We start from the raw sequence: 72089 nt of genomic DNA on the forward strand, positions 1-72089 counted from the left end.
AGCTCAAGTAAGTCAAGCATAAAGAAGTTGGGCGAAGAAAATACCATAGACCAAATACAGTTCAAAAAGGCCAAAGACCGAAGAAGATTGAACATACCAATACCAGAGACTAATAGAATGATTCCTTTCATGGAACCTAAAGAACACAAAATAGTTATAGGTATCAACTATAAACCATGATTGGATGGACTAAATGAGTCTAATCCATTCTTAGAGGAATAAACCACCATGATCAATTCCATAGTAAGTACCTTACCAAGTACCATTATTGCAGTTTTGGTAGTAAGGGAAAACAAAGACCTATTTTATCAAATAGGAGAATGTTATCCAATTAGTCTTCAATTAAGACTGTCGGGACAAGAAGAAGTCTCAATCATTGAAATCTTCAATGAGAAAGGAAACAAGCTTATAGAGTTGGAAGAAATCAAAGAATAAAAGTAAGAACCATGGTTCAGAGACAAACCCTAAAGGATTCCAGGAAGAATCTGGACAAGGGATATATTCAATTATATCTAGTAAGATTACCACGGAGTTCGAGAAAAGTCGTAGTCTGCATAAGTCAGATCCACACTTCGGAAACGTGAGAGAGATCAAACTTCGAGGACGAAGTTTAGTTCAAGGGGTAGAGACTGTAATATCCCAGGTAATGGGGTTACAAAAATAGAGGAAACAGATGTGTGCATTGCATTCATGCATAGAAAATCTGGGGAATTTTCGCGCTTTAAAATAAAACAGTCACAGTAACTGAAGTTTCACTTGACCTTGGTGGAATTGAAGTAGCTCATCAAGTCAAGCGCTATAAACCTCAATGTGACTTTGTTAAAACCTTGTTTTGGGTATAGATAATTTGATCTAAGGGGTTAGATCACATGGAACTAATAATCAACATAACAACACTTTACTCAATGAGTAATTGCTTGATCTTATAAAAGATCATAATATGGAATTCCCTGCCATAACATATGAACCTACAATTAATTGGAAATCAAGAAACAATAATTGGGAAACCATTCTTCAATTATCTTTTCCATATCTTAAACTAATCCATGCCCTTAACATAAACCCTATGATATCCATTCTACTTTAATCTTGGAAACAAGACAAAGAGATCCAACTAAGAAATATATATCCTTCTCTATTCCATATTAAGATACATCAAACCTAGAGAGGTGAGAGTTCTATTATAATTATTAGAGAAGCAACAAACCTTGAGCTAAACCTTGGATATACATCCAAGTATTTAAATCATTATCTTTAAGAGGAACCCTAGGAACTTATTCAAGATATTTCCTAGAGAGAGAAACCATTTATGTTAAACATAGATATTGATGATCACACCAATCTCTATGGAACGTAAACTCAGGTTAGTATTAAAGTCCTTCCCAAATAAGAGAGACCACTCATACCAATCTTAGCTTTACCTATTTAAGAATAAAGGACAACCTTTGAACTAAAGTATTAAGAGATTAACCATTTCATCTAGAAGTGGTGAGATAACCAAATACCAAATTGAATGAGACTATATCCATGAATTAGTGAAATAAGGATAGGACTAATCCAACTAAGTTAGACAATTGAATCCTTAGCCTAGATACCTAAGGAAATGTTAGGAGTACACCATAAACCCTAGAATAAACCATTCTTATATGAGAGAATTCAAGCTATGGTGTGACACTCAAGTTAGTTTAGCTAACACTTGAAATTGTGAGACAGATCCAATCATAGAACCTGATGATTATATCATCATTCCCTGGAAAGAACCCTAAGAATTATCTCAGGAAATCTCCTGGGATATAAATTATTGAGACAACCATAATTATGTCTATTCAAGAAACTATAAAAGAAAGTCTATATTTAGTTGATCAAGACAACACTTAATCTTGGGAGTGACAAACCAAATTCATCAGAGATACTTTAGGAAGTCCAACCTTGATCATTATAAATTGAGTAATGATCATAAACCTAAGAACTTGAGATAGAAGACATTAAGAACAAGTGGATCATGCCTAATCCATGACCATGCTTTGGAGAAATAGGAGAATAATCCAAATACTAACACTTATATGATTAGTAGATGTTATTCCCCACAGGAAATCATAGGGAGGTAACTAGTAAGCAAACCTAGACTTATATCCTAACCTTTACTTGTGAACCACTTGGTGCTCACAATTAGAATCCTACCATATCTATATTTCCTAAATTAAGGAACCCAAGAGAACCTTAGAGTTAAACACTATACTTTATGTAGTGAGACACCATACATCCATGTGACCAAAGTTAACTATAAAAAGAACTTAAATCAATGTAGTTACTCTAATGATAAGTTGGGAGTAATAAAAGAAATTAATTGGTAGAAGATAAAACCAATTCTCAAATCCTTAGTAATTAGAGAAGCACATGAAATATTAAGCAAGTAACCATCTTATCATGGTTAGGGGAGATATTAACCCTAGCACATGCAACATGTTGTCATCTCATCTTTACAACCTAGAATTATATCTCAACCTTAGTTTATCCATCACTATGATGATCATAATATAAAGCTAGGCCCTAATTGAGAATTCAAACCAATTGCCATTAGGAGAATGTGATGTGCACCCTAGAATTGCTCATTAGCTAAATCCTATGCTTCAGTAATTAAACCCAAGAAATATCTAGTGCTTAAACTCCCAATTAAATCCATGTGTGGTGATCAACCACTCGTACCTGTAAACAAAGCCTAACCTTGAATAGAGTAATATCTACTCTAGTATCTTTTGGGTGTCATTAAAAATACAATAATAGTGCTAACCTTGAAATAGGGCTATAATTAAACCTAACTATCAATAGGTACTAAAAAGGGCCTATTTGAAAATAGTTTGGACCACCCTAAATCGATATTGAAAATTATACCTATATAGATGCTCATTTCCAAACCCTAATACCATTTATTAAACAAAGGTGTCATACACATATAAAATATTTTTAAGATCTTATAGGAAGTTATGTTATTATCTTTATATACTCCCAAAAGGATCCATACATTTAAAATCCTGCAAAACAGATTCGAATTAAAAAACAGAATTCAAATATAGCAAATACAAAACAGAAAAACAGAAAACAGTAAAGAAAATAAGAAAAAGAGAGACCTACCTATTGGGCTACCACAGCCCAGCAGCAGCCTGCAGAGGAGCCCAGCACCACGGCCCAACCGCCCCAGCCCAGCACAGCCCAAAGTGGCCCAGGTACCTCTTCGTTGGATAAGAGCGAGGACGAGGTCTCCACCTTCGTCTTCGTCTCTGCACGCGCGGGAGAGCGCCAAGTGGCGACGGCGAGCTCCACGTCCCGGTCGTCATCTTGGACCGCGCGACCATCAACGACCACCCTGGACCCTATAAGTACTCGTCCGAAGCCTTCCGCGGCCCTGTTCTTCCTTTTTCCCCAAAATTGAAACCCTAGCCGCCCGGCCGATTCCCGTCGCCGACGATTGGAGCCATCCCGAGCACCGCCGGGAAGCCCTGGAGCTCCGCCTCGTCTCCAGCAACCACCTCGTCGACGCGCGCATGCCGGGAAGTCACGAGGACATCGAATTGCGACATCAAGTCCGCGCCGGTGACCACCAGTCGTCGACGTTCACCATCGACTGAGGCCTCCCCAAGCCTCGCCAACACGCTCTACGCATTCCTGGTGAGCTACCGATCATCTAGAGCATCGTAGCCCTCTCCTTCGTGCTCTGCATCGCCGTCGCGCCATGTATCTGGGAGCACCGCCGCTCGGCCCGACTGGCGAGCGAGCTCCGGTGACTCAAAACCGGCGGCGCCACCACCATAATGCTCCCCTAATCACCGTGAATCTATCTAGTCTAGCCTCCCATCCGCGCACGCCCTGCATCATCGGCGATTGCCGATTAACGCCGGCCACTGTGAGCCCTGGACGTGATTTCTATTTTGACTTGGTCCACGCCTGCATGGCAGCCAACGTGGATCCTTGGCCCACTCGTCAGTGTCCCTGGGTGTAGACAGCCCGGGTAGAGTTAGCATTTTCGTTTGTTACATTTCAAAATTCAATAATACCTGCAACTTCAAATAAATGTGGAAAATTCATAAAAGCTCAGAAAAATACAAATGAGATATCAAAATTCTTATAAAAGAATAATCTATTTAATAAAAATATAAAATGAAATTTATATTTTTAATTAAAATTCAATTATTTAATACTTGTTAATTAAGCCTTATTTATTAATTCTAAATTGAATTAAAATTCAATAATTAAGAAAACTTTATAAAATAAATAAAAACCAGTAAGAAAATAAAGAAAACATTAAGGCTAATTTTCTTTATTTATTATTTGTTAAATCTTTATTAGAGAGATTTAAACCCTAATTAATAATTACCTTAATTATTAAATTCAATAAAAATAATAAAATGTCAAATCCAGTATTATTTTTATTCCAAACTCATTAATAACTTCAACTTGATAATGAAGTTATTAATCCAAGAATTATAAGGTAATCAGAAAACCCTAGTTCCATGTGGTAGAAAAACAGGAATTCATCATTTCATGTGTAATCCTAAACCCTAGGTTCATTTGGAACCCTAGCTTTATTATTACATGAGAACCTTAATTTGCCTCCACCCTAAACCCTAGGTTGGAACTTATGATCATAATACTTACTTTGTATTCAGGGATACATAGTAGCAACTAAATACTTGCCTTACCACATAAAATGTAGAAGACCTAACACTAATACATGGATATCCCATGTGTTCATCAGACCTAAATAATCAAGTAGGGTTAATCAAGTGAAAACCCTAGATCCTATTACCAAAGCAATCATCATTACTTATCCCTATTTAGCATCACACCATTGTGATGAACCCTAATAGCAACCATACCTACTATTTTGTATTACAGAACCCTGTTCCACTAAACCCTACTAGTGTTGGATACTTATCCACCATCCTACTTAGGAGCCAATTATTCCTTACTTAATAGAACCAATAGTACAACCCAAACCACCTCAACCCTAATTTCTATACTTCTTATTACTTAAGAAGTATGTTCTTCAAAAGTTATTCTTTTGAAGAAAATAAGGAATCATCAACCCTGCTTATAAGGACCGATAAACCCTATCCAATTATCACCAACAAGATGAACCAATATTGATAGCAACCTTGTATGAATAATTGCTTAGGATACCTAGGCTTAACTCAACCTTACAAGCCATAGGTATTGATGAATCCAACCAGGTTGTGATCCATCTAATACTTACTCCAGAAACTAGATAAAACCATAGTCAACCATAAAACCCCACCAATCTAATTATCATACTTGTTCTTTAATCAAGAACATGTTCTTCAAAAGTTACTCTTTTGAAGTATATGATAATTAATCATTAACCATACCATATAATGCTAAAACCAACAACTGTTCTTTACATGTTAACATTATACCAAATGTTATAGTTGTGTACTATTGATATTATTGTTATGACATGTTGCAGCACCTGTTTATGATACCATGTAACCACACCTGAATAAGAACCTTGTATGAGAATCATTCTAAAAGTGCAACACACCCTGAACTAATCATTACCACTCACTAATCCTAAATCATCGGGGTTAGGTCACGCTTAGAACGATTGCATCTCATACTTATGCATTATTGCATCCTTGCCAATCTTTTAAACATCGTCCTTACCGGACGAAGATGCTATTTCAGAATTTGGAGTTATTGCGCATCGAAGACCTTGTCTGCATAATCTTGCAGTCAAGAAAGGCAAGTTCATCACTTGCTCATGTCATTTGAGTATTTCTATCAAATTACTTGCAAAGTATTATGGTTATCACTATTGCATAAAAATCAAAACCACTACTTTCATAACTATGAATATGACTATGTGGTGGGCAATGGAACCATGGATTGTGTTGATATGGTGGAGGTTCCATTGCACGGGTTTATATCCATCTAGGATTAAACAACAAATGTCGCCAGTGATTCTTGTGCCGTAATACCCATGTTAACCATAAGATTCGGAGTGGGACGGAGTAGTCAAAAGTGTTTCCACCTCTCGTTCATCAACGGATGCTCATTACCGGGTGCTCATGATCTTGCGAGACTTGATGCAGGGGTGGGAACCCGTAGAAGTCCCAACGGTAATGAGGTCTATGATGGGTTGCATCTGCCGGCGTAGGAATGTATGGTAGAGCCCTGCATTGACGTCGTGGTCGGAGTCCACCCTGAAATCTATGGGAATAATGGGGCCGGCGTGGACCCAGGGTCGGAGTATGCAACAAAGGGTGGGTGTTCGAGGTAGCGGAGGAACATGATTGGCTAGACCTTATACCGGGCCTCACACCATAGGAAGTGTGGACGGGGAAATTGCCCGGTTGGCACCAAGGTTAAGATCTCTTATGGGTAAAGCAACACACCTCTGCAGAGTGTAAAGAACCGTGACCTGTCACTCCCTGTTCCGGGATATGGAACTGCGAACGCTGCCGGAAAGGAGCTCCATGAAGTTCTAGTAAACCGGTGAAGGCTGGCGGACATAGTTCTTCTGAATAAAAGCAACCTTTTGAAGAAATGGTTATGAAAACTTGCATTGGTATTAGACTTTCTAGTCTAATGCCGTAGCTAGTGCATTAAACACCTCTTTCCTACAATGAACTTGTTGAGTATGCTCGTACTCATCCCACTCTTAAATCCCCTGCTTAGATATGAAAGCATCGAAGGAGGATCTACAGCGCAACTCGAAGACCGAGGAGTCAACAACTACTTCAAGATACAGGACCCTGTCAGAGGAGTCAGATACCACATCCATCAAGGAGAAAACCTAGTTTAGCCATAGAAGGGAACTAGCTTCCTAAACCTAGCTCCTAATTAGCTAGAATCTATTCTTAGCCTCTGTAGTTAGTGAAATACTCTACAAATAGAGTTCGTGATAAGACTAGACTACGAGTCGTTCTTCTGGAGTTTATTTGCAGTTTTACCTCATTGTAAAGTAGGAGGCTGTGATGATCTTATGTAACAGAGTCATTGTTGTAATTCTATAGACATGCCTTGGACTCGCATATGTTTCTGTTGTACCACTCTGAGCGATATATTACTAGTGGAACGATGTTTCATTGGTGTTATATCAGACTTGCATACTACACCATGCAGTGGTATGCTGGGTCACCACAGGTACCGCCATAAATCTAGCATATGCTGGTCGTCCCAACAGAGCATGATACTGCGACGGAAAATCCACGACTTCAAACTCCAACTTCTCAATTCTATAATTCTCTCGGGTTCCAAACTGAACGTCGAGATTAATCTTCCCCAGTGGATAGCTTGGTTTCTCTGGTGTGATACCATGGAACCTTGTGTCTGTTGGCTTCAGGTTTGCTAAGGATATGTTCATCTTCCTCAATGTATCTGCATACATAAGGTTTAAGCTGCTGCCACCATCTATGAACACTCGAGAAACATCAAATCCCGCAATAACTGCTGGTAGGATAAGTGCTGACTGCCCTGGTCGAGGAACTTGCTACGGGTGATCTGCTATGGTAAAGCCAATGTCTTGCCCTGACCAATTAAGGTACTCGACTGTTGGTGGAGGCATTTTTTCTGCCATGAACACCTGTCGCGAGATTACTTTCTGAGCTCTGTTGGATGGCCTTCCCTTCTGAATCATCGACACTGCCCCGTTGGAGTTGGGATCAACGTAAGGTGGTGGTGGAGGTGCTGCCGCTATTCTGAGCTGATGTCGATTGTCTTCCGTAATCGCGGGAGGAGGTGGCAAGTGAATCTCACTCCTAGGTTCTCGAGGATTTCTCTGTGCTGCTCGAGCGTTAGCATGCTCTGCCCACCTTAACATTGCCTGGAAATTGCGACAATCTTTCTGCAAATGTCCTGACTGTCTTTTCCCGTTACTATCGAGGAAAAAATGCATCTGACACGGCCCATTCATCATCTCTTCAGGAGACACGAAAGGCCTCGGGAACCTAGGCCCGCTATTTTGCCTGTTGTATCGAGAGTCATCTCTATTGTCGCCTCGCTGCTCATTGCTTTTCTGATAATCATCTCTGTTGTTTCCTCCGGTGTTTGCTCGAAAGCCTGCCGAAATTTGTCCTGGAGCATCATAGCTCGGGTATTGCCGAGGAAATCGTCGCCTCGGTTGATAATTTCGATCGCGGTCCTCCTCTGGCGACCTGTGCCGTTTGTTGTGAACACCATCTTCTCCATCTGCCCATCTGTTTGCTATTTCCATTAACGCGGATACTGTCTTTGGGTTGGTTCTCCCCAAGTCCTCGACAAAATCTCCACGCCTGATTCCTGCGACAAACGCATCTATCGCTCTCTCGTCAGATATATTTTCTGCCGAGTTTTTGATGATGTTCCACCTTTGGATATACTTTCTCATTGGCTCGTCTGGCTTCTGTCGGCACGCTCTCAACTCCTCTAATGACGCAGGTTTTTTGCACGTGGACCGGAAATTCTTGACGAAAACGTCCTCGAAGCTTTCCCAGCTGTCGATGGATCCTGGGGGAAGTTTCTTTATCCAAGATCATGCGGCTCCACTCAGATGCACCTGGATGCTTTGCATAGCTGTTGCTCTGGTTCCTCCTGTAGGCTTCACTGTCTCGAGATAATCCACTAGCCAATCCTCTGGATCTTGAAGGCCGTCGAATTTTTTGAAATTATCAGGTAACTTGAATCCCGAAGGTACTCGAGTTTTCCGCACTCTCCTCGTGAAGCACGGCAAGCCACACATATCCTCATCGTTTAACTCTGGGGACTGCCGATATTCCCTTCTGCTTTGTCGCGCTCTGTCGACTCTTGCTTGTGCTGCCGTGTCCCTTGCTCTACTTGGTCCTTCAGGAGCTGCTGCTGCTGCTGCCGCAGGTCGTGGACTATTTTGCCTTGCTGTTCCTTCGGGAGGTGTTGATACAAACGCCGTCCCCATGGCTCCAACTCCTGCTATCGTCATGTTGTATAGTGTTTCCCTTGGATCTCCTGGAGGTGGTTTAGATGCGAGGATAAAAGCTTGTGTCGCCATATACCCAGCCTCTGGTGTCTTAGGGATGATGTTTCCTCTTGTGTCTATCGACATAAAAGACATGTCGAGGTTTTGGACCAGGTGCTCTCTTTCCCCTTCGGGTATGTGTTGTAACCTTGATCTTGCTCTGTTCCGAGCCTCCCTGTGGCTATCACCCGAAGTTCTAGATTGTCGACTCAGCTCTGCCCTCCTCCTGCTGGATGCAGAAGCTGCCTCCTTTCTCCTGTTTAACTCAGCTGTCTGTTTTTCCAATTCCCTTGCAGCTCGTGCGAGCCTATATTGATATGCTTGTAATTCCTCTCGCGTGGCTGTGGTGGCCATTGGTTCTGAGCCATCCATAGCTCTCGCGGCTCTATCCCATGCTGCTTGCGGGAGTCGAACTCTGTGTCGCGGTTGTGGCCCGACGTATTTATTGCCCAGGCCTCGCCGCAGATCGGAGGGATCGACGTATGGATTTCCCAGATCGTCGAAAGCCTCAGATGTTTCCTCTTGGTCATGGCTTGGCTCTCCAATGACATAAATCTGATGATATTTTGTATTCAGATCTATGTTGGGTTTGGTGACACCATCGTTGAGATTGGTGAAGACCTTGCCCACTGTAGTAGATTTGTCGATGAAGTCGTAACTATCGACACTGCTTGAGCCATCGCTTATATATGAGTCCGCAGATGACTCAAACGACATGTCGCTGAGGATCTTGGCGAGTTTCTCTCTTGCTCTGGTGCTAATGTAGCGTGACGACGAAGTTTCTTCTTCTCCTGATTCGGTTGACGATGTATAGCTTGAAAAATCAGAATCGACCGCCGACGATCCCGACGAAATCGGAATTTCGACACGATACGATCCTTCTTTCTCGACGCGAAAGTGAAACCTTCCGAACGTCATCTCCATAGGCTCCTCCAGATACGCATATGCATCCAAACGGGAGGGTGGGTGAGGAAAAAAATCGACAGGACCAGCAGCGATCTGTTTACCTCGATCCATTGCGTTGCTTGCGGTTGACGATGTCGAAGATCTTGAACGTGCCATCGAGATCAGATCCTTACGCCTCTAGTTCCCACAGACGGCGCCAATTGACAAGGTATTAACTTGTCAATGCCTACAGATTGTAGACTAGGGTTTAGTTGGAAGTAGAGGGCAAGTAGATCTCGAAGGTTTCAGCCGAAAAGTACTCGACGATTATGAAACTAGGGTTTGTAAACAATGATTCGATGATTTCTGCGTCCCTCGACTCCCCCTTATATAGGAGGCGGAGCCGAGGGATTCGTGCCGTACAAGTTACAGAGTCCGGGAAGGTTTCTAACTCATCCCGCAAGATTACAAATAAGACTTTCTATTACAACTCTAGCTTTCCTTAATAATATCTTGGGCTTCCGAATCTTCTTATTCTTCGGGTAGTAGGCCTTCAGTAAACCCCGGGTACTATATTCGGCAGGCCCATTTGGGATGCCTATGTCAATAATAAAACTAAAGTACATGTGTAAACAAAAGAGAAGAGGGATGATCTACCTTGCTGGTAGAGATAACGTCCTTCATGGGAGCCGCTCTTGAAAGTCTGGTTGGCGAGGTAGTTGGAGTACCCATTACCATTCGTTGACAACAACAAACACCTCTCAAAATTTTACTTTTATGCTCTCTATATGATTTCAAAACTTAAAAAGCTCTAGCACATGATTTAATCCCTGCTTCCCTCTGCGAAGGGCCATTCTTTTACTTTTATGTTGAGTCAGTTCACCTATTTCTCTCCATCTCAAGAAGCAAACACTTGTGTTAACTGTGCATTGATTCCTACATACTTGCATATTGCACTTATTATATTACTTTGCATTGACAATGTCAATGAGATATACATGTTATAAGTTGAAAGCAACCGCTGAAACTTAATCTTCCTTTGTGTTGCTTCAATGCCTCTACTATGAATTTATTGCTTTATGAGTTAACTCTTATGCAAGACTTATTGATGCTTGTCTTGAAAGTACTATTCATGAAAAGTCTTTGCTATATGATTCAGTTGTTTAATCATTGTATTTACCATTGCTTTGAATCGCTGCATGCATCTCATATGCTTTACAATAGTATGATCAAGATTATGTTGGTAGCATGTCACTTCAGAAATTATCTTTGTTATCGTTTACCTACTCGAGGACGAGTAGGAACTAAGCTTGGGGATGCTGATACGTCTCCGACGTATCGATAATTTCTTATGTTCCATGCTTGTTTTATGACAATACCTACATGTTTTGTTCACACTTTATATCGTTTTTATGCGTTTTCTGGAACTAACCTATTGACGAGATGCCGAAGTGCCAGTGCCTGTTTTCTGCTGTTTTTGGTTTCAGAAATCCTAGTAAGGAAATATTCTCGGAATTGGACGAAATCAACGCCCAAGATCTTAAAATCCCACGAAGCTTCCAGAACACCCGAGAGCCACCAAAGGGGAGCCCTGGGGGCCCCACACACCAGGCTGGCGCGACCAGGGGGTGGGCCGCGCCCCCCTATGGTGTCACCGCCTCGTCGACCTTCCGGCTCCGCCTCTTCGCCTATTTAAAGGTCCCTGACCTAAATCTTCGAGACATAAAAGCCAGGGTACGAGAAAACTTCCAGAGTCGCCGCCATCGCGAAGCCAAGATCTGGGGGACAGGAGTCTCTGTTCCGGCACGCCGCCGGGACGGGGAAGTGCCCCCGGAAGGCATCTCCATCGACACCACCGCCATCTCCATCACCGCTGCTGTCTCCCATGAGGAGGGAGTAGTTCTCCATCGAGGCTAGGGGGCTGTACCGGTAGCTATGTGGTTAATTTCTCTCCTATGTACTTCAATACAATAATCTCATGAGCTGCCTTACATGATTGAGATTCATATGAGTTTTGTATCACTATTCATCTATGTTACTCTAGTGATGTTATTAAAGTACTCTATTCCTCCTCCACGGTGTAATGGTGATAGTGTGTGCATCGTGTAGTACTTGGCGTAGGTTATGATTGTAATCTCTTGTAGATTATGAAGTTAATTATTGCTATGATAGTATTGATGTGATCTATGCCTCCTTCATAGTGTGATGGTGACAGTGTGCATGCTATGTTAGTACTTGGTGTAATTGCAATGATCTATCATGCACTCTAAGGTTAATTAAATATGAATATCGAATGTTGTGGAGCTTTTTAACTCCGGCATTGAGGGTTCGTGTAATCCTACACAATTAGTGTTGTTCATCATCCAACAAGAGAGTATAGAGTATAGCATTTATCTATTTATTCTGTTATGTGATCAATGTTGAGAGTGTCCACTAGTGAAAGTATTATCCCTAGGCCTTGTTCCCAAATACTGCAATCATCGCTTATTTACTGTTTTACTGCATCTGTACTGCCTGCAATATTACCACCATCAACCACACGCCAGTTGTAGCATCAAGCTATTTTCTGGTGCCATTACTACTGCTCATATACATTCATACCACCTGTATTTCACTATCTCTTCGCCGAACTAGTGCACTTATACATCTGACAAGTGTATTAGGTGTGTTGGGGACACAAGAGACTTCTTGCTTTGTGGTTACAGGGTTGCATGAGAGGGATATCTTTGACCTCTTCCTCCCTGAGTTCGATAAACCTTGGGTGATCCACTTAAGGGAAAACTTGCTGCTGTTCTACAAACCTCTGCTCTTGGAGGACCAACACTGTCTACAGGAAAAGAAGCGTGAGTAGACATCATCCTCGTGTTGTCCTTTCGCCCAGGCGCATTATTAAGTGCAAAAATGATTTCTATCACGTCAAAATGCCTGAAAATGACAGTTTTCATTGATATTTCATTGTTGACTTATTATTTTAAGATCATGTGTAGACAAGCATAAAAGGGTGCGGCAGCACGGTGAAATACAAAAATCCTACCAATACTTGATGATAAATCGATAAAATAATAATACAAAAACATGCTAAAAATGCACTCATCAGACATCGCAAAGCCACATTGAGGAGGTGGAGGTTAGGGATACCCAAGCCTCCACAATGTTTTCGGAGACGCGACCTTGTCCGAGGACACCAAGCAGTGACCTCCACTGATGTCGGTCCTGGCTTTTCACATGAAACCACGTCAAATCTTCCATAGAACTTGCAGGGTCTTGGGGGGAACATCCAGCGACATCATTTCGTGAATGGGAATGGCGCTGAGAGTGCTCTGCACAAGGATCATCCTACCACCACGGTTCAGCAGTCACATGCACCACGGAGACAACTGCTTGGCTGCACTCTCCACCACCGGTTGGAGTTTGGTTGCTAGTGCTAGGTGAGGTCACTATAGCACCGTTCTTGTCACTGGCAATTTTAATTAAGCTAAACTCCCTTGTTCCATTGAAGATTTCCTCAATTTCAGCTACTCGTAAATCATAAGGTAACGTGTCCCACCAAAAGTGTCTCAACTTTGTCAAATTTTGGATGTATCTACCTACTAGATAATTTCTAGGTATATTCAAATTTTGACAAAGTTAAGACACTTTTGATAGGACAGATGGAGTATATTGCTCGATCGAGACTGCCTCACCACAGTCAAATTTGCAGATAATAGGTTCCAAACATACTTTTGGTGAAAGAACCTATAGTTCATGTAACCCTCTTTTAGCTAAGAAACACTGAGACCATCTGGTGCACACTCAACCTCGTCTCATTGTAGCCATGGGGCGGCTGAGCAGGGCGCCGCTCACTCTAGCGTTGGCCTCGTGCCTCTAGTTGGGGCTGAACGTCGGCGTCCTTGACCAGCCACTAGGCTTCACAGTGGCAAGGCTGCAGCCCCGGTGACTCCAGATCCCAATATGGTTTTCGTTGGCTCCTGCCAACCTGCTTTCGGCTCATGGCCGAAGCGGCAGATGATGACGCGCCAGTGTTGTTTCCTTGATGAGGCCATCATCGAGGTGACTCTTCGTACCTTCTATCTCTACCTGGCGAGGGGGTAGATTTGTGGATCAGATGATAACGGCACTTAATCATCGTTCCTCCCTTGGGAGCATCGTTCTTGGAGTTGTACATCGGCCAAGTGGATGGCTTTGTTGGTGGAGAGTACCGTGGATGGCTTTGTTGGTGGAGAGTGCCGTGAGAACTACCGCGTCGATGACGGTGGGTCTCGGTTGCATGGCATAGCGGGGTCTCTATGATAGATGTGTCATGATGGACTTGTGCATGGTGGAGGCATTGTCCAGCGTCGTGGTGGCATTGACGACGGGATTGTCAGACTATATATGCAGATCTTTGCCATAAGATTGTTCAGCGTTGACGTGGGCATTACCCTTCGGGTAACCGACATTGCCCTATCCCGTATTGTCTAGTTGGAGGCCCATGAAGACACTTGGAGGCAAGATGGGCCACCTGAACGGCGCACCAGAAGAATCCTTGACGGGCAAGACAAGGAAGCAACCGAACAAGGAAAGATTAGATTCAAAACTGATGTAAACCTAGTCGTACTCGGTTAGATCTCTTGAGACCTAGCCTCCTATAGAAAGGCCAGGAGAGGGGCTACCGAGGGACACACAATCAATCTTAGCACCATTAGCCACCAGAAAGTCTAGAGCTAGGTCGCCGCAGCACTTAGCCTCTCGACGAGATCTCAGCCGAACTATTCGGCACCCCATTGTAACCCATTATCTTCATAATCAAGAACAGACAGGCAGGACGTAAGGGTTTTACCTCATCGAGGGCCCCGAACCTGGGTAAATCGCTCTCCCCGCTTGTCTGTGAACCGATGTCTCGTGTTAGCTTGCAGGATTCCACTAACCCTAAGCCCCAATCGGAGGGCATTGCCGAGGAGTACCCTCGACAATTGGCACCATCTGTGGGAACCCTGTCGGCACAAGATCGGACATCGGCGGAGCCCGTCATATCATCAGCAACTTCATCAACACCATCATCGCCTCGTCTGGGAAGCCCGATTCGTTTCGGCTCCTATGAATTCACCCCGCACAGCGACTCGTCTCGCTCGACCTTCTCCGATCTGCAAGGCAACATGGAGATGACCTTCGGGAGCGTCCACTACAACGTCAACTCGGAAGGAATCCTTCGGCTGCTGGAATCGCCCATCTCCAGATCTACGAGTCCAAGCGCGTCATCATTACTCGGCCTTTCGGCTGGCCCAACAGGCTCGACGAGTTCACCCACGCCCTCGACTCCCCGCTCGGTGTCTTACATGTCAGTTGGATCCGACGATCCCGCATCTTCAGAGTTAACCTCGTACTACTGCTTGAACTGCGACACCAGGCATGGGCTGGGATCAAGCGACACGCCGTTTATCTGCAACGCCCATTATTCATCGGGAGAAGATAGTGTCGACAGCATCATCCAAGGTGTCACCCGAGGAGTGGCGCACCACCAAGTTCATGTCACTAACAGGGGAGACGGAGATCGCACCCCCGTTCCAGCAGGCGAGCTAGTTTTGAGAACAGCGCCAGCAACAACAACAGCGACCACACCATCGCAGAGGAGGAGTGGGCAGCGGCCAAGGTAGCCGTGCTTAACAACACGCCACTCCCGGCAAGAACCACGGTTGGCACCCTCAACGCTTACCGCTCCATATTGGAGAAAAACCTGGAACGATTATCGAAAGAACAAGCCACCCTCGAGAGACGCCTATCTGCGGCAGACCGATCCAGCGAACGACGAAGGGGCTCGCAAGGAAGCGCCTCTCGAAGTACTCATGGGGCAGGCAAACATCGATCAAGAATGTCCAGGCTCTCGGAAGACGATGCTAGAGAAATAACATCGAATCTGACCAAGTCCTTTATGACCACGGACACCACGGGCATGCCACGGCCAAAAACCGTCGCGGGAGCGACCGCCAACCTCGCTGCATACCTCATCAATCAGCGCCCTGAGGGTTCCATGGCTCAAGCCCACCGAGGTGCCCTAGAAAGTCTCGCGATATTGGGAGACAATCTGGTCCCGAGAAAGGAAAAGACTACGTTGCAAGCTAGTGGCTCAAAGCATCATACGAGAGATGCTCGGGATGAGATCACCTAGAGCAGGATCGATAAAGCAAGGCGACGACGCGCCGCCAGGGAGGAATACGACAGTGACTCTTCGGATGAGAGTCAGGAGAATGACGGCGAGCTTAGGGGAGCCGATTGTTTAAGCTACAAAATCCGGGAGGCGATGCCACCTAGAAAGTTCAAACCCACCCCTACTGACGCTGCCAAATACGATGGGCAGCAAGAACCAAGGTCCTGGATAGACAACTACCTGCAGACTGTGATTCTGCAGAAGGGGAACCAGATAGCAGCAATGCAGTGCTTGCAGCTTTACCTAAAAGATTCAGCGCGAGCCTGGTTAAGGGGTCTGCCGAAGGGTTCCATCAAATCATGGTACGACCTAGTAGAGGCCTTCGTTGCCAACTTCCAAGCAACGTACAAAAGGCCCGTTGGGATCGAAGAATTACGGCATTGCCAGCAAAAGCAGAAGGAATCGATGCGCTCATACATTGGGAGATTCACCAAACTACTAAACGCTGCAGAGGACGTATCTGTCGATAGAGCAATCAACGCCTTCAGTGATGGCATCCGACGGGAAAGCTCTATAGAAGAACTCGGACGCAAAAAGCCAAAAACCATAACCAAGTTAATGGAGATCGCCAACAGTTGGGCTGATGGCGAGGACAACGTGCGAAAGCCGCGACAGCGCAGCGACGACGAAGACGAAGACGATGACCAGCCGAAGCACGACTCGGGTGGTCGAAGGGATCACCACAAGAGAAGGAAGAACCGTAGCTATGACGACAACAACCTGGTAGCCGCAGGGTATTCTGATCGGCAGGACGATCAGTATGACGACAGACAAGATGATCGACAGGATGGTAATCGGAACAACTCTGGGAACCGTGGCAACTATAAATCACGGCCACAGAGGACTCCCGAACTGCCCTACGCTGAGCAGATAAACGCTCTCTGTTACTTGCACTCGTATACCGATTCCAAGGACGGTAAAACGAAGTCAAGCCACCTGCTCAGGGACTGTCGGCAGTTCATTGACATGCACAAACTCATCTAGCAGGCAGGCCAACAACAGCTACCACCACCACCACCACCTCCACCGCAGCATCAGGTCCAGCAGGCTCAACCTCATCAACCCAATGAGGCATTCCCACCACCACGTGGGCAGATGAGTATGATCCACAGGACAGGTGTTTCAAGAAGAGAAATGAAGAAGCTCACTCGAGAAATCAACCTGGCAGAAAGCATCATGGCGAACATCCCTGAGTACGTCGAGTGGTCATCTCAGAACATCACGTTCAGCCGAGCAGATCACCCGATGACCATACCAATCGGGGTGGGCGTTCGGTCATGACCGAAAATTCGGTCTTTGTATTTCGGTCTATTTTGAATTCGGTCTTCTAGAAATAAAGACCGAAAATTACTTGTCAATTTTACTACCCGACAAATTCGGGTACCCGATAATTCGGGTTCGGTTTCGGTCATGACCGAACTTTGTGATAGTTGTTGTCAACACAAAACTTGGAGAGTATTTGGTGAAAGTTCTGGGGCAACAGTTCTGTAGTAACTTGATTTTTTTTCAATGCATGTATTCGTATCAGTTTGCAAGAACAAATATTAATAGTGGCATAATATAGCAGTATGATCAACATTCATATTATCCGGTTCATACTTCATAGGTCACATATTTACGAATTTTTAGCCAACAACAAAAGAATACAACCATACACGTCAATAGTCACAAGCTCATAGTCACAGACTAACAAATGACAACATAAAGTATATTTTGGACAACAAAACGTTAAGGTCCAACCTGTCCAATCAAGAATTGGGCCTCTCAAACATAAAAATTCGGTCAGTTCGGTCTATTCGGTTATCACGAACAAAGTGACCGAATTGACCGGACTAAATTCGGTCTAAAAAATTTGCTACCCATTTTTTGATCGGTCTTTTCGGTTTCGGTCTTTTCGGGTTCGGTCTCGGTCTTTTCGGGTTCGGTGTTTGGTCATCGGTTTTTATGCCCACCCCTACATACCAAAACCAGGACATGCTGCCCTGGTAGTCGAGGTGCAGGTCAGAGGATTCAAGATGAGAAAAGTCTTTATGGATGGTGGAAGTGGACTAAATCTGATATTCCTTGACACAATCAAGAGTATGGGGATCACCATGAGAATGCTAGAAGAATCAGACACCCGCTTTCATGGGATCTGATACGTCTCCGACGTATCGATAATTTCTTGTGTTCCATGCCACATTATTGATGATATCTACATGTTTTATGCACACTTTATGTCATATTCGTGCATTTTCTGGAACTAACCTATTAACAAGATGCCGAAGAGCCGATTCTTTGTTTTACGCTGTTTTTGGTTTCAGAAATCCTAGTAACGAAATATTCTCGGAATTGGACGAAATCAACGCCCAGGGTCCTATTTTGCCACGAAGCTTCCAGAAGACCGAAGAGGAGACGAAGTGGGGCCACGAGGCGGCCAAACCCTAGGGCGGCGCGGCCTGGCCCTTGGCCGCGCCGACTTGTAGTGTGGGCCCCTTGTGCCGCCTCTTGACCTGCCCTTCCGCCTACTTAAAGCCTCCGTCGCGAAACCCCCAGTACCGAGAGCCACGATACGGAAAACCTTCCAGAGACGCCGCCGCCGCCAATCCCATCTCGGGGGATTCAGGAGATCGCCTCCGGCACCCTGCCGGAGAGGGGATTCATCTCCCGGAGGACTCTTCACCGCCATGGTCGCCTCCGGAGTGATGAGTGAGTAGTTCACCCCTGGACTATGGGTCCATAGCAGTAGCTAGATGGTTGTCTTCTCCCCATTGTGCTTAATTGTCGGGTCTTGTGAGCTGCCTAACATGATCAAGATCATCTATCTGTAATTCTATATGTTGCGTTTGTTGGGATCCGATGAATAGAGAATACTATGTTATGTTGATTATCAATTCATGTCTATGTGTTGTTTATGATCTTGCATGCTCTCCGTTACTAGTAGATGCTCTGGCCAAGTAGATGCTTGTAACTCCAAGAGGGAGTATTTATGCTCGATAGTGGGTTCATGTCTCCGTGAATCTGGGGGAGTGACAGAAACCTCTAAGATTATGGATGTGCTATTGCCACTAGGGATAAAACATTGGTGCTATGTTCGAGGATGTAGTTACTGATTACATTACGCGCAATACTTAATGCAATTGTCTGTTGTTAGCAACTTAATACTGGAGGGGGTTCGGATGATAACCTGAAGGTGGACTTTTTAGGCATAGATGCATGCTGGATAGCGGTCTATGTACTTTGTCGTAATGCCCAATTAAATCTCACTATACTTATCATGACATGTATGTGCATTGTTATGCCCTCTCTATTTGTCAATTGCCCAACTGTAATTTGTTCACCCAACATGTTGTTTATCTTATGGGAGAGACACCTCTAGTGAACTGTGGACCCCGGTCCAATTCTCTATACTGAAATACAATCTCTTGCCAATCTTTGTTCTACTGTTTTCTGCAAACAATCATCATCCACATTATACATCTAATCCTTTGTTACAGCAAGCCGGTGAGATTGACAACCTCACTGTTTCGTTGGGGCAAAGTACTTTGGTTGTGTTGTGCAGGTTCCACGTTGGCGCCGGAATCTCTGGTGTTGCGCCGCACTACATCCCGCCGCCATCAACCTTCAACGTGCTTCTTGACTCCTACTGGTTCGATTAAACCTTGGTTTCTTACTGAGGGAAACTTGCCGCTGTGCGCATCACACCTTCCTCTTGGGGTTCCCAACGGACGTGTCAACTACACGCATCAGGATCCTCCCTACTTCACCGGCGTACTCTCTTGGCAAAGTTTACCTGAACGTCGTCTTTGGCGAACCCGACAACTTCAGGAAGGAAAAGATCGAGTTCGAAGTCGTGAACTGGGAGTCGCAGTATCACGCTATACTCGGGAGACCAGCTTATGCCAAGTTCATGGCTGTACCGCACTACGCATACCTCAAGCTGAAAATGCCTGGGAACAACGGGACAAACATTACAGTCTATGGAAGTTTCTCACGCTCGGACAATTGTGATCGGGACTTTCAGAGGATTGCTGCTAAGTTTGGCCTGAGGCAAGAAATTACTGACCTCCCATCGAAGACATCGTCACGCAGTAATAAGGAAGAAGAACGCGCCAGAGGAGCAAAGAAGAAGTCAGCCGACCTTGCCCTTGAAGCTTCGGCAGCCCAAGCTTCGGCAGCAAAAGCTTCGGCAGTTGATGGTGCAGAAGACATAGGGGGCAGCAAGACACTGACAATCACTGCCCAGGCCTCTGACGAAATCAACGACGCTTCGAAAAACACCAACAAGGTGAACAAGCCAGAAGATGAGAAGAACCCCTTCAATGCTTAAGCAATCTACTAGTGTTTAGTTTCCCTTTCCTTTTCTAGCAGGGCTTCCCCTTTTACGCCCTTTAGTCTCGCGTTTTTATTATTAATGAGAACTTAAGTTTTGATTCCTTGAAAAACATTGCAGTTGACCGGAGCACCTAAACCGCATCTTTGTAAACCTTGCCCACGCCCCGTGGTGAACGATGGTACAGCATAGTACGCGGCAAAGGATCGTGCTCCAAAAAAAAGCCTCTACGAGTGCTATAGGATGCAAAATAAACAAGGACATCAACTCTTCCCTCTGCTATAGATGCCTCTACGAGCGCCGTAAATAGCAAGAGTTCGGAAGTACACATGAACACAACCCACGTTCGATATTTTACTTATGGAAATATCAAAGAACAACGGGCTCATCGGCAGATTCATTGCACCCAAAATATTCGGGAGTGACTGCCGAAACATACATCGGTTGAAAGCAAAGTTGCACATACAAAGGGATTAGCAAAACCCGCAACACGAGCTGATCACTCAAAAGATTTGCTGACCAACGAATATACATACGACTAAACGAGCAATTAAGATTTGCTCCTTCAAAATTTGACAACGACATCAACACGGTAAAAATACATATACATGTATCTACCAAATAAAAAGCCTCGGCTAAACAATCCTAACACTTGGATTAAGTAGCCAAAATATTTATTTACAAAACAACCTTAATTCCTGAAATCACCCTTGCAGAGTGTCCTTTTCCTCAGGTACCTTTGAATCCTTCTCAAGCTTGTCGACAATCATATTGGCGGGCAGCAATACCTTCGGATACAGCGTCTCCAAATCACCAATTGCGTTGGCGATAGAGAGAAAACTCGCCAAAGGATAACGCGCAAGGACAAGGGCAAGTGTAAACCTGGCCCCTGCAAAGACCTGAGCTCGCACCAAGTCCCGAATCTTCTTGGTATTTCCAAACTCCGACATCAGAGTCAGTAGTGTAGGAGGAATCCTGTTCAAGGGAAACATCGTCCTCCAAACTACCCGCAGGGCTTTGTAGCACTTGTCGAAGAAATGGTGAACCTGTTGGACCCAATCCTGAAATTGCGCGACAGCTGAAGCCTTCGATTGCTCCTGCCAGAAAATTACTTCGGCTGGTGATAACTGGGTCAATGCGTGTACACGCTCGTGGACCCGCTTGTTCTCTTCCGCATGATTCAAAGATATTACTGGCAGAGCAATTAACAGAAGATCAGGTAATACGTTTCTGGCGGAAGAGCAATGAATGCAAGGATCAGGGAACTTACAGTTTAAACTTTCGGTGGCTTTATGAAGTTCAGTAAGGGCATAGCGCTCTACATCAGCCGCAATCTCACCCTTCTTCTTGATGATAGCAGCCAAGGCGTAGGTGCTGCACAGATCCTTCTCCAACTACGTGATCTGATCCTTCATACGTTGGATCCGATCATCTTCAGAAAGAGCACCCGAAGAATCTTGGACAGATACAGGCACGGGGAACACCTGCAAGAAATAGCTTCAAAAGCATGACAGACCGATTCACACCAACATCGGAAGGTACTCCCATCGGGAGAATGCAAGTGACAATATTATAACAAAGAGTGTGCTAACAACATTGCTAGCACAAAGTTTATTACAACCAAAGGTTATCCAGCGGAACAGTGTTTCACATCCGATCAAAAGAAAAGTTTGCTACAAAGATCAAAGGGCTTGGGTCTGAGTCGATAAACTAGGGCCAGCCGATGTCTTCCTTGATGAAACCAACTCAAGGAGCTGGCGTGCACATTTAACGGCTGACGCCTTGAAGGTGCTTAAATCGACAAACCACCCATCCTCCTCTTTCGGCAGCTCTTTGGACATTTCTTCAATGTCAGCCTTAAAGCCGTGACCCATCATAAGTTGGAAGGCAAGGACGGCACCATAGGTACGCGAAGTACGTTTGAATACCTCGATAACCTCCTTGGTGTCAACCGCGAAGGCGTCGATCAACTGCCCCAGAGTTTTGTCTTGACTGAACTTGGGGAAGATCATCGAGTGTATCCGCGCCATGGCACCTTTTCCCTTCTCAAGAAGCTCCTGCGTGAGCTGATGGGAGGCGAGAGTCATCGACAGGCCGTTGGCCGGAGAATTGTTTGGAATTTTGTCCAAGGCATCGGCAGGGATGTTGGCGGCTTCTGCAAGAGAGTAAAATGGGAAAAGTCATCGACAAAAGGCCGAACCCACAAGTGCAATAATCGACAGAGGTGTACAAAGGAGATTGATACGTCCATTTTGCATCACTATTTTATATCATAATTTGCTGTTATTCATTGATATATTTCATATTTGGAGATGATACTTATGTTATTTCATCTATTATGCATGTTAAATGATTATTGGAGGATCGCGCACCGGAGCCAGGATTCTGCTGGAAAAAGCGCCGTCAGAATGCAATATTTCGGAAGATCAACAATTGACGGAAATTATATGAAAAATCCTATTTTTCCAGAAGACGAAGAGAGCCAAAAGGAGGAGCCGAGGAGGGCCACCATGGGCCCCCCTCATAGGCCTGCGCGGGCCCTGCCCTGGCCGCGCCGCCTTGTGGGGAGGGGGCCCACAGCCCCCTCTGGCCTCCTCTCCTTCGCGTACTTCTTCGTCCCGAAAACCTAAGCTCCAGAGGATAGTCGCGAAGAGACACAGCCGCCTCTGCGGGGCGGAAAACACCAGAGAGAAAAGAGCTCTCCGGCAGGCTGAAATCTGCCGGGGAAATTCCCTCCCGGAGGGGGGAATCGACGCCATCGTCACCGTCATCGAGCTGGACATCATCTCCATCATCATCACCATCATCTCCATCATCATCACCGCCATCTCCACCGCTGCACATCGTCACCGCTGTAACAATTTGGGTTGGATCTTGATTGTTTGATAGGGGAAACTCTCCCAGTATTGATTTCTACTTGTTATTGATGCTATTGAGTGAAACCATTGAACCAAGGTTTATGTTCAGATTGTTATTCATCATCATATCACCTCTGATCATGTTCCATATGATGTCTCGTGAGTAGTTCGTTTAGTTCTTGAGGACATGGGTGAAGTCTAAATGTTAGTAGTGGATTATGGTTGAGTAATATTCAATGTTATGATATTTAAGTTTTGGTGTTATTCTTCTAGTGGTGTCATGTGAACGTCGACTACATGATACTTCACCTTTATGGGCCTAGGGGAATAAATCTTGTACTCGTTTGCTAATTGCGGGGTTACCGGAGTGACAGAAACCTGAACCCCCGTTGGTATATCGATGCAGGAGGGATAGCAGGATCTCAGAGTTTAAGGCTGTGGTTAGATTTATCTTAATTACTTTCTTGTAGTTGTGGATGCTTGCAAGGGGTATAATCACAAGTATGTATTAGTCCTAGGAAGGGCGGTGCATTAGCATAGGTTCACCCACGCAACACTTATCAAAAAAATGAAGATTAATTAGCTATATGAAGCGAAAGCACTAGACTAAATTCCCGTGTGTCCTCAAGAACGTTTGGTCATTATAAGTAAACAAACCGGCTTGTCCTTTGTGCTAAAAAGGATTGGGCCACTCGCTGCAATTATTTCTCTCGCACTTTACTTACTCGTACTTTATTTAACTGCTACATCAAAACCCCCTGAATACTTGTCTGTGAGCATTTACAGTGAATCCTTCATCGAAACTGCTTGTCAACACCCTCTGCTCCTCGTTGGGTTCGACACTCTTACTTATTGAAAATACTACAATACACCCCCTATACTTGTGGGTCATCAGAGATTACCAAGTAAAGCCAAGGAAGACTAACGAAGGAGTTCATCCTTTTCAGCCGCCCGAGCTTCGGCAGCCAACCTGGTCGCCTCCTCTTCTTTCAGCTTCTCCCATAGCTTTCCCGGTTCCTCCTTCAAGGAGTCGACTTCTTGGCGGGCCTCGGCAGCTATCTTGACTGCACCGTCCAACTTCGAGGAGGAAGACTTAACTTCCTTTTGCAGCCGAACCTTCTCTGCCTCCAGAGAAGTGAATTGTGAAGCGAAGGCCTCCAAAGAGGAGATAACTCCTCGCAGGTCCTAAAGGAAAAAGGATATTCGATGAAGAATCATTAAGCAAGATACACATCAGAAAAGTTCATGTTGTAATCGAAAAGGACTTACAGAAGGAGGAGTCCTGGCGGCGGCAGTTGAAGGAGCATCTTTCCCTTTAGAAAGGGAGGAAGCTGTCGATACCTAAGCTGCGGGGGCTACTTTAGGAACCGACGCTTCGGAAGCAGCAACGTCCGGCGGAGCAGCTCCGGATTTGGCCTTCTTAGCTGGCGGCTCGACAAAACCTTCGTCGCTGTGAAAGGAGATGATTGACAAAAAAGTTATGAAAGGAATGCAAGAAGTAAAAGGACAAAATACGGCTTCAGGCAAGAAGGCACTTACATATCGAAGAGGTCGTCTTCATCGGCAAAGCCGCCGGTCGATCTCTTCGCGGGTGAAGCCCTGGTCTCCTCCACAGCTGCATCAATAAAGGCATCACGATCAGCGTCATCATCACGCACTGATCCCTCTGTGTCGCGAGCGTCATCGGCTGAGGAAGGAGAATCAGCATGGGCAGCTTTAGAATCTATTGGGTCATCGTGTTCACCCTCTCGGTCTATGTGATCGGCAGCATGAAAATCAATGGGGATTGAGGAGCCTCTCCCCTCAGAAGTATCATTTGGCGAATCGTGCAAGTCACCCGAAACTATGGGGATCTACCGAAAAAAAGAGCGAATGAGAATAGTGGAAATTATGTCGACTAAATGGAAGCGGCGTAATGAGAGCACAAGAGAAGAAAAGTTACCTCTGACAGTGGATGATCAGCATCGAGAGGATTATAGGAAGATATCAGTGGGATCGAGTCTTCCTGGCTAAAGAGAACGGAACCGGCGGCCCATTATTCCCACGTCGTGCGAAAATCAAGGAGACGCCTCGGTCGCCGCGCATGCACTGGTCAAGTCCTAAAAACTGCCCGCGCAGAGCTAGGGTGGGCCCGTCAGGTCAAGTCATGTCAATCAAACCACAGCAGTCGCACGTCAACAGTGACGTCATAGAGATTGTTGCAAGCAGCCGGAGGAAAAATAAAAAAGTATCGGATGGTGAACTTGAGTCTATGCACAGATTGCAAAGCATCTGCACTTAGACTCGGAGGCTACTCCCATCGGGAGCGCTGACGCGCACCCGACAGATTGAGGACTCGAAGGAAAAATGAAGAAAAAGGTGGTTGCTTAGCCTGAGTCTACGCACGGATTACAAGCATCCGTACCTAGACTCGGGGGCTACTCCCATCGGGAGCGCTGAACGCGCACCCGACAGAACTTTTTTGCACTCCAGGATCATGCCCGGGGACTTGATTCTGTGTAGGGTAACGTTGTTTTGCCATCGGCAGTTAACCAACAAAAGTTGGGCACGTTACTTATTATCCTTTGCATACGGAAAATATATCGGATGACCTATGGAGACCTGCAGAAAACTTCGGCAGAGAAGAATGTTCGAGTGGTACAACTTGAGTCTACGCACGGATTGCAAGCATCCGTACCTAGACTCGGGGGCTACTGCCATCGGGAGCGCTGACGCGCACCTGACAGAAGAAGATGATGCTGATTCAAGGAGAAGAACATCAGAAGGAGACATGCTTCAGTCTCTACCCAAACATGTTCGGCTAGACACTCGGGGGCTAATGACGTGGGCATTACCCTTCGGGTAACCGACATTGCCCTATCCCGTATTGTCTAGTTGGAGGCCCATGAAGACACTTGGAGGCAAGATGGGCCACCTGAACGGCGCACTAGAAGAATCCTTGACGGGCAAGACAAGGAAGCAACCGAACAAGGAAAGATTAGATTCAAAACTGCTGTAAACCTAGTCGTACTCGGTTAGATGTCTTGAGACCTAACCTCCTATATAAAGGCCAGGAGAAAGTCTAGAGCCAGGTCGCCGCAACACTTAGCCTCTCGACGAGATCTCTGCCGAACTATTCGGCACCCCATTGTAACCCATTATCTTCATAATTAAGAACAGACAGGCAGGACGTAAGGGTTTTACCTCATCGAGGGCCCCGAACCTGGGTAAATCGCTCTCCCCGCTTGTCTGTGAACCGATGTCTCGTATCAGCTTGCAGGATTCCGCTAACCCTAAGCCCCAATCGGAGGGCATTGCCGGGGAGTACCCTCGACAAGCGGTTTTTGGCGGTGGTGAAAACTTCCGTAGCATGTGCATGAGGTGCTTGGTAAGTTTGTTATACCTGATGAGCGCTCCCGTTTTGCCTATAAAGTGACTTAGGTATGCGATGTTCCCAGTCCTTAGTTGATGAGTGATTTTCGTGTTTTCACAATATAAGGTCTTATTGTCACGATCTTCACTCATTTTCCACTTCGTCTATTATGATATCATCTATTCTCTTTAATTTAAAAAATAAACTAATTATTTCAATGTCATCGTCATTTTTATAGAAATATCACATTTTACTCCGTCGTGGCCACAACTACAAGGGTGTGTGATGAGGGTGAGGTTGAACATTAGCACTGAAGAAGAAACTAGCGCTTGCACCAGGATTTTCTACCATGCACTCTATTTACCGTGCATGTTTCATGCTCAAAAGTTTCATAAAGTATTTCCTCTGTTGCATGAAAATGTTTCAGCTTTGTCTAAATTTAAATATATCTAGACATTAAATAGCATGTACATACATACTGATTTAGACAAAATTAAGACAAGTTTTATAAAATGAGGGAAGTAACAATGTTTTAAAACCCGCACAAATCTCCGTACAGGAAAACGCGGTGGAACTATGCACATTATCTACGGTGCACGGTTGGAAGTAACTTTTTTACTAATGATTGCATGTTTTTAGACACGACTAATGATTGCTGAGCGTATAATAAACCTTGAATGTGATTTGAATTCATTTTTCTTTTGGTTGGACCTTCCTTCGAGAACCAACAACATGATGAGGCCCACTATAGCTGTGAAGATCCGGGGCAGGCCTAACTTAGCAGGCCATCTATCCTCGCTCTTATACCGGCCTCGCCCCTGTATCACCTTCTGTTCCTACTTTCAAGACCCGACGCTGCCGACTTTTCCTCCGTTCCAGCAGGCCGCACCGGGGCACGTCGCGGGCTCGCGGCGGTGATCGATATATATCGCTCGTTTGCTGCACGTTCGGTATTCGAGGACATGTCTTCTGACTGCGGGTTCACCGCGGTGGCTAGACTGGTCAGGAAGTCTGCCAGTGGCGCCAAGCCGCCAACTTTGACCTTGCACTGAAGGTATTCGAACTAATGGTGAGCTGGGTTACTTGCCAACTCTGCCCGCTGCCAAGGCCGTAGTTCCGTTTCTTGCGAGAATAAAAGAAAACTGGTCTCTATACGTACAACCAGATTCTTTTGGGCCATGCAAGCCTGGTTTCTGCAAAGAAAAGCCGTGGGGCGAAGCATACAGCAGGGCATTACTGCTGTCTGCTGATGCGTCATCAAGGAAAAGAATGAGTACCATCTGTTACATCCTATACCTTTCATTTGGTACAGCAAAGATTGATGATGATATGTTTGTTTTTGTGGTAGAAACTAGGATTCTACCGGGGCGAGGGCGTAGATTGTAGGGGTGCAAGTGCTGAGAGCGAGAGGGAGGAAGGCGGCGCCGGCGGCAGGGCGCCATCGCGAGCACGCGGAAGGCGGCGGCTAGGGTTTGGCGGCGCGGACGGGAGAAGGCCGACTCCTCTGGGAGTCGGCAATAATGATATCTGATTATTGCTTGATTGATTTAGTCTATTACAACTTGTATATATAAGAGAACTCGCGAAACCCTAATCTGCTAACTGGGCTAAGCCCCTAACTAAGCTTGGCCGGTTGGGCCAATGGGCCCCCTCCGGCGGTAGACCAGGCCGGTCATAACATCTCTCCCCGCCTGCGCAAACAGCTCATCCTCGAGCTGGTAGTCTGGGTAATGCTGCTGGAACTCCTCGCGAGGCTCCCAAGTCGCCTCCTCCTCGGAAAGGCCCTCCCACTGCACCAACAAGTGCCAAACATCACGACGTAGTTGAGCGTGGAGCACCTTGGCCGGACTGGGCAGCAGACGTCCCTCGGCCGTCGGCGGAAGAGGTGGAGTGGCCACCGGCGGGGCACCGCGATAGGGCTTCGGCAGGCCCACGTGGAATACGTCGTGAATGCGGGCCCCCTCCGGCAACTGAAGCCTGTACACCATGGTTCCAATCCGCTCGACGATGATGAAGGGCCCCGCATAGCGCGGACCAAGTTTACGCTTGGCACGCGGGTCGAGGGACTGATGAGAGCGGTGCAACAGGCGAAGCCACACCCAGTCACCCACCGCGTACTCAACCTCACGATGTCGCCCGTCATAGTAGTGCTTGGCGACCTGTTGAGCTTGGACAAGACGCTGCCGCACCTCGGCCAGCATCTTGTCGCGGGCGCGGATGAGCTCGCCAGCTGCCTCCGTCCGCGCTGTCGCTGGATCCACCGGTAGGATAGGTGGTGGTGGCCGACCGTAGACCACCTCGAATGGCGTAGCACGCAGGGCGGAGTGGTAGGAGGTGTTGTAGCAGTACTCCGCCCATGCAAGCCAATCCACCCAAGCGCGAGGACGATCACCTGTAACACAGCGCAAATACATGGCGATCACCTTATTGACCACCTCGGACTGGCCGTCCGTCTGAGGATGGAACGCCGTGCTGAACCGGAGTTGGACCCCAGCCATGCGGAAGAGGTCCCGCCACACGTGCCCCGTGAACACCGGATCTCGATCACAGACGATGGACGAGGGAAACCCGTGTAGGCGGACGATACCGTCGAAGAAGGCGTGGGCCACAGACGCCGCTGTGTAGGGATGGCCAAGTGCGATGAAGTGGGCGTACTTGGAGAAGCGGTCAACCACCGTGAGGATGACCGACTTGCCGCCCACCCTCGGAAGGCCCTCGATGAAGTCCATGGAGATGTCGGTCCACACCTGCGAAGGAACGTCAAGTGGCTGCAGGACACCAGCTGGGCGCAAAGTCTCCGTCTTGTTGCGCTGGCACGTCTCACACGAACGCACCCAATCCTGGACCATGGCCCGATCGCCAGGAATGTAGAAATCCGCGCGAAGACGGTGGAGGGTCTTCTGGACACCCTCATGACCGGCGGAGTGTGCCAAGAGGAGCACCTGATGGCGGAGGTCATCATGGTCGGGGACGAACACGCGGCGCCCGTGGAGGAGAAGGCCGTCGATGACACGCCAAGGGTCGTCCAGCTCACCCGCGTCGAGCTGCTGCCGCAGAAGCTGAGCATCCGGCGCGGACACCGTCGCCTGACGTATGCGGTCGAAGAGGACGAAGGAGGGCCCCGAGCGGATGCAGAGCAGGCGTCCGTCCGAGTCTCCCTCAGTGGCGTCGGGATCGGCGTCGCGGCGGGACAAGGCGTCAGCCACCGTGTTGAGGCGCCCCGGACGATACTCCATCGTGAAGTCGAAGCCAAACAGCTTGCTGATCCACTGGTGCTGGGGCACCGTCGACAGCCGCTGGTCCAAGAGGAACTTAAGGCTGTAGTGGTCCGTACGTACGCGGAACGAGCGCCCCCATAGGTAGGGGCGCCAGTGGCGGACGGCCTGAACCAAGCCAATGAGTTCCTGCTCGTACGCCGCAAGCTTGAGGTGGCGTGTAGCAAATGGCCGGCTGAAGTAGGCGAGCGGTCCGTCACCCTGGTGAAGGACGGCACCGAACCCCGCCCCGGAGGCATCGCAGTCGACGATGAACGGCTTGTCGAAGTCCGGCATCTGGAGAACGGGGCCCGTCGTCAGGGCCCCCTTGAGGGCCTCGAAAGCAGCGGTAGCCTCGTCGTCCCAAGCGAAGGCCTCGTGCCGCAGCAGGTGCGTGAGCGGCGAGGCGATGAGGCCAAAATCCCGGATGAACTTCCGGTAGTAGCCGGCGAGGCCCAAGAACCCGCGGAGGGCGCGTGGTGAACGCGGCGTCGGCCAGGCGGCGACCGCCGCCACCTTGTCCGCATCCATCGCCACCCCGTCGGCGGAGATGACGTGACCGAGATAGGCCACCGAGGTCGTCACAAACGAGCACTTCGAGCGCTTGAGGTGAAGTCGATGCGCTCGAAGCTCGTTGAAGACGATGGCGACATGCTGCAGGTGCTCCGCCCATGATGCGCTGTAGATCAAGATATCATCGAAAAAAACCAGCACAAAACGACGTAAGTATGGGCGAAGGACATCATTCATTAGGGCCTGGAATGTCGCGGGCGCGTTGGTGAGGCCGAAAGGCATCACCACGAACTCGAAGTGGCCATGGTGTGTCTGGAACGCCGTCTTGGCGATGTCCTCCGGGTGCATGCGCACCTGATGATAGCCTGAGCGGAGGTTGAGCTTGGTGAAGAACCTCGCACCGTGGAGCTCGTCAAACAGCTCGTCAACCACCGGGATCGGGAACTTATCCTTGAGCGTGAGGGCGTTGAGGGCGCAGTAGTCAATGCAGAAGCGCCACGTGCCATCCGACTTGCTGATGTCTACGGGAGCTTCTATTCTTGTAGACAGTGTTGGGCCTCCAAGAGCAGAGGTTTGTAGAACAGCAGCAAGTTTCCCTTAAGTGGATCACCCAAGGTTTATCGATCTCAGGGAGGAAGAGGTCAAAGATATCCCTCTCAAGCAACCCTGCAACCACAAAGCAAGAAGTCTCTTGTATCTCCAACACACCTAATACACTTGTCAGATGTATAGGTGCACTAGTTCGACGAAGAGATAGTGAGATACAAGTAATATGGATGAGTATGAGTGATAATAGCAATCTTAATGAAATATGGCAGCGAGTAAACATTCAACAAAACAGTAAACAAACGGAGATTCGATGCTTGGAAGCAAGGCCCAGGGATCCTGCTTTCACTAGTGGACACTCTCAACAATGATCACATAATAGGACTACTCTACACCCTCTTGTTGGATGATGAACACCATTGTGTAGGATTACACGAACCCTCAATGCCGGAGTTAACAAGCTCCACAATATTCAATGTTCATATTTAAATAACCTTAGAGTGCAAGATAGATCAACACAACCAAACCAAGTACTAACATAGCATGCACACTTCTACCATCACACTATGAAAGGAGGAATAGATCGCATCAATACCATCATAGTAATAGTTAACTTCATAATCTACAAGAGATCACAATCATAGCATAAACCAAGTACTACACGATGCACACACTGTCCACATTACACCGTGCAGGAGGAATACACTTCTTTAATAACATCACTAGAGTAGCACATAGATGATATTCAACTTGATCACAAAGAGAGAGAGAGATGAACCACATAGCTACAGCGGAGCCCTCAGCTCCGGGGGTGAATTACTCCCTCCTCATCATGGAGGCAGCGATGGCGGTGAAGATGGCGGTGGAGACGGCGGTGGAGATGGCTCCGGGGGCAATTCCCCGTCCCGGCAGGGTGCCGGAACAGAGACTTCTGTCCCCTGAATTGGAGTTTCGCGATGGCGGCGGCTCTGGATGGTTTTCTCTATTTTCGTCGAACTGGTCGAGGTTTTTAGGTCAGGGACGATTATATAGGCGGAGAGTCGGAGTCGGAGGGGCCACGGGGTGCCCAGATGATAGGGGGCGCCCCCCCTTGGGCCGCGCCGGCCACCCTCCTGGGGCCCCTGTGGCCCACCTCTGGTCCTTCCCGGGTGTTCTGGAAGCTTCATGTATTTCTAAGATGCTGGGCGTTGATTTCGTCCGATTCCGAGAATATTTCCTTACTAGGATTTCTGAAACCAAAAACAGCAGAAAACGAGGCGGCCTTCGGCATCTTGTCAATAGGTTAGTTCCGGAAAACGCATAAATATGACATAAAGTGTGCATAAAACATGTAGATATCATCAATAATGTGGCATGGAACATAAGAAATTATCGATACGTCGGAGACGTATCAGCATCCCCAAGCTTAGTTTCTGCTCGTCCCGGCGAGTGTAAACGATAACAAAGATAATTTCTGGAGTGACATGCCATCATAACCTTGATCATACTATTGTAAGCATATGTAATGAATGCAGCGATCAAAACAATGTAAATGACATGAGTAAACAAATGAATCATATAGCAAAGACTTTTCATGAATAGTACTTTCAAGACAAGCATCAATAAGTCTTGCATAAGAGTTAACTCATAAAGCAATAATTCAAAGTAAAGACATTGAAGCAACACAAAGGAAGATGAAGTTTCAGCGGTTGCTTTCAACTTATAACATGTATATCTCATGGATATTGTCAATGTAAAATAATATAACAAGTGCAATATGCAAGTATGTAGGAATCAATGCACAGTTCACACAAGTGTTTGCTTCTTGAGATGGAGAGAAATAGGTGAACTGACTCAACAATAAAAGTAAAAGAATGGCCCTTCAAAGAGGAAAGCATCGATTGCTATATTTGTGCTAGAGCTTTGGTTTTGAAAACATATAGAGAGCATAAAAATAAAGTTTTGAGAGGTGTATGTTGTTGTCAACGAATGGTAGTGGGCACTCTAACCCCCTTGCCAGACAAACCTTCAAAGAGCGGCTCCCATTTTATTTTATTTTTGTGTGGCACTCCTTCCAACCTTTCTTTCACAAACCATGGCTAACCGAATCCTTCCGGTGCCTGCCAACAATCTCATACCATGAAGGAGTGCCTTTTTATTTTAGTTTTATTATGATGACACTCCTCCCCACCTTTGCTTTCTCAAGCCATGGCTAACCGAATCCTTCGGGTGCCGTCCAACAATCACATACCATGGAGGAGTGTCTATTTAGTTTGATTAATTTGGGACTGGGAATCCCATTGCCAGCTCTTTTTGCAAAATTATTGGATAAGAGGATGAAGCCACTAGTCCATTGGTGAAAGTTGCCCAACAAGATTGAAAGATAAACACCACATACTTCCTCATGAGCTATAAAACATTGACACAAATCAGAGGTGATAAATTTTGAATTGTTTGAAGGTAGCACTCAAGCAATTTACTTTGGAATGGCGGAGAAATACCATGTAGTAGGTAGGTATGGTGGACACAAATGGCATAGTGGTTGGCTCAAGTATTTGGATGCATGAGAAGTATTCCCTCTCGATACAAGGTTTAGGCTAGCAAGGCTATTTGAAACAAACACAAGGATGAACCGGTGCAGCAAAACTTACATAAAAGACATATTGTAAACATTATAAGACTCTACACCGTCTTCCTTGTTGTTCAAACTCAATACTAGAAATTATCTAGACCTTAGAGAGACCAATTATGCAAACCAAATTTTAGCAAGCTCTATGTATTTCTTCATTAATAGGTGCAAAGTATATGATGCAAGAGCTTAAACATGAGCACAACAATTGCCAAGTATCACATTATCCAAGACATTTTAGCAATTACTACATGTAGCATTTCCCGATTCCAACCATACAACTATTAACGAAGCAGTTTCATCCTTCGCCATGAACAATAAAAGCTAAGAACATGTGTTCATATGAACCAGCGGAGCGTGTCTCTCTCCCACACAAGCATTTATTCAACAAAAACAAAAACAAGAAACATACAGACGCTCCAAGTAAAGTACATAAGATGTGACCGAATAAAAATATAGTTTCAAGAGAAGGAACATGATAATTTGTCGATGAAGAAGGGGATGACTTGGGCATCCCCAAGCTTAGACGCTTGAGTCTTCTTGAAATATGCAGGGATGAACCACCGGGGCATCCCCAAGCTTAGAGCTTTCACTCTCCTTGATCATAGTATGTCATCCTCCTCTCTTGACCCTTGAAAACTTCCTCCACACCAAACTCGAAACAAACTCATTAGAGGGTTAGTGCATAATCAAAAACTTACATGTTCAGAGGTGACACAATCATTCTTAACACTTCTGGACATTGCCCAAAGCTACTGGAAGTCAATGAAACAAAGAAATCCATCTCACATAGCAAAAGAAGCAATGCGAAATAAAAGGCAGAATCTGTCAAAACAGAACAGTCCGTAAAGACGAATTTTATTGAGGCACCAGACTTGCTCAAATGAAAATTCTCAAATTGAATGAAAGTTGCGTACATATCTGAGGATCACTCACGTAAATTGGCATAATTTTCTGAGTTACCTACAGAGAATTTTGCCCTGATTCGTGACAGCAAAGAAATCTGTTTCTGCACAGTAATCCAAATCTAGTATGAACCTTACTATCAACGACTTTACTTGGCACAAAAAAACACAAAACTAAGATAAGGAGAGGTTGCTACAGTAGTAAACAACTTCCAAGACACAAATATAAAACAAAGTACTGTAGCAAAATAACACATGGGTTATCTCCCAAGAAGTTCTTTCTTTATAGCCATTAAGATGGGCTCAGCAGTTTCAATGATTCACTCGCAGGAAATAGTATTTGAAGCAAAAAAGAGAGCATCAAGAGGCAAATTCAAAACACATTTAAGTCTAACCCACTTCCTATGCAAAGGAATCTTATACACAAATGAATTCATGAGGAACAAAGTGACAAGCATAAGAGGATAAAACACGAGTAACTTCAAGATTCTCAACATAAAGAGGGGAAACTTAATATTATTAAGATGCATATAACCATGTTTCCCTCTCTCATAATAACTTTCAGTAGCATCATTAATGAAATCCACAATATACCCATCACTTAAAACATTCTTATCATGGTTCATATGCATAAAAGTATCATTAATTTTGGCATAAGAAGAATTCTTCTTATTAATAGTAATTGGAGCAAGATTATTATCAAGAATTTGAACATGGTAAACAAGTTGCATATTAAGGGAATTGTTTTTGGTAATCCAATCATGACTATGACAAGTTTCATAAGGATAGTTATAACCTATATCATAGCATTCTTTATAATAATCATCAAAGGTCGGAGGCACAGTGTTATCATAAGAAATAGAATAGTTATCTTTCACAGTCGGTTTATCTGTGTCCATACCATCATTGTTATTAGAAGGAGATGTATCAAACACATAATGATCAGTAGCAAAAGGATTTTCAAACACCTCTTCCCCAAGCTTAGAGCTTTCTATATCATTATGGGAGGAAGCATGGATAGCACTGACACTATGGCAATTATTATCATCATTTTCAGGATTAGTTTCCCAGAGATTTGCAATATCAAAAGCAGTGTGCTCATTCAAATCATGATCACTAATGTATGTAAAGAGCATAGGAAGATCATCGTATTCAGATTCATTATCATAATAATCATTAGGAGCAACATACTTACGGTTACCTAGCGTTATCTCGTTCACGCGGGAATATGCCGTTACCTCTTTCTTTTTATTCTCCTTCTTCTTCTTCTTCTTCTTCTTCTTCTTCTTCTTCTTCTTCTTCTTCTTCTTCTTCTCTTCCTTCTCCTCGTTCCCTTCTTTAGGAGGAAGAGGCTTGAGGGGTGGCTTGTCCGCATAACCTGATTTACTTTCAGAAACAATAGAAGAAACTTGGGAGGATCCCTCCTTTTCATTAATTAGTTGAAAACACACAGCGGTCCTATCATATTTTGGCAAGGTGTCATCTTCTAAAATATTTTGTATGTAAGTATTTGTATGGCTATTATCAATGCAATAAGAAAAACACCCATGCAGAACATCATCAATATCAAGATCACTCATATGTAACAAAGAGATTTTTCTCGACAGTTCTTCACACCCCAAAAATAAAGTAAGTTCATCATGTTGATTAGGGGTAATTTCATCATCACAATACAAATTTGCAGCACTCATTGGGTTCAAATTATCATTGGAGGAGCATTGAAAATTAAAATGACCCACTTCATGGAAAACTTCACAAATAGAAGGATAGAGGGCACAAACTTTTTTACCAAGATCATCTAGAGCCCTAAGCCACTTTCTAGTTTTTTCATTAATATGATGGATGCAATAATCATCTTTGACTTGATTAATTCCACAAGGTTTATGCATTCCACAAAAATTAGCATGCTTATAGGAAATAGCATTCTTAGGAGTTTGAGCATGCTTATTGCAATCATTAACAATAATTTCATTCTTCATGCAAGCCTCTTTAAAAGGTTCCTGATACTTATCAAAATTCTTTTTAGGCAATTCAAAATGAGAAGCAAAGGCTTTATAAAGATTTGCAGCAACTTGAGAGTCAAGACCATAAGTAGCACTCATATTTCGGAATTTATCAGTATTCATAAAAGCTTCAATGCATTCATAATCATAATTTATACCTGACTCTTTACCTTCATTGTTCTCCCATCCTTCAGCGTTCTCCTTAATCCGATCAAGAAGATCCCACCTAGCTTCAACCTCCTTGCTTGTGAAAGATCCCTCCGAACAGGCATCCAGATAGTCCTTGTGTTGTCCTGAAAGCCTCGCATAAAAATGTTAACAATAACATTACGGGGGAGCTCATGAATGGGACATTTGAGCATTAGTGACTTAAATCTCCCCCACGCTTGAGAAATACTCTCTCCATCACGAGGATAAAAGTTATAAATATAATTCCTATCAATATGCACTTCATGAGGAGGATAAAATTTAGAATAAAATAGAGAAGCAATTTCCTCCCAACCAAGAGAATGACTATTCTCCAACAATTTATACCAATGCGCCGCTTTACCAGTCAGCGAGAAAGAGAATAGCTTCTTCTTCACTTCATCCATAGAGATACCTGCACACTTGAATAACCCGCATAATTCATGCAAAAACTGTAAATGATCTCCAGGATGGACAGTTTCATCCCCTTTATAGCGGTTATCGATAACACATCCAACAATTTTCATAGGTATTTTATATGAAATACTTTCAGCAGGTGGATTTAAAATATCAGAAGCATCATTAGAGTTATCGCATATGGGAGATAAAGCATTATCAGAGCAAAATATTTCTTCAAAAGCTGAGGAGCAAAAAAGATTATTTTTTTGTAGACTAGCTTCCCCAAGCTTAGACTTATCCATAGCATTAGCAGTGATTGCGTTCATACTAATATGTTCCATGGGTTTTTAATTTTCGGATCAAACCATCCATGTATTAAATCAGGAAATAAAGTAAGAAGCTCATTGTTGTCCATTATGCCAAACTAGTGTAAACAAGAAACAAAAAGATGCAATTGCAGGATCTAAAGGAAATAGCTTCGAGCACACACACAATGGCACCGAAAAAATCTTGTTACACGGAACCGGAGTATGAGTGCCTTTTACCTTTCCTCCCCGGCAACGGCGCCAGAAAAGTGCTTGATGTCTACGGGAGCTTCTATTCTTGTAGACAGTGTTGGGCCTCCAAGAGCAGAGGTTTGTAGAACAGCAGCAAGTTTCCCTTAAGTGGATCACCCAAGGTTTATCGATCTCAGGGAGGAAGAGGTCAAAGATATCCCTCTCAAGCAACCCTGCAACCACAAAGCAAGAAGTCTCTTGTGTCCCCAACACACCTAATACACTTGTCAGATGTATAGGTGCACTAGTTCGGCGAAGAGATAGTGAGATACAAGTAATATGGATGAGTATGAGTGATAATAGCAATCTGAATGAAATATGGCAGCGAGTAAACATTCAACAAAACAGTAAACAAACGGAGATTCGATGCTTGGAAGCAAGGCCCAGGGATCCTGCTTTCACTAGTGGACACTCTCAACAATGATCACATAATAGGACTACTCTACACCCTCTTGTTGGATGATGAACACCATTGTGTAGGATTACACGAACCCTCAATGCCGGAGTTAACAAGCTCCACAATATTCAATGTTCATATTTAAATAACCTTAGAGTGCAAGATAGATCAACACAACCAAACCAAGTACTAACATAGCATGCACACTTCTACCATCACACTATGAAAGGAGGAATAGATCGCATCAATACCATCATAGTAATAGTTAACTTCATAATCTAGAAGAGATCACAATCATAGCATAAACCAAGTACTACACGATGCACACACTGTCCACATTACACCGTGCAGGAGGAATACACTACTTTAATAACATCACTAGAGTAGCACATAGATGATATTCAACTTGATCAAAAAGAGAGAGAGATGAACCACATAGCTACAGCGGAGCCCTCAGCCCCGGGGGTGAATTACTCCCTCCTCATCATGGAGGCAGCGATGGCGGTGAAGATGGCGGTGGAGACGGCGGTGGAGATGGCTCCGGGGGCAATTCCCCGTCCCGGCAGGGTGCCGGAACAGAGACTTCTGTCCCCCGAATTGGAGTTTCGCGATGGCGGCGGCTCTGGATGGTTTTCTCTGTTTTCATCGAATTGGTCGAGGTTTTTAGGTCAGGGACGATTATATAGGCGGAGAGTCGGAGTCGGAGGGGCCACGGGGTGCCCAGATGATAGGGGGCGCGCCCCCCTTGGGCCGCGCCGGCCACCCTCCTGGGGCCCCTGTGGCCCACCTGTGGTCCTTCCCGGGTGTTCTGGAAGCTTCGTGTATTTCTAAGATGCTGGGCGTTGATTTCGTCCGATTCCGAGAATATTTCCTTACTAGGATTTCTGAAACCAAAAACAGCAGAAAACAGGAACTGGCCCTTCGGCATCTCGTCAATAGGTTAGTTCCGGAAAACGCATAAATATGACATAAAGTGTGCATAAAACATGTAGATATCATCAATAATGTGGCATGGAACATAAGAAATTATCGATACGTCGGAGACGTATCACTTGCGCACCAAGAGCACCGGCGCGGAGAACGGAGACGTGGAGATCCTGATGATGCCCGCCGCCAACATGAGCGTGCACTGGCGCTCCAGCTCGTCCTTCTGCAGCTGGGGGTAGCGGTATGGGCGCACCGCCATGGGCGCCGACCCCGGGAGCAAGTGTATGCGATGGTCACACGCTCGTGGGGGCGGCAGGCCCTGCGGCTCCTCGAAGATGTCGCCGTGCTGCTGCAGGAGGTGCGTCAGGAGAGGGTGCTCGGCGTCGTCGGCCCCAGAGACTAGCTGGAGCTGCGGCGCGGGAGATGTGCCCCCGAGACCCTCCCAGCGAATGTGGCGTCCCTGGCGCCAGAAGGTCATCGTCAGGGCGTCGAAGTCCCAGAGGATGGGTCCGAGCGTCCGCAGAAAGTCGACGCCAAGGATGAAGTTGAAGCAGCCCAAGTCGATGCCGGCGCACGTGATGACGAAGTGCTCGTCGCCGATGGTAAGGGGAACGTGCTGGACCACCCCATGGCAGTGAAGGCGGTCACCGTTGGCCACGGTCACGCGGAGGGTATCCCCACCTGTCGGCTGTAGCGCGAGGCGGCGCATAGTGGCGGCGGGGAGGAAATTATGCCTAGACCCCGTGTCCAGTAGCGCCACCAGAGGCTCGCCCTGGATAGTGACCGGAAGCAGCATCGTCCGCTCGTGGCGGATACCGGCGAGCGCGTGGAGGGACACGACGAAGGCCGTGGCAGCTGCGTCAGTCGGCCCGGCCATCTCGGATGCCGCGGCAACCGGCCCGGTCATCGGGTCGCCCTCCTCTACGTCGACGGTCTCCAGGTAGAAGAGGCGAGGGCACACGTGACCGGGCGTGTATGGGTCGTCGCAGTTGAAGCAGAGTCCCAGGCGGCGGCGTTCGAGCTGCTCTGCCGGGGTGAGGCGGCGGAACGTGCGTGTAGCTGCGGGGGCAGGGCCAGTCGGTCCAGGTGGGGCGGGCCGGGTGGCGGCCGCGGCCGGGGGAGGAGGTCGGGCGGCGCGGGTGCCGCGGGCCAGGGGCGTCTGCTGAACCGCCTGGGCGCGACGCTCATAAGCGCGCGCGTAGTGCATCGCCGTCTGGAGGTCCCGCGGAGCCTGTAGCTCGACATCCACGCGGATATGGTCCGGGAGGCCGCCAATGAAGAGCTCGGCGCGCTGTTGGCCCGTCACGCCGGGCGCATGGCATGCGAGGGCCTGGAAGCGGTCGGCGAAGTCCTGCACCGTGGTGGTGAACGCCAAACGCCCAAGTTCCGCCAAGCGGCTGCCGCGGACTGGAGGGCCGAAGCGGAGAAGGCAGAGCTCACGGAACCGGTCCCATGGAGGCATGCCACCCTCGTCCTGCTCCAGGGAGTAGTACCACGTCTGGGCGGCGCCGCGGAGGTGGTACGAGGCGAGCCACGTCCGGTCCGAAGCCAGGGTACGCTGTCCCCGGAAGAACTGCTCGCACTGGTTGAGCCAGTTGAGGGGGTCCTCGATGCCGTCGTATTGGCGAATTCCAGCTTGGCGTAGCGTGGGGGAGCGAAGCCGGTGGCGCTCTGTGCTGGGTACTCTGCGTGACCAGCGGACGGCTCGGCGAAGCGGGCGGGCGGCGGGTCCGGGAAGGACGGGCGCGGGGGGTCCCCGGTGGTGGTGTAGATGGGGGATGGCGCCGGTGCGGCCGAGTGGATCGGCGGGGACTCCGTCGCGGTCACCCACGCCGGAAGTCGGGAGGGCGATGGCGGGAACTGGACCCGCTGGATGGGCACCCCCTGGGGCAGCGGGGCGGGGCACGGGCTGGGGGCCGGCGGCCAGGACGCCCACGGTGGCGGCGGCGGTGAGGCCGAGGCGGCGCGGGCGCTCCCTGGCCGGGAAGGGCTATCGGTGCGGCCGGGTATGCGGCGAGGGGTGGCGACAGGACCGGCGTAGTCATCCCCTGCGTACCGATGAGGTACGAGCGGATGCCCTGGACGGCGGTGGCGAGGTCGCGGATGGCCATCGACAGCTCTTGCTGCGAGAGGAGAAGCGGCGCCGGCGTCGGCTGCCGAGGCGCCGCGGCGCCGTGGAGGGCGGCGGCAGTTGCGCGGCAGCGGAGGAGGCCGGCGGCGTCTCGGAGGCGGCGGCGGTGGTGGCGGTGGGCTGGCTCGAAGACATGATCGTAGAGGTCTCTGATACCAAATTGGTAGAAACTAGGGTTCTACCGGGGCGAGGGCGTAGATTGTAGGGGTGGAAGTGCTGAGAGCGAGAGGGAGGAAGGCGGCGCCGGCGGCAGGGCGCCGTCGCGAGCACGCGGAAGGCGGCGGCTAGGGTTTGGCGGCGCGGACGGGAGAAGGCCGACTCCTCTGGGAGTCGGCAATAATGATATCTGATTATTGCTTGATTGATTTAGTCTATTACAACTTGTATATATAAGAGAACTCGCGAAACCCTAATCTGCTAACTGAGCTAAGCCCCTAACTAAGCTTGGCCGGTTGGGCCAATGGGCCCTCTCCGGCGGTAGACCAGGCCGGTCATAACATTTTGTAGGATGGCTTCTGAAGAAGGTTGCCATCTTGAATGTTTTCACAGTTGTTGCTTTTGCTGCTGGTTTCTGAATTTTGCACGAATGGTAGGAGTATATGCAATAATTTTTATGTTGCCACCTGGAACATACACCTCCATAACTTATGCCGAGATGGCCATGCCAGGCAGGCTTAGCTTTGGTTAGTAACATGGCGGGGAAATGATGTTTACCAACTACAGTGACATACGGCACAACCTTGAAAGGATTTTGTCCGGAGATGGATCTTCAGAAGACTTTGCAGATGTTTATCAGAGCATCTCCAGTCGCGTCCCCCAAACCGTCCCCCAAAGGGCGCCGGATCGAGCGTTTGGGGGACGTGTTTTGTTCGTGCCGCGTTTGGGGGACGTCGCTCCCCAGCCGCGTCCCCCAAACGCTGGCCCCAATCAGAAATTTAAATAGATGCATTCAAAAGAGATCGTTCCCGCCGATTCGTCGCGATCAGAGTAGCGGCGATCGATCAAAGTAATGGGATCAAAAGAAGGGGTTGGTCGACGGCGTCGTGTCCTGAGTCGACGCAGGCCCGTCGAGCACGATCACCTCGTCGTGATCTGCCTGTTCCTGTGCATGGTGCGTCTGCTCCGTCGCCGACGCGGAGGCCGACGCAGGTGTAGCAGTAGAAGACGCGTCAGCCTGCTCTTGCTGCGCTGCCGGTGCCGCCGATGCCGATGCCGCTGCCAGGGCCGCCGCGTCCGCCGCCGCCATTTTGGCTTCGATCTCGTCGAGGATCTGGCCTTTGAAGAAGTTGTGCGCCGCTCGCGTCCGGGGAGACATTCCCTCTGTCGACGTTCTCAGCAGGGACATGTCGTCCCTGCGTTTCTTGAGCTCCAGCTTCTCCTCTTGCCTCTTGAGCAGCTCGGCCCACCTTTGGTCGGCCTTCTTGTCGCGGGAGATAAAGGTCGAGGAGACGTCGGCGAGGCATTTCGTGATCGACGCCTGCGTCTTCTCAGACGACGCAGCGTCGGCCAAGGCGGCCTTGGCAGCCTTGTTGCCAGTAGGACGCCCTGTCGAAGTTGCCAGCGGCGCGTCCAGATCAATGGCGTCCTTCCCCTTGGACAGCGACAGGCGCGTCAGCCGCCATTTCTCATTCACTTTGAGCTTGCCATAGCAATGCATCAGCGCGAACGGCTTGTGACCTTCCGAGTTCTTGGCGTACATTTCCATGGCCCGATCAAACTAACCAAAGGAAGCAGAGTCATTTCATCGAACACAATGTGGGCGCTACGGATTATGGAAGAAACAGTCGTACCAGTTGGGCGACGTCGGCGCCGCTGTCGCCTCTGGTCTCTAAGTCCTGATGGTACCCATGGAAGGAGTTCACCGACGCCTGGATGATGGCCCATCGCGTCGACATTGCCTTTTGGCTCCTCTTCATTGTCACTTTCTGGTAGTCGCTGTTGATGAGCTTGCGCTCATCGAACTCGGTCTTGATCCTCGCCCAATACTTCCCGCCTTTTTGGTTGGCGCCGATGATGGAGTCATGGCTCACCGTCGCCCACGACTCGCAGAGGCAAAGATCTTCCAGAGGCGTCCACTTCGGGCCTCGTGTGCCCGACGCCTTCTTCTTCTTCTTCTTCGTCCTCACGCCGTCCGCGTCTACCTCCACGAGATCATCGTCACCGGCACCCTCGTCGTCCTCTTCGTCGCCGCCCTCTTCGTCCTCATCGTCGTCCTCCTCGTCGTCCTCCACCCCCTCCTCTTCCTCGTCGTCCTCCTCAACCCCGTCGTCCTCCTCAGCACCGGCGCCGTCGTATTCGAGCGGACCCCTGCGGCCGGTGAAAGGGTCGCCGTCCGGACCGGGGCCTGGCTCGCGCTGCTCGTACGCCGGGGAGTAGAGGTTGTTCGGGTTGAAGCCGCCGTGCGGCAGCGCATCCTGGTAGTGCGGCGACAAGTTAGGCGTCACGCACCCGGGAGTGGCGGAGGGGCCGTCGTTGTAGAAGGCGGCTTGCAACGGAGAGATCACTCCGGGAACGTACACCGGCATGGACGTACTCCATGGGCTCGCGTTGGTGGCGGCGATACACCCGGCCATTACGTGCTGGTGCTGGCGCGCCGCCTGAGCCTTCTTCTCCAGCTCCACCGCCCTCCGTCCTTTCCGCTCCGCCGTCGATAGCTTCCGGCGCAGGCAATCTTGCTGCCATTCATCGTCGGTCATTCCTTCAGGCTTCTTCTTCGCAGCCGGCGCCTTCCGCGGCTTCGCGAACGGCGCTTTCGCCCCTATCGTCGCATTGCCCGGCGGCTTCTTGGCCGCTTTCTTCGCCATCTTTTTGGGGGCTGTCGGCGGCGCCATGGAATGGGGAGAGGGTAGCGGCGGCGGGTGGACGGCGGGAGGGAGAAAGAAATCGGCGGGATAGGAGAAATGAATCGGCGGCGGGATGTGTTTTGGGAGGCCTGTGCGCGGCGGTATAGGCGCGATTTGGCGGGAGCGGCGGGATTTGGCGGGAGTGTGAGACGATTTTTCCCTGTGCCGCTGACGCGTCGGCCCCGCGCCTCCTCGCCTCGCTTTTCGTTGTGTCCGGCGTCCCCGGAGCGTCCCCTGTGGGACGGGGACGGGCTCGGGGCGCCGGACACCGTATGGGGCCGCGCCGGACAAAAATGGGCTTTGGGGGACGCGGCTGGAACGCTTTTTTTGTCCGGCGCGCCCCAAATCCCTTTGGGGGACGGTTTGGGGGACGCGACTGGAGATGCTCTCAGTTTACAAACTTCTGGTGTTTGCTATGATTCAGTGTCCTTCAACACTAGTGTCTCTGCAGCCTGTAAGCAGTTCAATGCTTCAGTCATCTTGAGGGTTCTCTATCATATGGGTGCTCAACAAGTCAATCATATGATCCCATCGGTATGACATGCTTACTAAGGTACTTCCACAAATGTGGAAAGTCTGCTGAAACTGTTAACACGATTGAGAATGTGATAACTGATGACAACCCACTCTTTGTGCGTGGTGGTTGGGGTCCTGGCAGACAATCTACAAATCATGTCACCACGATGAACAGGCTTTTAGCATCCAAGGCTTATGATATCTTCCGAGATGAACACACGCATGTAAGTTTGCCCTTTCTGAGTGCAACAATTCAACCCTTGGCTGTAAATACTGCATGGTTAAACTGTTATGGTCGGGCTCCAGTATGAACGGAAGAGGCCCAATAGTGGGCTGAATTAGGGGCTTAACCCAAATTATCTAGGGTTTAGAGGAGACGTCCTCCTATATAAACACATGTACCCCTTCGATTATAATTAGACAATAAACATATACTATTGTCGTCTCCCTCAGGAGACAGGAGCCCCAAGCCCTAGCCGCACCCTGCCCTAGCCGCCGCCTCCTCCCTCTCGCAGCGACGGCGCCCAGCCGCCGGCGTCTGCGCCTCCAGCCTCACCGCCCTAACTTCTATTCCTATAATCTACGCTCGAGACCTAGTAGAACCATAGTCTCTACCAATTTGGCATCAGATTGCTCTGGTTCGATGACTTCTTCAGGCCTCCCCACCACCGCCGCCGCCTCCACCGGCGCGGCCACCGCCACCTCGCAGCAGCCGCCGGCGCCGCTCCAGCCGTCGGCCACCTCGGGTCCACCCGCCTCGGGCACCGTGGCCATGGCGGCCGACGCGGCCCCCGTCCTCTCTCCGGCGGAGATGTCGTCGGCGATCTGCGACCTCTTCCTGGCGGTCTCGAACCTCCGGACATTCCTCCAGGCTCCCTACGCGCCGCCACCGCCCCCGCCGGCTGCGCCCTTCGTGCCACCACCACCATCCACCGTCGCGCCCCAGGGACTCCCGATCACCCAGATCAGGTTCCCGCCATCGTCGTCCCTGCTGCCGACGTGGATCAACACGCCGACCAACACGACGGCGCCACCACAGTCGACCGTGCTGCAGCCGCCTGCCACCACCTTCGCGGGGTTCGGCGGGTATACTGACCCATACGACGGGAGCTCCATGGTGCCGCAGTACTCTCCTCCCGCCACGATGGGTCGCCACGAGGGCGCCTACACGGCCTCGCCGCACGTGCAGCAGCCGCCTCGCTGCACCAAGCTGGAGTTCGCCACCTACGACGGCACAGTCGACCCCCTGATCAGTGCGACCAATTTTTCAGGGGGCAGCGGACCATGGCGTCCGACCGCACGTGGATCTTCTCCTACCACCTCCGTGGCGCCGCACAGACGTGGTACTACGCCCTCGAGCAGGACGAGGGCGGGATGCCTCCGTGGGAGCGCTTTCGCGACCTGTGCCTCCTCCGACTCGGCCCCCCATACGTGGGAACCGCCTGGCCGAGCTCGGTCGCCTCCCCTTCACCACCTCTGTGCAGGACTTTGCCGACCGCTTCCAGACGTTGGCCTGCCATGCGCCTGGCGTCACGGCTCGCCAGCGCACCGAGCTCTTCGTCGGCGGCCTCCCCGACCACATCTGCATCGACGTCGAGATGCATGACCCACAGGACCTGCAAACAGCCATGTACTACGCGCGCGTATGAGCAGCGCGCCAACGCCATGCAACAGACGTTCCCGGGCTGCGGCACGCGCGCCCCCGACCCACCCCGCACCGGTGACCGCCACCCCGATGCACCCCTCCCTGCTGGCCGCTGCAGCAGCTGCCCCCGCGCCGACACGTACCTTCCGGCGCTTGATGTCAGCCGAGCATCTCGAGCGGCGCCGCAAGGGCCTGTGCTTCAACTGCGACGAGCCGTACGCGTCGGGTCATACGTGTGCCCGCCTGTTCTACTTGGAGACCGTCGACGCCGCGGAGGTGGAGGCCCTCACCGCAGAGCTCGACGCCACCACACTCTCCGAGGCCGGCATCACGACCTACGGGCCGGTCGATGCGACTGCCTTCGTCGTCTCCCTTCATGCCATGGCGGTATCAAGACGGCGAAGACGATGCTGCTTCCGGTGACGATCCACGGGGAGCGTCTCACCGCGCTCGTGGACACGGGTTCGACGCACAACTTCATGTCCAGGGACGCCATGCGCCGCCTCGCCCTCCAGCCAGCGGGCGCGGAGAAGTTCAGCGTCACCGTTGCCAACGGGGACCGCCTTGCTTGTCAGGGCGTGGCGCGGCAGGTTCCCATCCTCATCAGCGACGAGCCCTTCTCCATCAACTGCGTCGGCATCGCCCACCTCCGCCGATGCTTCCTTATGAGCCTGGCACGGCTCGGTCAAAGACGGCGGGCGACTTACTCCGCACCAGCGCCGAGATTCTGGCTGAAGCGCGCCAGCGTCTTCTCCAAGCACAACAGCTGGCCAGGAAGTACTATGATGCTCATCACCGCGAGGCGGAGTTCACAGTGGGCGATTGGGTGTGGCTGCGCCTCCTTCACAGGACCACGTAGTCCTGGACCCACGGTCCAAGCGCAAATTGGGACCCCGCTACGCCGATCCCTTTCGTGTGCTGGAGCGTGTTGGCACACTCGCATATCGCTTTGAGCTACCAGCTGGTTCTCGCCTCCACGACGTCTTCCATGTCGGCTTACAGAAGGCCTACCGAGGGGACTCTCCTGCGGCGACCCCGGCCCTTCCTCCTACTTCGGATGGCCAACTTCTGCCAGCTCCCGCGAAGGTGGCGATGGTGATGCAGGCGTAGCAGCGTCGCGGCGTGTGGCATGTCTTGGTGCAGTGGGCCGGCCTGCCCGAGGAGGAGGCGACTTGGGAGAAGCTCGACGATTTCTGCCAACAGTTTCCAGATGTTCAGCTCGAGGACGAGCTGTTTGAGAAGGCGGTGAGAGATGTTATGGTTGGGCTCCAGTATGCACGGAAGAGGCCCAATAATGGGCCAAATTAGGGGCTTAGCCCAAGTTATCTAGGGTTTAGAGGAGTTGTCCTCCTATATAAACATATGTACCCCTTCGATTATAATCAGACAATAAACATATACTGTTGTCGTCTCCCTCAGGAGACGGGAGCCCCAAGCCCTAGCCGCACCCTGCCCTAGCCGCCGCCTCCTCCCTCTCGCCGCGACGGCGCCCACGTATGCGCCTCCAGTCTTACCGCCCTCACTTCCATCCCTATAATCTACGCCCGAGACCTGGTAGAACCGTAGTCTCTACCATAAACACCGTAGAGAATGAGTAAACTTTGACTCTGTAAACTCTAGATTTTTTGGGTGATTGGGTTATTTTCTTCTACAAAACTGAAAATTTCTGGTACCTTTTGCGATTTTAAGCTCAAGTTGCATAGTTGACGCCAACGCTTGCTGAATTCCTTTTGTACCTTTATTGGACAGACCACCATGTTGATCTTTTTGAGCTGTTAGTTGTGACACCCTTCCAATCTTGCATGCAATCTGAATATTTAGAAGTACTATTTACCCATTTGAGATCATGCCGAAACTACGGAAAAGGAGTGTGCATTAGATTGGATACTGAAGTTAATAGATTTTGAAAGATAAACGTTCCTAATAATTTGAGCTAAAAAAAGTAAGGTTCTAAAAAAAAGGACATACATACACGACAGTGAACTGTCATGATTATCCAATTTGTTTCGATTATGGAAAACTGTCATTCCAATTCACCTAGCACGAAAACTGTCTCTCGATTTCTTGGGTATTTCTCTGTGCTGGCTCACTTGCTTCCTTTTTACACCTAGCAGCATCTCTAACTATCGATATCAACAATGACCATTCACTCCACAAATTTGCAAAGTAGGACAGATGATGATGTGACAACCAGTGCCAATTTGTTTCCGGGCAGACAAAAACAATCACTGGAAAGCACAAATGACAGTGAAATTATCTGCATTTCCTTTTTTTTTAAACAGAAGGCTCGATGAGCCCGACTTTGAATTAACAAAGCCATCAACCGGCCAGGCGTACAACGATACAACGAACAACCAAAGGAAAGAAAAAGAAACAAAACTGGGGTTGCCAGCTAACGATACAAGCCCAAGCGATGCAAAGCTATAGCCTAAACTAAGATACATGGGCGCCCGAGACTACAGCTAAACATCGGCAGCTCGGCTGGAACTTCAAGCAACGAGCCGCCACTCCGAGGAGCCGCACCAGACTGGATTGGCGCAAGGCCGACATGCCGAGGACCACCCACACCGAGGGAGCTGGCTAACGGCGCAAGTGAGCATACGAGCCTCCAGAGTTCAAAGGGGGAAAGAACTTCACGACAACGCCTCCAGGAAGGGGAACGGCGCTCACGAGCGTCGCCGTTGTCGGCACAGGGGAGCCGTGCAATGCTTTCGCGGAAGTCTTAACCCCACCCCAAGGAAAGCCAAAGGCTTTGCACCTGCCATCAGGACAGCCACCGGCTGTTTAGAACCACCGTTGTCCCCCGGTGCCACGACACACTCTCCGACAGCCACCCTAGGCACGGGAGAGGCCGCGCAAACCGGAGGAACACCGTCTATATGAAGCCAGTGACAGCAAGACGCAGGGCATCGACTAGAGGTATTCCGAGGAGGACCTCGGAGAGAACGCATGTCAGCAAGGTCGTAGACAGTGCCCCAGGGGAGGCAACCAGAGGCAGGACGAGTGTCATGGCCACCCTCCAACAAGGTGAACGACATCCAAAGACGTCGCCGTGGCCGGCAATGGCCGTAGCCTTGCGGTGCTTTCGCGGATACACCGTCGCGCACGCTAGCGTCCCTGCAGGCCAAACCTCGCGGGCCAACCAGTCCTTCAGGCGCAACTCCAGGACGCGTCGTCCCCACGAGCGTCACAACTGGCCGGGGAATCAAGCAACTTGTGGCGACGAGACTTGCCGCCACTCCGATGAAGCGCCACCCACACAGCCATCGAACCCAGATTCTGTCAAGCGGAGCAAACCCGAGAGAATCGTGCAAGCTGTCCCTGCCCCTGCCAAAGGACAACTGCAGCTAGACAGGGCTTCCGACCGCGCCGGTCACCGAGGTAGCCCCAGCGCCGGCCACCAGCACAGCTAGCCAGGGAGGAGGCCACACCCAGCAGCTCCAGCCGCATCTGGCCCTCCAACCCGCCAAGGCCCAGATGGGGCCCAGACCTAGGCCCACCAACCCAGATCTGGGCCCGCCGCCGCCACCCCTGGCCACGGCCGCCCCGGCGTCAAGGGCGCGCCAGCACCGGTGTCTGGGCCGCCGTGCTGCGCCGCCACCACGCCAGGATCCGGAGGCACACCCCGCGCCGGCCGGAGGAGGAGGGCGCCGACGCCGTTGCAGGCCGCCCCGCGAGGCTGCAGCAGCTCGCGCAGAGAAGAGCCACCGCCGCCGGCACCGCGCGGGCTTTGCCCGGCGGCTCGCGCCGGCGGCGGCAGCGGGGAGGGGCGGGGGAGGAGGGCTGAGGCGGGGAGGAGGAGGGGTCGCCCCTGTCGCCGCGGGGGCGACGCGGAGCGACTACGGGGGGACTGAGCCTACCAAATATCTGCATTTCCTTCATGAAGATAATCTCCATTCAGGGGAGAAAAGTACTGCAATCCTTCTAGTTTGTATTGCTCGTTCCAGATATCTGAAATTACATGACCTCACCATACGCAAGTGTTATCCTACTCAAGTCAGTTGGCAACATCACTTTCTGTTTCATTCGCTCAGCTAGACCTGTGAAAATCGAGATGAAGCGCCTGCTGACGTGATGATGTGTGATCTCCATGTTTTCCACTTGCCTTAATTACCATCGTGGTGCACTCATTCAGTCATTCTGTCTTTATCAGCTTTAACTGTCTTGTCAAGATATTGTTCATTTTCGTACTGGTAAGTGACCATAAAAGGAATGTGTTGATTGGACGACTGTAAGAGTAAAGTTATTTACTTGATTTTAGCTAATAATCCCGGTTTCTTGTATGTTTATTGCCTATCGGCTTGCCGAAAGGGGCAGAAGATCGTAAAGTTATGTCTTTATCAGCTTTGTGTGTCCCACGTGATGGTATACCTAGACAATAGTCTACTACTCTATCCATTTCGTAAGAGAAGGGGCGTATAATTTTTTTATAAAAGGTAAACAATATAAACTTTGATGAAATTTTAGAAAAAAAGTATCAGCCTATAGAATGTCAATTCGATCCAAATCAGACGCATCATTAAATATTTTTGTTTTCGAAAAAACAGTTTTGAACCCGTGTCATATGCTCCTGCTTTAATTAAAAAAAAACAAAAAAATAGCAAAAACATTCCAAAAAATCTGACAATGAACATGTACAATTGTTCTAACTGCACACCAAAAATCTTTCTTTTTTGCATATACCACTACATATGTCTTTTCTCGAGATTTTTGGTGTGCAGTTAGAACACTTGTACATGTTCATTGTGCAAAAAATTTCATTTTTTTGAACTTATTTGCTATTTTTTCGATTTTTTATTCAAAAAAAGCTTATGAGCTCGGGTTCAGAAGCACCTCTCGCTTTGTTTTACATCTATATACTCTTATAATTGATGTGGTGTTTTCTATAAGTTGGTAAAATTTTACATTCTTGGAGAGGGTGGCTCGACCAGAATGGATCTACTGTAGAAGAGAGCAGGTGAAAGGAGAAAACTCTAGGCGCCATCATCTAGGGGCCGTGGTTCTTCATGATTATCTCTCACCTTCAAATTGCCTATTTAGATTCGGTTGCAAGACTCTCCTCGGCTGTGGACCGGTGGGCATGACGGCGGTGACCGACCTAGCCTTCCCTGATGCAACGGTGCGGGGATGCGGCAGCCATGGAGTCGAGCTGCACGCGGCGGCTTTGCTGGTCTACGGTAGTGTCGAGATCGGGCCATATCTGGGCCTGGATGGCCTGTGGATTTTTTGTGTTGTGGCTCCTATCGTTGCTACGTCGGCGGTGAGGCGCTACTAGGTCTCTCTTGCATCATGAGGAATCCTAGGGCAGCAGCTCTAGGCATGGCGGTGGTGTCCATCTTCTCCGTTGGAGGTGGTCGGACGGATTGGGGCTGGTTCTGGCGATCTCCTGATCTCATCTAGTCCTAGCAGCGAGTTGGGGATGCGCGGCTGTCGGTGAAAACCGTGCTCCGACCCTGTTCGTGGTGGGCGATGGCGATGTCACGCGTCGTAACCTTCTTGAAGGCATCAACGTCGCAGTCACTCGTGCTACTCCAAGGGAAACCCTAGATCTGGGTCTCCCGGATCGGACGATGGAGGCGCTCTCTGTGTCGTTCTACCTCTTGGGGCGTCGTTTTTGGAGTAGCTGTTGGACGGTGGAGGGCTGCGGTGGTGTGGTGTTCATCTACCGCATCGACGATGGTGAGTCTCGGCGGCGTGGTGCACCGGGTATCGGTGTTGGATGCGGGATGATAAATGCGCGCAGGACGGTGGTGCTGTCAGCAGGCGTCATGGTGGCGTCGATGGTAGGCCTGGCAAGGTCAATGCGGTGATCCCTCTTGGAGATCGGTTCCAGGAAGATGGCGGTAGCGATTTCTGTGGCGTGTGCAATGGCGTACGCTGAGGGTCTGCTTGACTAGTTGTGCTTCTCACCCGCCAATGGGTGGCTTGGGAAGATATTCGGTTTTAGATAATGTGCGTTGGTGTATTGTCAGGGTATTGGCCCTGTTCATGTTCACCCCCTTCATCGCTCTTGTAGGTATAGCGAGTTGTCGCAAGAAAGATGGCTTCGAATTGATCTTTGTATCTCCCTTGTAACATTTTATGAATAATCTAATAAAAAAGTTGTATGCATCAGGATCTGGGGCTATGCTCCTATTTCGAAAAAAATTGGTTGCAAGAGGTCGAGACATATCAACACTTATGATGCAGGTTGAGTTGCCTCATTGACTCTTTGTTAGAGCATCTTCAGCCGCACCCCCAAAGGAATTTGGGGCGCGCAGGATAAAAAACGTTCCCAACCGCATGCCCCAAAGCCCTTTTTTATCCGGCGCGGCCCGAGACAGTGTCCGACGTCTCGAGCCCGTCCCCGCTACGCAGGGGATGCTCCGGGCATGCCGGACACAACGAAAAGCTAGCCGAGGAGTGGCGGGACCGACGCGTCAGCGACACATTGAAGTTTAACCTAACCGTCGTCTACCTCGCGACAGAAGTTATTGGCACGCAGCGATGGTGCAGTTCCCGCAAAGGCACACCGAAGCGTCTCGTCGCGCCAAGCTCTGCGTGCTAGCGTTAATGAGCGGCTCCCCCGCCTCCCTCCGGCCTATAAAAAGGGTCGCTCTCTCATCGTCCCTCACACACAAACCCTAGAGCCTCTCTCCCAAACCCTAGCTGCCACCATCTCAAGAGTCGACGCCATGGCTGGTAGAGGCGGAGGCCGAGGTCGCGGTCGAGGTCGTGGTCGTGGCCGTGGCAGAGCTGCACGCTCGCCGTCGCCTACGACACCGTCGTCTTCATTGTCCGACCTGCGGGAGGAGGAGCGGGAAGTGCTATTCGAGTTCGTCGTCTTCCTCAAGGGTGACTCACTCGGCATCCAGAGGCTGCCGAACAAGTTCACCGACTTCGTCGCCGGCAACGAGCCGGCCTCGCTGCATTTGCGGGAGGCTGCCTGCGACTGCTGCCGATATATTCTAGACGTGATCTTTGCCGCGCGTGGCAAGATGTACCTCCACACCGGCTGGGAGAAGTTTGCGCGCTACCACGACCTCGAACCCCGCTGCGTGGTCACATTCTCCTACCTTGGCGAGGGGGATATGAGCGTGAAAGTGTTCGACGAGACGCGCTGCCGCCGGCATTACCACGGCGACACCGATGAGGAGGACGATTGGGTGTTCTTTCTTTGCGGCGAATTTGACCACGAGCCAATTGAAGCCAGTAGTGGCGGTTTCTGTATGTCCTATCTTGGTGAGAATAACAGGGTTATCAATGCCAGCTGGATTTTTCAGTTTTGGTGATTGAGTGTGTCCGAGAGTGTTCTTTCTTGGCAGCGAACATATGGAACCAGCACTACTAGCTTTCCTCATTTTCCAATGTTTTAATTTGTGTTAATCATGGTTCAAACTATGTATTATTTTGTGAAAATCATATTCCAAACTATGTCTTAGTTTGTGTAAACCATGTTCCGAATTATGTATTAGTTTGTGGAATGTTTTTTCTCTCTATTGAACTGAAAATACATAATGTAGAGTATTTTAATGTTAAAAAAGTTTGGGGGTAGTGTTTGGGAGACGCGGCCGGGAAGTGACGTCCCAAATACGGCACGAATAAAACACGTTTCCTGAACAGTCGATCCGGCGCCGTTTGGAAACGCTTTAGAGACGAACGCGACTTCTGATGGGCTCCTAGCTCTATCGCCGTCCTGGTGTGATTATCGTGATCGGTGTGGTTGACATAAGAGAGCATGTGGTATTTTGGTCCTGTGGATTGACACTGATCTCGTTCGTCATCTCGCTCTTCGGTTTACTGGCAATTAATGGTCACATCAAATTGAGGTTACCTTTGCTTCTGCAGGCTTGGTCTGTTAGATAGAATGAGATCGTTTAATTTGCCTTCTCTTCTTGAAATGATCCATTAGAGGTTAATACATAGAGCGGTCGATTTGGAAGAAATCCGGCAGATGCGTATGCTTGCCTCAGTGTTTTATTGCCACACACTTGCAGTCTTTGTTTCAGTTGGTAACTAGATTTATTGCCTCGTTAATTAATTCCGGGACTGGTTGGTCTGACAGTCGTTGAGTTCTAGAAGCAGCCATAACCATGTACGCTGTCTGATTTGTCTGAACTTGTGGGAGTACCATTTTACTTTGAAATAGTCTGCATTCTAGGGACAGAGATTTGGTGCTCCTGCTATTTTAGAAAAAATAAAAATCAGATTTATGTGTTTCAAAAAAAATTAGAGAAAAAATCATGGTGTAGCCAATGAATTGTCCCATAATGCAAAATTTTAGTTTCAAATACAAAAAATTCTAGGCTACACAAAAATAACAAACGTGTGGATCTGGGTGTGCATATTTCAAATCTCCAAATTTTAACAGATTTTGTCTTTTTTATGTAGTCTACAATATAAAGAATTTCATATTAAAATTTTACGCGCTTGTAGGTTACGTCATTTATTTAGTCTAGATTTATTTTCAGATTTTTTTGAAACAAATATGTATGATTTTCGAATTTTTTTAAACAGCAGGAGCAGTGGTGCCCATGAGCCAAAGACACTTTTCGGCATTCTAGTTTTAAAATTTATTTTAAATTAATCTACATTCTAACTTTTAGTTAACAACAACACCGAAAACAAAGTGGTTTATTTTTTATTAGATGTTGGTGATTTCAATGTAGCTTGAATTGGTTGTTCACATATCTAAATAGTATCAAAAAATACAACACTACTTTATCTCATTTTTTTCTAAAATATAGACTAAATCAAAATAGAGGGTGTATTTGATTAACTCGAAAAAGAAACTGACACCTAAGATATTGCTAGTCATGCTGCATCTTCACATCGACACGGCTGACAATAATTGTTGCTCTCCCATTTTTTTTTTTTGAAATAACAACCGATGGAATTCAACAATGGCGAAACCGATTACGAACGACTCCATAAAAAAAAGAAAATACAATATGGACCCAGAAGATCACACACTGTATTCCCAAATCGCAATCAAGCCCATCGTCCTCATCGTCACCACCCAAGTACAGAGACCGAATTCGGAAGCCGCCCGTCTTCAGACACCATCGAGTCACCGCCGCCACCTTCGCCACATTGGGCTTTGAACACCGCAGGAGTGCCCACCCCGAGGGGTGAGAGCTAGTAATCTTTTCCAAACCATCGGGCAGGCGGGAGCTGGTGGAGACCAAGCAGAACCTCCAATCCACGGACCCCGAGCAGTAGGTCCCAACCATCGACGCCACGTCAAGCCACCTCCTCCCCTCGCCACCATGGCCGGCCGGAGGAAGCTTCACGACGCGACAGTCGCATCTCAAAAAACAACACTAAAAACCCTAACGAGGATGGCGATTATACCGTCCCCTTCCCCTCCCTCGCCACCACGGCCGGCCGAGGGGAAGGCAACACTAACAACATCCCTCCGACTCACAAAGCTCCACGGCGGAGTCGATAGACGACCGTGCCCGGAGAGACCACCCTCCCCAGATCCATCGATCTGAGAGGAAACCAAGCCAGCAGCTCGCCGGCGCCGCCACACGTGGCCTTGCCGAGATGGGGACCGAGCTCCAGCACCTTTATTCTGACGCGATGCCGCCTCCACCATCTCGGCAGCGCCTCCCAAGACCCTAGGGGCCCCTACCACCGGCGATCCGAAGATCCACTGCCAGTAGGTCGATCCATCGCGCTAGAAGCCGCTCCACCACCGTGGAGACGTCCACGCCTCCGCGCTCCCGCGCCAGCTCGCCGCCGGAGCCGCCGAAGACGTACGTCGCCGCCGCCAGGGGAGCCTCCACCGCGCGATGGACGAAGCCCCCGCCGCCGCCAGGGCTTTGCCCTACGGGTCTTCCGGCGGCGGCGAGGACGAAGGGGCGAGGAGGGAGGTGGCAGCAGCCGGCGGCGGGAGATCGCCCCCGAGTCGCCTAGGGTTAGGCGACGCTGGGGTGTTTGGTTCCTCTCCCGTTGTTTCTAGTAGTGCATCTCTAGCGTGTTCCTCCACGAGGAGTAAGGCGCGCGGATTGAAATTTAGGCTTGGAAAGCGTCTGCATGGACAATGCTTGTGTCTACGCGTGCGTCTCCCTTTTGTCCTTCCTGCCTCTTGTCCTTCCTGGACCTGTCCGCTGATGGCAGATAACATCGCAACTCGTCCCTTCCTCTGTACCATCTCCAAGAAAACCGAAGAGCTATGGGCATATCTTAACCTATCTCTCTCCTTCCAGCCGCCGTCTCCAAGAAACTCGACCTCCACCTTCGCCTCTACCATAGATCATTCCCCCCTCCTTCGGCCGACCTCACCACTGTCGGGAGAGGTGGGGGAACACGATCTATAGGTAGAGTTATTCACAAAATTAGTGTTTCAACAAATTAGATTGGGGTTTTGGTGTTCGTATTTTTTTTTTGCCTCCGCCTCAATGAAGATGCTACCATCTACAATAAGTGATCTTCTGACTTTGTTAGATGACGAGATCTCCTTCCCAGCATCAATGGTGGTGTTTTAAGATTACAGTTCTCTAGGTATGGACCTTCAGATCTTACTTCGCCATACCGGTTTTGGATCTTTTCTCATGGTTGCTGCGAGGAGTCTCCTCGCAATATTTGTCCCAGCTGCTACGTCCTCAACAATGGTGATTCGTACTCTTCGCTCCCCAGTGGCGCTGACCATGTTGTTCGGTTATTTTTCCCTGGTATACCGGTGTTGGTACTCTTGTTGATGTTGATTGACTACTTTAATGGTTGCGTGCGTGCATGTAGCCTTGGCATTGCGGCTCAAATTAAAATTATGGTAGAATCTTCGTTGGTATTCACAGGTTTACTGTTTGGTATCTATCTTTGGCTTCAGATAAGTACTGCCTTCAGATAAGTACATGATTGTGTCATGGAAGAAGAAAGAGTTTGAAGACCTCGAAGATTTAGTCATTTTTTAAAATTTTATTTTGTAATCATTGGAGACAGCTTGTCTATCTATACCATGTACTATTTATTGCTATGAATATACATGGTATTGATTGTCAAAAAAAGCTAGGTAGCTAGTCAGGCCTACAGCAAATCAGTAGTAATTTCAAAATTATGATTTGAAATTTTGTCATCACAAATTCTATTATGTGCTTGTTTCAAGCATATTGTCAAAATAGATGCACATGTTTAAAAGGATTGTTAATCCGATGCTTATTCCAACATATATGGTCCATTTTATATAAATTTAGAAACTAAATCGGTGTTCTAATGACTGGAATAGAGAGGGCTAGATGCTTTCATGATGTTTTGAAATTCATATTTGAATTTTGCCAAAAAAAATATTTTGGGATTTATTTGAAAGGTATTGTGAGAATAAATACACAAGTTAATTTGTGCCATCTTTGAGTCGTATGATAGGAAAAAGTGGAAATAGGAAAATCATAGGATTGCAGTGTTACGCCCACTCCAATCTGATGGAAATTCATTTTTCACAAGCACTCGAAAAGAGTGTCTTATCTTTATAGAAGAGAGAAGTATAACAATTTACAAGATTCAAGAGTGGGATGCGAAAATCAACTCTCGGTTAGAGCATCTCTAACAGAGCCCGAAAAGGTTGAAACCGAAAACAAAGTATTCAGTCTCCCGAAAACGCGAGTTTGTGCGATTTTGGCAGTGGCGTGATGTCTACGGGTGCTTCTATTCTTGTAGACAGTGTTGGGCCTCCAAGAGCAGAGGTTTGTAGAACAGCAGAAAGTTTCCCTTAAGTGGATCACCCAAGGTTTATCGAACTCAGGGAGGAAGAGGTCAAAGATATCCCTCTCATGCAACCCTGCAACCACAAAGCAAGAAGTCTCTTGTGTCCCCAACACACCTAATAGGTGCACTAGTTCGGCGAAGAGATAGTGAAATACAAGTGGTATGAATGAATATGAGCAGTAGTAACGCGCCGAGAAAAGTGCTTGTCGGCGTGCGATTGATGGTAGTAATATTGCAGAAGTAAACAAGCGATAAAACGATAAACAAGCAGCGATAGCAGTATTTAGGAACAAGGCCTAGGGATCATACTTTCACTAGTGGACACTCTCAACATTGATCACATAACAGAATAAATAAATAGATGCTAGACTCTACACCCTCTTGTTGGATGATGAACACCACTAACTGTGTAGGATTACACGAACCCTCAATGCCGGAGTTAACAAGCTCCACAATATTCAATGTTCATATTTAAATAACCTTAGAGTGCATAACAGATCAACATAACCAAACCAAGTACTAACATAGCATGCACACTGTCACCTTCACACTACGAAAGGAGGAATAGATCACATCAATACTATCATAGCAATAGTTAACTTCATAATCTACAAGAGATCACAATCATAGCCTACGCCAAGTACTACACGATGCACACACTGTCACCATTACACCGTGCAGGAGGAATAAACTACTTTAATAACATCACTAGAGTAGCACACAGATAAATTGTGATACAAAACACATTGCAATCATAAAGAGATATAAATAAGCACTTCACTATGCCATTCATAACAGTGAATAAGTATTCTGTGAAATATAGCCTAAGAGACCCACACGGTGCACACACTGTCACCTTTACACACGTGGGACAAGGAGTCTCCGGAGATCACATAAGTAAAATCCACTTGACTAGCATAATGACATCTAGATTACAAGCATCATCATATGAATCTCAATCATGTAAGGCAGCTCATGAGATTATTGTATTGAAGTACATAGGAGAGAGATTAACCACATAGCTACCGGTACAGCCCCGAGCCTCGATGGAGAACTACTCCCTCCTCATGGGAGACAGCAGCGTTGATGAAGATGGCGGTGGCTCTGGAAGGTTTCTCGTACCGTGGCTTTTTCGTGTCGAGGTTTTAGGTCAGGGACCTTTAAATAGGCGAAGAGGCGGAGTCGGAAGGTCAACGAGGCGGTGACACACTAGGGGGCGCGGCCAAGGCCTGGGCCGCGCCACCCTGGCGCCTGGTGGCCCAGTGGCCCCCCTCTGGCCTCTCTCGGGTGTTCTGGAAGCTTCGCGTGATCCTAAGATGCTGGGCGTTGATTTCGTCCGATTCCGAGAATATTTCCTTACTAGGATTTCTGAAACCAAAAACAGCAGAAAACAGCAACTGGCCCTTCGGCATCTCGTCAATAGGTTAGTTCCGGAAAACACGTAATAATGACATAAAGTATGCATAAAACATGTAGATATCATCAATAATGTGGCATGGAACATAAGAAATTATCGATACGTCGGAGACGTATCAGCATCCCCAAGCTTAGTTTCTGCTCGTCCCGAGCAGGTAAACGATAACAAAGATAATTTCTGGAGTGACATGCCATCATAACCTTGATCATACTATTGTAAGCATATGTAATGAATGCAGCGATCAAAACAATGGTAATGACATGAGTAAACAAATGAATCATAAAGCAAAGACTTTTCGTGAATAGTACTTTCAAGACAAACATCAATAAGTCTTGCATAAGAGTTAACTCATAAAGTAATAAATCAAAGTAAAGGTATTGAAGCAACACAAAGGAAGATTGAGTTTCAGCGGTTGCTTTCAACTTATAACATATATATCTCATGGATAGTTGTCAATGCAAAGTAATATAACAAGTGCAATATGCAAGTATGTAGGAATCAATGCACAGTTCACACAAGTGTTTGCTTCTTGAGGTGGAGAGAAATAGGTGAACTGACTCAACATAAAAGGTAAAAGAATGGTCCTTCAAAGAGGAAAGCGTCGATTGCTATATTTGTGCTAGAGCTTCTATTTTGAAAACATGAAACAATTTTGTCAACGGTAGTAATAAAGCATATGTATCATGTAAATTATATCTTACAAGTTGCAAGCCTCATGCATAGTATACTAGTAGTGCCCGCACCTTGTCCTAATTAGCTCGGATTAACACGGATTATCATTGCATAACATATGTTTCAACCAAGTGTCACAAAGGGGTACCTCTATGCCGCCTGTACAAGGGTCTAAGGAGAAAGTTCGCATTGGATTTCTCGCTTTTGATCATTCTTCAACTTAGACACCCATACCGGGACAACATAGACAACAGATAATGGACTCCTCTTTTAATGCTTAAGCATTCAACAGTTAATATTCTCATAAGAGATTGAGGTTTTATGTCCAAACTGAAACTTCCACCATGATTCATGGCTTTAGTTAGCGGCCCAATGTTCTTCTCTAACAGTATGCATACTCAAACCATTTGATTGTGAAAACCGCCCTTACTTCAGACAAGACGAACATGCATAGCAACTCACATGATATTCAACAAAGGTAAAAAAGTTGATGGCGTCCCCAGGAGCATGGTTATCGCACAACAAGCAACTTAATAAGAGATAAAGTGAATAAGTACATATTCAATAACACAATAGTTTTTAAGGCTATTTTGTCCCATGAGCTATATATTGCAAAGGCGAATGATGGAAATTTAAAGGTAGCACTCAAGCAATTTACTTTGGAATGGCGGAGAAATACCATGTAGTAGGTAGGTATGGTGGACACAAATGGCATAGTGGTTGGCTCAAGGATTTTGGATGCATGAGAAGTATTCCCTCTCGATACAAGGTTTAGGCTAGCAAGGTTATTTGAAACAAACACAAGGATGAACCGGTGCAGCAAAACTCACATAAAAGACATATTGTAAACATTATAAGACTCTACACCGTCTTCCTTGTTGTTCAAAACTCAATACTAGAAATTATCTAGACCTTAGAGAGACCAATTATGCAAACCAAATTTTAGCAAGCTCTATGTATTTCTTCATTAATGGGTGCAAAGTATATGATGCAAGAGCTTAAACATGAGCACAACAATTGCCAAGTATCAAATTATTCAAGACATTTTATCAATTACTACATGTAGCATTTCCCGTTTCCAACCATATAAAAATTAACGAAGCAGTTTCAACCTTCGCCATGAAAATTAAAAGCTAAGAACACATGTGTTCATATGAACCAGCGGAGCGTGCCTCTCTCCCACACAAGGATGAACTTATTCAAACAAAACAAAAACAAAAGCAAACAGACGCTCCAAGTAAAGTACATAAGATGTGACCGAATAAAAATATAGTTTCAAGAGAAGAAACCTGATAAGTTGTCGATGAAGAAGGGGATGCCTTGGGCCTCCCCAAGCTTAGATGCTTGGGTCTTCTTGAAATATGCAGGGATGAACCACGGGGGCATCCCCAAGCTTAGACTCTTCACTCTTCTTGATCATAGTATATCATCCTCCTCTCTTGACCCTTGAAAACTTCCTCCACACCAAACTCAAAACAAACTCATTAGAGGGTTAGTGCATAATCAAAAATTCACATGTTCAGAGGTGACACAATCATTCTTAACACTTCTGGACATTGCCCAAAGCTACTGGAAGTCAATGGAACAAAGAAATCCATCCAACACAGCAAAAGAGGCAATGCGAAATAAAAGGCAGAATCTGTCAAAATAGAACAGTCCGTAAAGACGAATTTTAAAATGGCACCAGACTTGCTCAGATGAAAATGCCCAAATTGAATGAAAGTTGCGTACATATCTGAGGATCACGCACGTAAATTGGCAGTTTTTCTGAGTTACCAACAGAGAGGCATATCGAAATTCGTGACAGACAGAAATCTGTTTCTGCGCAGCAATCCAAATCTAGTATTGACTTTACTATCAAAGACTTTACTTGGCACAACAATGCAACAAAATTAAGATAATGAGAGGTTGCTACAGTAGTAACAACTTCCAAGAAACAAATACAAAATAAAAGTACTGTAACAAAATAAACACATGGGTTATCTCCGAAGAAGTGCTTTCTTTATAGCCATTAAGATGGGCTCAGCAGTTTTAATGATGCACTCGCAAGAAATAAGAGTTGAAGCAAAAGAGAGCATCAAAAAGCAAATTCAAAACAAATTTAAGCCTAACATGCTTCCTATGAAAAGGAATCTTGTAAATAAACAAGTTCATGAAGAGCAAAGTAACAAGCATAGGAAGATAGAACAAGTGTAACTTCAAAAATTTCAGCACATAGAGAGATGTTTTAGTAACATGAAAATTTCTACAACCATATTTTCCTCTCTCATAATAACTTTCAGTAGCAACATGAGCAAACTCAACAATATAACTATCACATAAAGCATTCTTATCATGAGTCTCATGCATAAAATTATTACTCTCCACATAAGCATAATCAATTTTATTAGTTGTAGTGGGAGCAAATTCAACAAAGTAGCTATTATTATTATTCTCATCATCAAATATAGGAGGCATATTGTAATCATAATCAAATTTATCCTCCATAACAGGCGGTACTAAAAGACCAATATCATTATAATCATCATAAATAGGAGGCAAAGTATCATCAAAGTAAATTTTCTCCTCAATGCTTGGGGGACTAAAAATATCATGCTCATCAAAGCCAGCTTCCCCAAGCTTAGAATTTTCCATATCATTAGCAACAATGGTGTTCAAAGCGTTCATACTAATATGTTCCATAGGTTTTTTTAATTTTCACATCAAACCATCCATGTCTTAAATCAGGAAATAGAATAAAAAGCTCATTGTTGTCCATTATGCCTAACTACTGTAAACAAGAAACAAAAAGATGCAATTGCAGGATCTAAAGGAAATAGCTTCGAGCACACACACAACGGCAACAGAAAAGTACTTATTACCTGGGACCGGAGTATGAGTGCCTTTTACCTTTTCTCCCCGGCAACGGCGCCAGAAAAGTGCTTGATGTCTACGGGTGCTTCTATTCTTGTAGACAGTGTTGGGCCTCCAAGAGCAGAGGTTTGTAGAACAGCAGCAAGTTTCCCTTAAGTGGATCACCCAAGGTTTATCGAACTCAGGGAGGAAGAGGTCAAAGATATCCCTCTCATGCAACCCTGCAACCACAAAGCAAGAAGTCTTTTGTGTCCCCAACACACCTAATAGGTGCACTAGTTCGGCGAAGAGATAGTGAAATACAAGTGGTATGAATGAATATGAGCAGTAGTAACGGCGCCAGCAAAGTGTTTGCTGGCGTGCAGTTGATGGTAGTAATATTGCAGGAAGTAAACAAGCAGTAAAACAGTAAACAAGCAGCGATAGCAGTATTTAGGAACAAGGCCTAGGGATCATACTTTCACTAGTGGACAATCTCAACATTGATCACATAACAGAATACATAAATAGATGCTAGACTCTACACCCTCTTGTTGGATGATGAACACCACTAACTGTGTAGGATTACACGAACCCTCAATGCCGGAGTTAACAAGCTCCACAATATTCAATGTTCATATTTAAATAACCTTAGAGTGCATAACAGATCAACATAACCAAACCAAGTACTAACATAGCATGCACACTGTCACCTTCACACTACAAAAGGAGGAATAGATCACATCAATACTATCATAGCAATAGTTAACTTCATAATCTACAAGAGATCACAATCATAGCCTACGCCAAGTACTACACGATGCACACACTGTCACCATTACACCGTGCAGGAGGAATAAACTACTTTAATAACATCACTAGAGTAGCACACAGATAAATTGTGATACAAAACACATTGCAATCATAAAGAGATATAAATAAGCACTTCACTATGCCATTCATAACAGTGAATAAGTATTCTGTGAAATATAGCCTAAGAGACCCACACGGTGCACACACTGTCACCTTTACACACGTGGGACAAGGAGTCTCCGGAGATCACATAAGTAAAATCCACTTGACTAGCATAATGACATCTAGATTACAAGCATCATCATATGAATCTCAATCATGTAAGGCAGCTCATGAGATTATTGTATTGAAGTACATAGGAGAGAGATTAACCACATAGCTACCGGTACAGCCCCGAGCCTCGATGGAGAACTACTCCCTCCTCATGGGAGACAGCAGCGTTGATGAAGATGGCGGTGGCTCTGGAAGGTTTCTCGTACCGTGGCTTTTTCGTGTCGAGGTTTTAGGTCAGGGACCTTTAAATAGGCGAAGAGACGGAGTCGGAAGGTCAACGAGGCGGTGACACACTAGGGGGCGCGGCCAAGGCCTGGGCCGCGCCACCCTGGCGTCTGGTGGCCTAGTGGCCCCCCCCCCTCTGGCCTCTCTCGGGTGTTCTGGAAGCTTCGCGTGATCCTAAGATGCTGGGCGTTGATTTCGTCCGATTCCGAGAATATTTCCTTAGTAGGATTTCTGAAACCAAAAACAGCAAAAAACAGCAACTGGCCCTTCGGCATCTCGTCAATAGGTTAGTTCCGGAAAACGCATAATAATGACATAAAGTATGCATAAAACATGTAGATATCATCAATAATGTGGCATGGAACATAAGAAATTATCGATACGTCGGAGACGTATCATGGCGCAGAATAGAAACCGTAAAAGACGAACTGAAAACACGAAATTAAAAATCTCGCGGGAGAATTCATCGATGAACACATATAGATGATAGTTCTAGCTCCCATTGAGCATGAAAGTTTACATAATACAAAGTAATAAGCTAAAATAATTACTGTCCGTAGCGGCGCGAGCTAATTTTGCCCAAAATTAGGCCCGGTGGCCTCTACGCGCGGCGGCGGCGGTGGTGGCGGTGGAAGGCGAGGCGGCGTACGCGTGGAGCTCCTACTCGTCGTCGAGCTCGACGATCACCAGCTTGATGCGGCAGACGCGTTCTTCTCGGCCCGCCGCCTCGTATTCCTGGACTTGTCGGACGGCGTCGGCCTCCTCGCGGCGCCAGCGGGCTCTGGCCTCCGCGGCGGACACGGCCGCCACCTGAGCAACGACCGCCTCCTCCTCGTCGTCGTCGTGGACGTAGTCCTCGGCGGACATGACCGTCGTAGCCGGCTGCGCGACGACAGCCATCTCCGCCTCTTCCACTTCCTCCTCCTCCTCCGACACTTCATCTTGCTCCTCCGACTCTTCGTCCTCCTCCTCCGACTCGGACGAAGGGGGACTCCGCGAACCGCCGGAGGAGGACCCCTCACCTCTGAGCGCGTACCCGGCGAGCTTCCCCGGGGGCGTGAGCACCCTGTTGGTCCACCCGCGGGCGCTGCGCTTGCGCGCGCCCTCCGAGCGGACCCATTTCCGCCGCTCAGCCTCGGTGCGGAATACGGGGGGACGCGGCGGCGAGTCCCCGCCGCCCAAGCTTCCTCCTCCCCTAGCGGAGCTACCGCGGCTAGCCATGCGGACCTCTACGGGCGGCGATGCGGCGGAGAGGCGACATCAATTGCTCGTCGGAGCTGGCTGACCTAGGCGGCGGAGCGGCGACAGCGGCAGCGGTGCAGGGGAGTAGGGTTTGCGAACCGAACTCCCCTCCGCGAACCCTTTTAATAGGGCCGTGCGGGGAGTTTCTCGGGCCCCTAAACTTCCGATTCGGGCCGGCCCATGTATTCAGGCACTGATCTGCGCGATTCGACCCGAATCCGTAAATCCGTCGGAAAAGTTCGGTTCCGGCGGGATTTACGAGCTCTGTTAGAGATACTCTTACGCCACACACCCCCACTCCACACTCTAGTGCTCCTACTCTCGCTCCCTCCAACTCTAGCCATCTCCCACAATCTGAGATCATCTGTCACTTGCTCTATGATCTGCTCCGTGGATATCTGCCGATGTGTGTTAGCAATCCTCTATTTCCACAACATCCAAGCAATCAGCAATATAAGGTGTCAATCCTTCTTCTGTCCGATTTCCTAATCCTCTTTCTAGTTTCTTTTATCCAAGCGACCCGCCCACAGGGGATCGATTTTCATTATCAGGAGATAACGAAAAACAGCAGTAGTTCACAACACAAAGGAAAGAAAAAGAAAGGGAGGGAGCGCCGCCTAATGCTAGCGTTTAAGAAGTTATTACAGGACCAGTCGAGAATATCAACAAAAGAAACTATAGCAACAGCTGCTATCTAGACCAAACACAGCAGCAGTAAAAGGGGCAAAAAAGAGCCCATCATTAGCAAAAGCATCAGGGTTTTCCAGGCATCAGGGGGTTTTTTCAATTTCCAGCAGCATCATCGGTCTCCATGTCATCTTCTCCTCGTTCATCTGGGACGGCCTCCATGATCGTCAGAGTTCCTCGACCAGTCCTTCCTCCAGCAGACGAGGACGCAGTAGTAGCAGCAGTAGCTAGCCGAAGAAGGTTGTCAGCTCCAGTTTTGATGTTCTTTTCGTCAGCAGCATTGTGGAGACCTTCCCAGTGTTTCATAAACACAACAGATATGCTAATTAGTTCACTGGGAGATTTGATTAGTTTCTTGTCAAAACAAGCTCGATTTCGTAGCTTCCAAATTGACCAACATATCGTAGCCAGGCCAGCTATCTGAACATTTCTACTAGCAGGGACCAAGTTGGGAAACCACCAAAAAAATTGAGTGAAACTGCCAGGTTTGTCAATTGCTCCCACAGCTTTTGCCACAGTACTCCAAACATAATTTGCTGCAACACAGTTAAAGAACAGGTGAGATATGCTTTCATTCTGATGACAAAACTGACATGAAGCATCCCCATTCCAGTTTCTTTTCAGCAGATTGTCCTTTGAGGCAATTGCATTGTGCCAGATTAACCACAACTAGATTTTTATTTTCAGAGGAATCTTGCTCTTCCATAGGTGTTTGAAAGATCTGTCTATCCCACTCCCACAGAGATGATTATACATGGATTTCACAGAGAAAATCCCATCTTTAGTCCATTTCCAAACAGGTTTATCCTTTGTTTGAGATAGAGAGATCTGCCTCACAATTCCCAACAAACCATGGACTTGAACAGCAAGATTTGGAGACAGATATCTTCTGAAGGAAAAATTCCACCCAAGGTTTGCTGCAGCAGCAACTGTGATATCTTGCTCATTACAGATATGAAAGATCTCAGGGAAGGAATCTTTCAGAGGGACTTTGTCACAACAAGCATCATGCCAGAAACTAGTCAGTCTCCCATCCCCAACTTTCATTCTTCTACCAGATAAATACAAACTTTTTATTTTTTGCATATCAGTCCACAAAGGTGAATTACTGATATGTCTCAAACGTATCTATAATTTCTTATGTTCCATGCTTGTTTTATGACAATACATACATGTTTTGTTCACACTTTATATCGTTTTGATGCGTTTCCGGAACTAACCTATTGACAAGATGCCGAAGTGCCAGTTCCTGTTTTCTGCTGTTTTTGGTTTCAGAAATCCTAGTAAGGAAATATTCTCGGAATTGGACGAAATCAACGCCCAACATCTTATAATTGCACGAAGCTTCCAGAACACCAGAGAGGGGCCAGAGGAGAGCCAGGTGGGCCCCACACATGGTGGCGGTGCGGCCAGGCTAGGGCCCGCGCCCCCCTATTGTGTGGCGGCTCCGTAACCCTTCCGACTCCGACTCTTCGCCTATTTAAAGCTCCCTGACCTAAATCTTCGATACGGAAAAGCCACGGTACGAGAAACCTTCCAGAGCCGCCGCCATCGCGAAGCCAAGATCTGGGGGACAGGAGTCTCTGTTCCGGCACGCCGCCGGGACGGGGAAGTGCCCCCGGAAGGCTTCTCCATCGACACCACCGCCATCTTCATCACCGCTGCTGTCTCCCATGAGGAGGGAGTAGTTCTCCATCGAGGCTAAGGGCTGTACCGGTAGCTATGTGGTTAATCTCTCTCCTATGTACTTCAATACAATGATCTCATGAGCTGCCTTACATGATTGAGATTCATATGAGCTTTGTATCACTATTAGTCTATGTGCTACTCTTGTGATGTTATTAAAGTGATTTATTCCCCCTTCATAGTGTAAAGGTGACAGTGTGTATGCTATGTTAGTACTCGGTTTAAATTGCAAAGATCTATTATGCTCTAAGGTTACTTAAATATGAATGTCGAATGTTGTGGAGCTTGTTAACTCCGGCATTGAGGTGCTCTTGTAGCCCTACACAACGAATGGTGTTCATTATCAAACAAGAGTATATGTAGCACAAAGGAAGAGAACTTATTTATTTATGTGACCAATGTTGAGAGTGTCCACTAGTGAAAGTATGATCCCTAGGCCTTGTTTCCAAATACTGCAATCATCGCTTGTTTACTGTTTTACTGCATCTTTACTTCCTGCAATATTACTACCATCAACTGCACGCCAGCAAGCTATTTTCTGGCGCTGTTACTACTGCTCATATACATTCATACCACTTGTATTTCACTATCTCTTCGCCGAACTAGTGCACCTATACATCTGACAAGTGTATTAGGTGTGTTGGGGACACAAGAGACTTCTTGTATCGTGATTGCAGGGTTGCTTGAGAGGGATATCTTTGACCTCTTCCTCCCTGAGTTCGATAAACCTTGGGTGATCCACTTAAGGGAAACTTGCTGCTGTTCTACAAACCTCTGCTCTTGGAGGCCAAACACTGTCTACAAGAATAGAAGCACACGTAGACATCAATCACTTTTCTGGCACCGTTGCCGGGGACGAATCAAGACACTCCATCAAGCCCGTCAACCGCCATCAAACCTCCCACGTCAACCACGCGCCAGTTGTGGACATCAAGTACTTTTCTGGCGCCGTTGCCGGGGACGAAAGGTAAAAAGCACTCATACTCCGGTCCCAGGTAACTAAGTACTTTTCTGGTGCCGTTGTAAATGCTCGAAGCTATTTCCTTTAGATCCTGCAATTGCATCTTTTGGTTTCTTGTTTTACACTAGTTAGGCATCATGGAAAGCAACTGTGAGCTTTTTAATCTTTTTCCTGAGTTAGAATTGTTTAATGTGAAAATAAAAAAAACCTATGGAACCTTATTTGCATGCTAGTAGTAATATTAGTATGAACGCTTTGAACACCATTGTTGATAATAATATAGAAAATTCTAAGCTTGGGGAGGTCGGTTTTGATGAAAATGATCTCTTTAGCCCTCCGGGTATTGAGGAGAAAGTTTATGTTGATTATGATATGTCTCCCATATATGATGATTATAATGATAGTGGTCTTCTGGTGCCGCCTACTATGGAGGATAAAGTTTATTATGATCATACTATACCTCCTATATTTGATGATGAGAATAATAATGATAGCTACTTTGTTGAATTTGCTCCCACTACAACTAATAAAATTGATTATGCTTATGTTGGGAGTGTAGGATAACGTTGCATAGAAAACAAAAAATTTCCTACCGCGAACACGCAATCCAAGCCAAGATGCAATCTAGAAGACGGTAGCAACGAGGGGGTATCGAGTCTCACCCTTGAAGAGATTCCAAAGCCTACAAGATGAGGCTCTTGTTGCTGCGGTAGACGTTCACTTGCCGCTTGCAAAAGCGCGTAGAAGATCTTGATCACGATCGGTTCCGGCGCCACGAACGGGCAGCACCTCCGTACTCGGTCACACGTTCGGTTGTTGATGAAGACGACGTCCACCTCCCCGTTCCAGCGGGCAGCGGAAGTAGTAGCTCCTCTTGAATCCGACAGCACGACGGCGTGGTGTCGGTGGCGGTGAAGAAGTCCGGCGGAGCTTCGCTAAGCGTGCGGGACGTGGTGGAGGAGAGAGGCCGCTAGGGTTTGGGGAGAGGGGGCGCCGGCCACTAAGGGGTGCAGCCACCTTGGTGGTTCTTGGGTGGCCGGCCCCCTCCCCTTGGCCCCTCATTATATAGGTGGAACCCCAAGTGTTGGTCTCCAAGTCTTCGAATAAGACCCGAACCAAAAACCTTCCATATGGTGGGGAAACCTACCCAAGTTAGGACTCCCACTAGAGGTGGGGTTTCCACCTCCCATATGGGGGGGTGGCCGGCCCCCTAAGGGGGAGTCCACTTGGGACTCCTCCCCCACTAGGGTTGGCCGGCCATGGAGGTGGAGTCCCATGTGGACTCCACCTTCCTTGGTGGTTTCTTCCGGACTTTTCTAGAACCTTCTAGAACCTTCCATAGAACCTTCCGCGACATTTTAATTCACATAAAATGACATCCTATATATGAATCTTATTCTCCGGACCATTCCGGAACTCCTCGTGATGTCCGGGATCTCATCCGGGACTCCGAACAAATATTCGAACTCCATTCCATATTCAAGTTCTACCATTTCAACATCCAACTTTAAGTGTGTCACCCTACGGTTCGTGAACTATGCGGACATGGTTGAGTACTCACTCCGACCAATAACCAATAGCGGGATCTGGAGATCCATAATGGCTCCCACATATTCAACGATGACTTTAGTGATCGAATGAACCATTCACATACAATACCAATTCCCTTTGTCACGCGATATTTTACTTGTCCGAGGTTTGATCTTCGGTATCACTCTATACCTTGTTCAACCTCGTCTCCTGACAAGTACTCTTTACTTGTACCGTGGTATGTGGTCTCTTATGAACTCATTCATATGCTTGCAAGACATTAGACGACATTCCACCGAGAGGGCCCAGAGTATATCTATCCGTCATCGGGATGGACAAATCCCACTGTTGATCCATATGCCTCAACTCATACTTTCCGGATACTTAATCCCACCTTTATAGCCACCCATTTACGCAGTGGTGTTTGGTGTAATCAAAGTACCTTTCCGGTATAAGTGATTTACATGATCTCATGGTCATAAGGACTAGGTAACTATGTATCGAAAGCTTATAGCAAAAAACTTAATGACGAGATCTTATGCTACGCTTAATTGGGTGTGTCCATTACATCATTCATATAATGATATAACCTTGTTATTAATAACATCCAATGTTCATGATTATGAAACTAATCATCCATTAATCAACAAGCTAGTTTAAGAGGCATACTAGGGACTTCTTGTTTGTCTACATATCACACATGTACTAATGTTTCGGTTAATACAATTATAGCATGATATATAAACATTTATCATAAACATAAAGATATATATAATAACTACTTTTATTATTGCCTCTTGGGCATATCTCCAACAGTCTCCTACTTGCACTAGAGTCAATAATCTAGATTACATTGTAAGGTACCTAACACCCATGGCATTCTGGTGTTGGTCATGCTTTGCCCTAGGGAGAGCTTTAGTCAACGGATCTGCTACATTCAGATCAGTGTGTACTTTGCAAATCTTTACTTCTCCATCTTCGATGTACTCGCGAATCGAATGATAACGCAGCTTGATATGCTTCAGCCTCTTGTGTGACCTTGGTTCTTGTGCATTGGCGATGGCACCCATGTTGTCACAATAGATGACTAGTGGGTCCAATGCACTAGGAACCACACCGAGCTCTACAATGAACCTCTTCATCCATACCGCTTCTGATGAAGCCTCTGAAGCCGCTATGTACTCCGATTCTGTTGAGGATTTCGCCACCGTGCACTGCTTCGAGCTTGCCCAGCTTCATCGGCACCATTCAATATAAACACGTACCCAGATTGTGACTTAGAGTCATCAGGATCAGTGTTCCAACTTGCATCGGTGTAACTTGTTACAACGAGCTCTTGGTCACCTCCATAACAAAGAAACATATCCTTAGTTCTTTTCAAGTACTTCAGGATATTCTTGACCGCTGTCCAGTGTTCCATTCCTGGATCACTTTGATATCTGCTAGTCAAACTAACAGCATGTGCTATATCCGGTCTTGTACATAGCATGGCATACATGATAGAGCCTACTGCCGAGGCATAGGGGATCTGACTCATCCTTTCTCTTTCTTCTGCCGTAGCCGGACCTTGAGTCTTACTCAAGATCTTGCCTGGTAAAATAGGTAAAAACCCTTTCTTACTTTCGTCCATTCTAAACTTCTTTAGAATCTTGTCCAGGTATGTACTCTGTGATAGCCCTATTAGGCGTCTTGATCTATCTCTATAAATCTTGATGCCTAATATATACGATGCTTCACCAAGGTCTTTCATTGAAAAACTGTTATTCAAATAACCTTTTACACTGCTTAATAGTTCTATATCATTCCCAATCAATAATATGTCATCTACATATAATATTAGGAATGCTACAGAGCTCCCACTCACTTTCTTGTAAATACAGGCCTCTCCATGACACTGTATAAACCCGAAGTCTTTGATCACCTTATCAAAGCGTCGGTTCCAACTTCTTGATGCTTGCTTCAGTCCATAAATTGAACGCTGAAGTTTGCATACTTTGTCAGCATTTTTAGGATCGACAAAACCTTTGGGTTGTACCATATACAACTCTTCCTCAATGTC

The 72089-nt window shown here is 47.6% G+C and overlaps 1 protein-coding gene across 1 annotated transcript; it reads right to left on the reverse strand.

The window, feature by feature from the left end:
- Nucleotides 1–41412: 41412 nt before the first annotated feature.
- On the reverse strand, nucleotides 41413–45136 carry LOC127329114 (uncharacterized). The gene is made up of 4 exons (XM_051355657.2): nucleotides 44956–45136; nucleotides 42794–43488; nucleotides 42085–42720; nucleotides 41413–41574 (listed from the first exon to the last, which is right to left on the reverse strand). Exons 1-4 carry the CDS (start codon nucleotides 45134–45136, stop codon nucleotides 41413–41415), a joined length of 1674 nt encoding a protein of 557 aa, XP_051211617.2.
- Between the last annotated feature and the right edge of the window lie 26953 nt (nucleotides 45137–72089).

Source organism: Lolium perenne, chromosome 2, assembly GCF_019359855.2.
Source record: "Lolium perenne isolate Kyuss_39 chromosome 2, Kyuss_2.0, whole genome shotgun sequence".
Lineage (NCBI taxonomy): Eukaryota > Viridiplantae > Streptophyta > Magnoliopsida > Poales > Poaceae > Lolium > Lolium perenne.

Coding starts and splice junctions, on each gene's coding strand:
- LOC127329114 (XM_051355657.2), bottom strand. CDS start 45,136: ATGGCCACGGTGCCCGAGGCGGGTGGACCCGAGGTGGCCGACGGCTGG. Junction 42,721..42,793: donor GCGCCGACGTCGCCCAACTG/GTACGACTGTTT, acceptor TCCTTTGGTTAG/TTTGATCGGGCCATGGAAAT. Junction 41,575..42,084: donor AACAGGCAGATCACGACGAG/GTGATCGTGCTC, acceptor TGCAAAATTCAG/AAACCAGCAGCAAAAGCAAC.